The following is a 72,089-nucleotide window of genomic DNA, read 5'->3' as shown; positions in this document are numbered from 1 at the left end:
CTTTTAAAATTTTTTAATTTTTATTTTAAAATTTAATATTTTATTTTTCCCAATTACATGTAAAAACAATTTTTAACCTTCATTTTTTTCAATTTTGAATTCCAAATTCTCTCCCACCCTTCCCCCCCTCCCCCTCCATGGAGAAGGCAAGCAATTTGATAAAGGTTATATATGTGTAGTCATGAAAACATATTTCCATATTAGTCATGTTGTGAAAGAAAATACAGACCAAAAAAAAAAAAACCAAGAAAAATAAAGAAAGTAAAAAAAAAACCAGTATGCTTCGATCTGCATTCAGATTCCATCAGTTCTTTCTCTGGAGATGGATAGCATTTTTTAATCCTAGGTCCTTCAGTGATGCTGACACTCTATTACTATATTGTAGACATATATGGGATTCTTAGATAGGAATGACTTTTGTCTCTTGGTCCTCTAAATCTAAGCCCTTGCAAAGTTCACAAAAGTATTTTTTCTCAAATGTCTTTCATAGGATGACTAGAACATGATGGTCATTTGCATTCCACTCTTCAGGAAAACAGTGAATTCCACAATCTCAGCCTTCAATGTCACCTCTGTGTGGTGTCCTACAAGTCCAGGTAGAATAGCCCCATAAGGAATAAACCATAAAGTCAGGCTCACTACTTTCACGGTCTGGAGTGACCTCATTCCTTCAAAGTCTCCTTCTTCCAATGCTAATTCTGTAGCTCTTATTCTGAACTAGCAAAGCTACCTTCTCATTGTCAATGTATCTAAGCCTGTGTGGGGCCATCTTCCACATAGCTATAACAGAAAGTAGTTCTGCCTTTCTGATTTTCTCCTGATGGCAGTATGCATGTATTGGTCTGGCATGGTCTGCATTCTCTTGTCCTTTTATCTTTCTAAGAAAAATGTTTGTTTGCTTTTTTCCCCATGGATATATCTCTCACTAGATTTTGTTTGTTTCTTTGGCAGATTGTAGGTTTAGTGTGACTCCTTTGCCCAGTTTCCATGATTCATATAAGAGATGTTTTGGTGATAATTGGGGTTGACTTTTTCAAGATAGGCTATCTTTGGGCCGCTTCCCAATTACTTGAATGACCATTTTTTACCCTGAAGGATTATCCTTAGTTTTGCTGGGTAGGTAATTCTAGGTTGCAGTCCTAACTCCTTTGCCCTCCGGAATATCATACTCCATGCCCTCCAGACCGTTAATGTAGAAGCTGCTAAATCTTGTGTTATCCTGATTGTGTTTCCACAGTACTTGAATTGTTTCCTTCTGGCTGCTTACAATATCTTCTCCTTGACCTGGGAACTCTGGAATTTGGCTACAACATTTCTAGGAGTTTTCCTCTGTGGATCTCTTTCAGGAGGTGATCGGTGGATTCTTTCAACTTCTATTTTGCCCTCTGGTTCTAAAATATCAGGGTAGTTTTCCTTGATAATTTCTTGAAATGATGTCTAGGCTCTTTTTTTGATCATGGCTTTCAGATAGTCCAATAATTTTTAAGTTCTCTCTCCTGGATCTATTTTCCAGGTCTGTTGTTTTTCCAATGAAATATTTCACATTCTCTTCTATTTTTTCATTCCTTTGGATTAGTGTTACAGTGCCTTGGTTTCTCAAATTGTCACTAGTTTCCAGTTTCTCCATTCTAATTTTTAAGGAAGTATTTTCTTCAGTAAGCTTTTGGACTTCCTTTTCCATTTGGCCAATTTTGCTTTTTAGGGCATTCTTCTCCTCATTGGCTTTTTGGACCTCTTTTGCCATTTGGGTTAGGCTATTTTTTAAGGTGTTATTTTCTTCAGTATTTTTTTAGGTCTCCTTTAGCATCACTCTCAGTTTTTCCTCTACTTCTCTTACTTGCTTCTCAAAATCCTTTTTGAGCTCTTCCATGGCCTGGGACCAATTAATATTTTTCTTGGAGGCTTGGGATGTAGGAGCTTTGGCTTCATTGTCTTCTTCTGGTTGTATGTTTTGATCTTCTTTGTCATCAAAGTAAGATAATATAGTCTGACTCTTTTTGCGCTGCTTGCGCATGATCTCAGCCAATTACTTGAGTTATAGACTCTTTGTTAAGGTAGGAGTCTGTTTCCAGTGTGGAGAATGTACTGTCCCAAGCTTCAGGGGTTTTGTGCAGCTGTTTTCAGAGATACTTCTAGGGACCTGTAAATTTTCAGTTCTTCCAAGGTGCTATGATCAAGGGCGAGGTGTTTACTCCTTTCCTGGCCTGTGCTCTGGTCTATGAGCACTCTTCTCTTTTCTGTCTTGGAACTGTGAGGAGGGTTTCCTCTCCACAGCCACTACAAGCTCCACCACGCCAGTGCTCTTCCTCGCCCCAGGACCACCACCCAGAACTATGACCCAGATCAAGCATGGGCAAAGCAAGAGAATCCTGCACCAGCAGAGAGATCCCCGCAATCCCCTTCTGATCAACCACTGGATTCCCCCTCAGTCTGTGGGTCAGAAGCTCAGGAAACAGCTGCTGCCCCAAGGAATGGGGCTGGGACCCCACGTTCCTCTCTCACCACTGTAGAAACAGATTTTTCCCACTGACCTTCTAAGTTGTCTTTGGCGTTCATGGGTTGAGAAGTCTGGAAACTGCCACAGCTGTCTGTGATTCAGTCCTCTGAGGCCTGCTCCAGGTTTGCTGCGGCCTGCGTGCCCACAGCAAACTGCATTCCTCATGCCGCCCGGCACAATATACCTTTCTGATCAACCATCCAGGCTGACTTTGGCTGGAAATTTGTTTCACTCTGTCTTCCTGTGGGTTCTGCTGCTTTAGAATTTGTTTAGAGCCATTTTTATAGGTATTTGGAGGGGTTTTGGGGAGAGCTCAAGCAAGTCACTGCTTTTACTCCACCATCTTGGCTCTGTCCCCCCCTTCCCAATTACTTGAAAGCTTTCACATGATTTCCTAATTCATCTGAGGCCAATGGCTGTTTCTTTGCTATAAGTCTTTAGTAATACCCATAAATCAAGCCATCCTTGTAGTTCTTTGTCTACTTGGGCCAATATGGTTATGTTTACTCTCTCATGGGGTACCATTCCTCTTCCTACCAATCTTCAAAGGTGACTGTCCATCTGTGGCAAGGTTTTGGATGACAATTTCCTTTTGCACTACATGGAAACACCATCTCCACCATTAGGTCAGGGCCATAGAACCACACAAATATCCTTGATATGTGATTCTTGGATTTCATTTCCTGAGAGCCTGCAGATATTCAAATGTTAGTCCTCAGCTCATCATGTCCCTCTTAGATGAATGCTAGCCTTGTAGGAGCCCTGTTTCATGCTTAGTGCAGACCTCTACTGTCTTCCCCATGAAGATAGAGGTCCCTTCCAAGACTATCTTTACCTTGAGCCTATTATATCTGTCTGCAACAAGATATCTGATCTCAATCCAACCCAAAGATAAAGCTTTTCTGTGTGACCTAGAGGACTATTTCTGTATGACTCAGGGGAACTAGACTAGTCTGTATACACAGACGAGCTATTTCTTTCTGTCATAGTGAACCTAGCTTTAGCCCTATCTAGAAGTAAGCTGTCCCTTTCTGACACAATGGACCTAGCTCTGACTTTTTTCATTTTCTTTTGACTTCCAAGATTCCCTTCAGCCTCATTGTTGTCAGCTATAAAAGGGAAGTCTATTTTCTCAACTCTACTCTGGGGCCGTTTGGGCATTGTAACTACATATCATTCAGTTTCTTTTTGTTGTCCTTTCTGTTTATATTTTTATCCCTAGTTATGCTTCTTTCTCTCTCCGTGCCTTGCCCTGCCCCAACATACCCCCATGGATTCCAGAGGCATTGTCATAGATACAAAGGAGAACCACAGGGCAGAGAAATTTATTGGGCTCCAATGTGCACAGTCACATGGGAGAGCCCCAGGTTCCTGGTTTCATTGGCCTTAAAAGTAACTTCCATCCAAGCTTTTGGGGGCTGGATAGGTGAAGAGGTAATGAGATAGAGAAAAAGGAAAAGGAAGACTACAAGGTACTTCAACTTCCGTGACTCTTCAGTTAAGCCTGACCGGGAACTTTTGATGGGCTATGTCCCTTGTGACTGAAAGTAGGAGAAAGCCAAGTAGCAAACTGAAATCTCTTTGTGGAACAGACATGGAGGCAGGGAGGTAAGAGTAAGATGGGAGGAACTGATTGGAGCCAACCAGAAAGGCGAGAGTAGATTGAGATAAACTGGCAGTTTCATTTGATGACAGTGAATGAAATCTAGCTTGTGGACTCTTTCTCCTCCATTTCCCCAGATTGCATGACTGAGGGAAGCCCTATTCCCTTTACTTGCCTAATTTCTTTCCTTCCCTTTTCCCTTCTAATAGGAACAGAGAAAGAGTGGGGGTACAAAAGATAGAGATAGCAACCAAGTTATAACACGATAGGAACCTGCTATTTATTATTTTGATGTCTATTTGCATTTGCAGCTAGGTTGTGCAGTACATAGAACACTGGGCATGGAGTTAGGAAAACCTGAGTTCAAATCCAGTCTCAGACAGTAAATTACTAACTGTCTGGTCCTGAGCAAGTCACTTAACCTCTATTTGCCTCAGTTTTGTCATCTGTAAAATAACACCTAACTCCCAGGGTTATTATGAGGATCAAATTAGATAAAACTCCTAGCATAATGCCTGGCACATAGTAAGCACTGTACAAATGTTAACTATTATTATTATAATCATCATCATCATCATCAGTTATTCTATGCTATTTGATACCAACAAATTATACAGTCAATAACACTGTTATTACAATTTGGGAATGTGTGACTGAGGGAAAGGAAAATCAGTCCCTGGGTGACAATGGAGCGTTGATCCAATTTGAGAATTTTGCAGTTGGGGGGGTGGGGTAGGGGGGGTATAATTTCTGAATATATTCCTGAGTATTCCTAATAGCCTGACTTTCAACCCTGAGAGAAAGTTAACAAGGAGATGAGCCCTTTGGGAGGGCATGGATGGATACACTTTTTGGCATCATTTGTAGCCTAGCAACAAATGACATACCCCGTACTTTTCTTCATATTGTCACTACAGGTATTTTTAATACCAGTTTTACAGATAAAATGGTGCTAGACTATGGAAGACCTAGAATACCAGGAAAAATATTATAAATTAAAGAAAGAGTGACCTAGTCCTCTATTTCTCTTTACAATGTATCCTACCAATATTCTGTTTTTCTTCTCCGTGTATCATTTGTTTGCGTGTTTCCTTCCCTCCCAGTCTTCACTGGGATCACTTCCCACCCTCATGCTTAATCATGCTGCCATTCCCTGGTATCTTGTGTCCTCTCTGATAAGAGAGCTGCTCCCTCCCCATAACTTCTTTCTCCAGAACACTGTATTCTCTAATTGATAATTTCCTGAGTGATTTATTTAGTTAATAAAAATACTAAGCTACTTCACTGAATCCATGATCTCATTTGTTTGGGTATTTTTTCCATGGATATAGATTGATACCTATTCATGACTTCACATCTTGTGCAATTCTTATTCACGTTGTTCCAAAAATTGTCCATAGTCCATTGTAAGTCTTCTTCTTTTTTAAAATAAATTTTTATTGATATCTTCTTATGTCACCTCCATTTTCAGTGTATTCCTCTCTCAATCTTCTTCCAGAGAGGTATCACTTATAACAAAGAATTTTTAAAAGAAGGAAAAAATTCATAAAACCAATCAACATATCAAAAAAGTCTGATGTTATATGGAATGTTCATATCCACATCCAGTAAGCAGAACCAAGAAGACAATATACACGAAGACTACAGCAATGTAAACAAAAAAAAAAATCTCACACACAGAAAAATCAGAAGTGAATGCTTTGTGCAAAAATTTTAAAATAAATTTTTATTGATGTCTTCTGTTTTTTACACCATCATAGTTATTCCCAATATCCTTCCTCTTCCCCTCTCTGAGAGCTATCTTATCAAACATAGTACTTTTTAAAGAAGAAAAAAAATGAGTACAACTAATAGATATATTAAAAAGTCCAAAAACATGTGCAATGAGTTAACACCTGTGGACCTCCCTTCTCCATGAAGGGGTAGGTTGGGAGTATCTTCTCATCTCTCTTCATTCAAGCCCCACTTGATCTTTATAATTTTGCTACGTTTACTTTTGATTTTTTGGAATGTGTTTTTTCCCCCATTTACCTTTGTTGAAGTTATTATGGTGTGTATTTTCTTGACTGTGTTTACTTCTCTCTGCGTGAGTTCATGTAGCTCTTCCTTGCTTCTCTATATTCATCACACAATATTCCATTACCTTCATACCAGAATTTATTTAGCCATACCTCAGTTTATGGGCATCTACTTTGTTTCCAGTTCTTAGCTATCACAAAAAATGCTACTATAAATATTTTGGAACAATGGGGACTTTTTTTTCTTATCAATGACTTTCTTGGAGTATAAGCCCAGTAATGATATCTCTGGTTCAAAGGATATGGATATTTTAGTCATAATTCCAAATTGCTTTCCAAAATGGTTGTACTAATTCACCATTCCATCCACAAGGTATTAGTGTGTCTATCATTCTACAACTCCTCCAACATTGATTGTTGCCATTTTTGACAATTTGCGGGATGTGAGGTGAAACTTGAGGCTTGTTTTGATTTGGATTTATCTTATTATTAGTGATTTGGAGGATTATTTCATATGGTTGTGAATACTTTGCAGTTGTTTTGAGAACTGTTTCTTCCTATTCTTTAACTACTTATTTACTGGGGAATGGCTATTAGTGTGTGTGTGTGTGTATACATATATATATATATATATATTTATATATACACACATATATACATATACATACATTTAAATACACATGTATGTCTGTCTGTCTGTATGTATGTATGTATGTATGTATGTATCTTGGATATTAAACCTTTACCAGAGAGATTTGAATCAAAGATTTTTTACCCTTTTGAGTACTTCCCTTATCTTAGATGCACTAATTTTTTTCTGTACAGAAATTTTTCAGTTTCATGTAATCAAAGTTATACTTTATTGGTCTAAGCCAAATAACTGCCAGACTGATTTCCAATTTTCTCATTAGTTTTTTTTAATCAAATAAGGATTTTTTTCCTAGGTAATTTATGTTTTCCTCTTTATCAAACATCAAGTTATTGAGTTCCAGCATTTCTGATTCTCTCGTCTAGTCTGTTCCATTGATCTATATCTCTATTTTTAACCAATACCAGATAATTTTGATGACTGCTGCCTTGTAAAGTAGTGTGAAGTCTGGAAGAGCTATTCCCCCTTCATCACTATTTCATTTCATCATTTCTTTTGATATTCTAGACCCTTGTTTTTCCAAATGAATTTTTATTATCATTTTATCAAGTTCTTTTGAAGTATTGCCTTGGTAATTTGATTGGTATATCATTAAAAGTATAAATTAACTTTGGTAATATTGTCATTTTTATCATATTGGCATGGCCCAGTCATGTGCATTGAATATTGCTCCAGCTATTTAAGTTGTTTTTTTAATTTTTTAAGGATCACTTTGCAATGATATCTATACAAGTATTTTGTGTGCTTTGGTAGGTCTATCCCCAGATATTTTATGTTAGGTCTATCCCCAGATATTTTATGTATCTTGTAGTTATTTGGAATGGGATTTCCCTTTCTATTTTTGCTTCTTTGGTTTTCTTATTATCATCACCAAGAAATGCTGTTGATTTTTGAGGATTTATTTTGCAGCCCAAAACTTTGTTGAAGCTATTGTCTCAATTAGTATCTTTGCTTATTCCCAAGGATTTTCTAAATCATCATATCATCAGCAAATAGTGATAGTTTGAATGTTGCAAAATTACAAAGAACAAACATGGCTTGAAAGAAGAGACATGAGAAAACACTCCCACACCAACCCTTAGCAGAGCTGGGAGATCTATAAATGTTGCAAATTGCAAACATTTTCAGATTTTTAAAATACACTGGTCAGTTATTGCTCATTTTTTTTTCCTCTTTCTTTCTTGTCTTAAAAATACTCTCTGTTATATGGTATGGCTCTCTAGGTGGGGGAGGGGAGGGATTCTGGAGGAAACTGTGGTGATATAAAAGACATAAAAATGTATTTTGAAAAAACTCTAGAAATAATAGGAATCAAATAGACTTTTTCTTAAGATAGTAAATAATAACTGTATAAATCCAAACATTATATATAATGGAGAAAAGTTAGAACCATTTCAAATCAGAGTGGGGTAAAGCGAGGATGCTTATTATCATCACTACTATTTATCATAGGACTAGAAATTCTGGTTATAACAATAAGATAAAAAAAGAAATTGAAGGAATAAGCAAAGACAACAAAGAAACAAAATAATCATTTTTTCCAGATGATATAATGAGTTACTTAGAAAAAAAACCCCAAACAAAAAAAATAAATAAATAAATTCAGCAAAGTTGCAGGATATAAAATAAATCCACATAAATCATGAACATTCCTGAATGTTATCCAAAAAAATCCATCTAGAAGAGCTAAAAAGAGAAATTCCAACCAAAATAATTAGAGAAGTTATAAAATATTTAGGATATCTACCAAAATGAACTCAGGAACTATATGAATTCAACTATAAAATACTCTGCAGAAATAAAGACAGACCTAAATAAAAGAAATAGTAATTTCTCATGGGTAGGTTGAGCCAATATAATAAAAATGACAATACTACCTAAAACAATTTATTTATTGTAAAATATCATACCAATCAAACTACAAACATATTGCTGTATAGAGATAGAAAAAATAATTTTAAAAATGTATCTGAAGGAACAAAAAGATCATGAATCTTAAAGAAATATTAAAAAAAAATAGGAAGGGTGGAGGTGGTGTGTATAAGTACCATATCTCAAACTATACTATAAAGCTGTAATCATTAAAACAATTTGGTATTGGTTAAACAATAGAGAAGTCAGATTAGGTATACAATATACAGAAGAAAACAAACACATAAATACAGAATTCAACAAATGCAAAGACCCCACTGCTTGTATAAGAACTCACTATTTGACAAAAACTTCTGTGAAAACTGGACAGTATTCTGGCAGAAATTAGGTTCAGACCAATACCTCATATTGTATGCCAAGATAAGCTCCAAATGGATACATGACCTAGCTATTAAAGGTCACATCATAAACAAATTAGAGGAGCGAGGAAGAAATTACCTTTCAGATCTAGAGAGAGGGAAAGGGTTTATGACTAAGTATTGCATACAGACGATCACACAAAATAAAATTAATATTACCAGGGATCATGTGATCAATAAGATGGTAGACTAGACATTTTTTTTTAATCCCCATGGCTTCTCAAACCTCTCCAAAGCAGAAATTATGCACCAAAGGCAAAGCAAATTCAACTATCTCCAAGATCTAAGACACCTAAAATCCAAAGGGTTAAAAAAAATTCCCCAAACTCAAGAACTGACACTGACCTTGAGCTCACTCAGCATTGCTCCCCCATATCCCAAATCTGCATCAGCAGAACCAAGGACAGAACACAAGTTTACTCCAAAACCCTTACTTACACCCCTCCTGGCCCACTTCTTTCCAATGCCATAGAGATACTGGCTTTAGGCTGCACAAGTTTGCTCAGGCTTCAATAGCCAGTATGGCCACAGCCCTTCAGGAGCAAAAGCCTGCCAGAGACTGTAACCCAAAAGCACCAGTGTTGCAATTGGCAGTGCCAGAGAAAATAGCCTCTGCTAGTGCCAGGGAAAGCAGGCTCTAAACTTCTGGTACCAGGTCAGAGAACTGAGGAACAGAGGGAGTAGGATAAATTACCAGGACAGGATACCATGTGGGAGAGGAGGGCTGTGAGCACTTCACCAAGCCTGAGGGAAAGAGCATAGATCCCAGCTGGGGCCAGATCTGACCATCCAAAAGTCAGTTGGAACAGAAACGTAGGCTGGTGAACTATGAAGTGCCCAGTGTGGGAAAAGGCTGAGACACTTGAGATCCAGCCTCCAAAGAAACCAGAAAGGAGAGAGTCAGGAAGTGAATAATAAGAAAAATAAGGGAGAAAAACGATGGAAAGTACCAAAGATCCTTGATCACAAACAGATAAATCAATAGGAAAAACTGTAACAACAGAAAGAAATATGGCCTCTAGATCTAGTAAATTAGTTCAGGCATCTATAAATAAATACTGCAAAACAAAGGAAAATGATTCAACCCTTGAGACAGAGGGTCTTGAGGAAAATAAGAAGCAACAACATGCTGTTCCTGAGTTATTTAAAAGAGAAATGAGAATTACGAGAGCAGAATTTATGTCCTGAACAACAAAAATAATAAGCAGAATAGAAAAATTTGAATCCGAAAAGCCAAGCTTCAACCAAATAAACAAAAGAGAGAACAATAGATTGGGCATGCAAAATATGTAAAGGTGAAGGAAAACTTAGAAGAAAAGAAAAAAAAAACCAAAACCAAAAACACCAGAAAATATGCTCAGTATCCTAACAAAACATGATCTCAAAGACAGAATGTATAGAGACAAGCAAAGGATCTTCCAGAAGAACATGACAGAACAAAAAACCTTAACACCACAATGAAGGAAATAATAAAGGAGAACTGCCTAAGAAATTCTGAACATAGAAAATGATATTCCAATTGAAAGAATTCACAGATTTCCTCTAGCAAAAAACCCAAGTCTGCAAACTCTAAGATACACAGTGGTTAAATTTAACAATTCAATTCAGAAACAAGTTTTGTAAGCCATCAGGAGAAAGACCTTCAAATAAAAAGGAACAGACATTTGAATAATACGAGACTATTCCTGCACCCACTAGAAAAAAGGAGGAGAGAATGGAATAATGTATTCCAAAGAGCAATGGAACTCAGGATGCAACCCAGTGTGACCTATTCTGCAAATCTGAGCTTAACCATACAAGACAAAAGATGTACTTTCATTAATAAAGAAGAGTTTGAAACATTTTAGAAAGAAAACCAACACTTGAGGATATTGTTTCTCAAACACCTCAAAAAACAGAAATGTGGAAAGAGGGAATAAATACAGGAGGCAAGGACAGAAAGATGAGTAAGAGACTTTTTTCCTTTTTTTTTTTTTTTAGGCAATTGGGGTTAAGTGACTTGCCCAGGGTCATACAGCTACTAAGTGTCAAGTGTTTGGTCTAAGGCCGGATTTGAACTCAAATCCTCCTGACTTCAGGGCTGGTGCTCTATCCACTGCATCACCTAGCTGCCCCTGAGACTTCTTTCTAAAGGCAGAAAAGGGGCCAGCAAGGTGGTGCAGCAGATAGAGCAGCAGCCTTGGAGTCAGGAGGACCTGAGTTCAAATGTGGCCTCAGACACTTGTCACGTACTAGCTGTGTGACCCTGGGCAAGTCACTTAACCCCATTACCTACCCCCCCCAAAAAAACCAACAAAAACAAAACAAAACAAAACAAACAAACTAGTGCAGCCCTTAGAGTCTGTTCTAAAGGTAAACAAGGAGACAGGGGTGAAGGTGGAAATCTGGTAACAAGTGAAGTGACAGTGTCACACAAGTGATGGTGAAAGGACATGCCTGGGGGACTGGGTGGTTAGAAAAACTACTTGTCCTCAGAGGAGAGGGCTGGAATCCCAGGGAGCTCCTACAGAGTGGAAAACTATGGACACAGAAAAAAGTTCAACAGGAGAAGGCATAGATCAGTGGTGGGGAAGGAGTCTTACCATGGGGTAGTGTCCTCTCTGACACCTGCAATAACTGGCATTATTCTGAGAGTGAGGCACAATGGAAAAAGAGAAAATCCATGGGGTAAGTTCTATAAGGCAGTGGCAGAAAGGATCTAGAGTGGAAAGGCTAGAATGGATACCTTGGAAGCTTTGATTGCAGATAAATATATACAAAATATATCTAAATTAAATATACAGTAATGGGATTTAGGGAGACAGGAACAACTAATGGAACCGGGAAAGATCTTCGCCATATATATATATTTTTTTGATGAGGCAGTCAGGGTTAAGTGACTTGCCCAGGGTCACACTGCTAGGAAATGTCAAGTGTCTGAGGCTGGATTTAAACTCAGGTCCTTCTGACTCCGGGGCCAGTGCTCTCTCCACTGCACCACCTAGCCACCCCGAAAGATCTCTTTAAACTGTTTCTTTTGCTTTCAGAAAACCCTGAAAGACTTACATGAACTGATGCAAAGTGAAGTGAGCAGAACCAGAAGAACATTGTACACAGTAACAGCAACATTGTATGACGATCTACTATGAGTAACTTAGCTATTCTTAGATCCAAGAAAATTCCTAAAGACATATAATGAAAGGTGCTGTCCATCTCCAGAGAAAGAACTGGTGGAGCCTGAATGCAGAATTGAAGACAGTTTTTCTTTACTGTCTTTTTTTTTTACTTTGTCATTCATAAAACTTTATTTTTAAATCTTATTTAATATTTCATTTTTTCCCAATTACACATAAAACAATTTTAACATTCTTTTTTTTCACATTTTGAGTTCCAAATTCTCTCCCTACGCTCCCCACCTCATTGAGAAGGCAAACAATTTGACATAGATTATATGTTTAGTCATGCAAAATACATTTCCATGTAAGTCAATCTGTGAAAGAAAACATAGACACAAAAGACACACACACACACACACACACACACACACAAAGAAAAATAAAGTAAAGAAAAAGTATTTTGATCTGCATTCAGGCTTTAACCAGTTCTTTCTCTGGAGATGGACAGCATAAGTCCTTTCATCACATATCCTATAGAATCGTTTTGGATCATTGTATTGCTGAGATACTTGTCTTTTTTTTTTTTTGTCTGTGTTTTCTTTCATAGCATGACTCATATGGAAATGTGTTTTGCATGACTACACATATATAACCTATGTCAAATTGCTTGCCTTCTTAATTAGGGAGGAGGGGAGGGAAGGGAAAGAATTTGAAACTCAAAATTTGAAAAAAGAATGCTAAAATTGCCTTTACATGTAATTGGAAAAAATGTTAAATTAAAAAAATTCTGTTTCCTTAAAATATCTGTTCAATTGAATAAAAATCAACAAATATTTATGGGGGAGAAGAACATGCTAATGACCTCCAGATAAAGAGGCATATTTATTAACTGTTCCTTTTTCTCTCCTGCTTTTATCTGGTTACATATTTCTTTCCCCTCTTTTTTTCCTCTCAAATAGACTCCCCTTTCCTCTCCTCCCCTTCAGCTATCTGTTCATTCATTTTTTAAATTTCTTTTTTTTTGGAGGGGAGGAATGGGCTTTGCAAAAAGGATTTTTCTCACTCTCCTCATTATTCATCAAATCTTTCTCTTTACTTTAGGCCCTCATTTTCTCTGACCCATGACCCCTATAATTAGCTCTCTTTTCTGCAATCAAAGATTTAAAGATATCTCAAACCAAGCGCAAAGTCAGACAGCCCTAACCTGAGTCAGAGAGCCAGAAGAATAGACTTAGGACTCTGAATTTTCTTTTAGCCAAATGGGGAAAAGCACTTGGCTTTTAAAAAAAATCTTTGAGGAAACAACAAAAAATTAAATGAAAGTCGTTCAAGGTAGACAAGATCAATGAAGGTATACAAAGTGGAGTCACTGAGGCTAAACAGCTGTGTGGGGTTTCTTGGAATTTTTTTTTTTTTTTTTTGGCAATTGGGGTTAAGTGACTTGCCCAGGGTGACACAGCTAGTAAGGGTCAAGTGTTTGGTCTGAGGCGGTTTTGAACTCAGTCCCACCTGACTTCAGGGCCAGTGCTCTATCCACTGCGCCACCTAGCTGCCCCTTCTTGGAATATTCTGAGAAAAGATTCCATATTAACTGATTATTGATTATAGCAAGTCAAGCATGTGCTTTCCATTGTTGTGTTCTGGGGTAGCAATGTTTCTCCAAGGAAAAGTACCTTCATTCATAGTTCTCCCAGATAGTAATATCTAGCCCATCCATAGCCCTTTGCAGTAATGTCAAGCTCTCTAGAAGTACAACAAAATAATATGGAACTAGAATCCTGATTCCATACTTGGAACTTCCACCTACTGGTTCAGGTTTGGCCCTTTGGGACCAACCAGAACAAGTTATCCATTGCTTATTCATGTAGCTCCCCCCCTCCACCAAATACTTGAAGATAACTATCACACTCCGTAAATCTTGCCTTCTCCAGGTTAAATATTCCTGTTTCCTTCAACCAATCCACATATGGCATGAACTTGAGGTCCCTCATTATCCAAATTGCCCTCCTCTGGAACCCTCCACTTTATCAATCTTCCCAAAAATGTGAAAGGACAATGAGTAATAATGGTGGCTCCTACTGGGGTCTACAATGCTAAGAGGAGAGAAAAATTTGCTGGGGACAGCAGAGTGATGACCACCACCAAGATATTAAATAATGCTTGAATCCAAGAACTATGAAAACACAGGAGCGAGTGTGTGGCACACTCTTTTGGGAGCGATTTAAAAGCAGTGACAGCAGCTGTTACTACCAAAGGCTCCAACCCTTCAGGTTCTGGAGCCATGAAGCTCAATGGAGTTTGCTTCCCAAACTACTTGGAGAATAGAAGTGGTTATGAATGTGTGAGATTTCTCTACTATTCATTTCAATCCCAGTGAAATGCTTTAATGATTCAGTGCTGCCTTTTGCCAGTGTCCTATTGGTTTAGTGGGCAACTAAATATCTAGACCTGAGTGATTTCTGTGGCTCTCTGACAAGTCCTCTCTCCAGCAGTAATCCCTCCTCCAAAAATGAGCCTAAGTCTTGCACCTGACCTTAGGGCTCCTTTGTTTCCCCTACTGCCTTCTCCACCTGCTCCACCAGACTTCATCAAGGCCATGAAGGTCAATGTCAGCCCCAGCAGGCCCAGGCATTCCCTATCACAGACACCTATGGACATACTAGTAGATGTTCCAGGGACTGGTAACCATTTCAAGCTTGGACAAATGGACAGATAGCTGCCCCGTAAGTAGATGGATAGACAGACTGGTAAATGTACCAGGGATGGAGAGACACAAAATTAATTGTCCCAAGGAAGGACAAATACAGGCTGCTATTTGTCCCAGACATAGAAGGCTAATTGTTTCAATGATCAAGTGTCTAGACTAACTCATGTCAGGAAGAGTTGTGTAGCCTAGAGAAAGAGAGTGCCTAATGCAGAGGACTCAGTATGGTATAGGGGAAAGACTTGGGTTCAAAATTTGCTTCTGCTCCTTAATGCCTGTGCGAACTTAAGTGATAACAGTAACCCCTGCTTCTATAACTATAATAGTAATTTTTTCTATAGAACTATAAAAAGTTTACAAAGAGCTTTCCCCACAATAATCCCATGAAGTATGTAGTATAGGTATTATTATTTCCTTGCAGATTAGGAACCTAAGGTTCTGAGACCGACTTGTCCAGGGTCAGGTGTTCCAACTCAATGCTATATCGCCTCTCTGGTCTCACAGATAGCTTTCCTATCTATAAATATAAGAGAATTTTAATGGCTCAGTGGTCTCCAAAACATGGGTGTGTATCACAAGATGATCAATTGGGGGATGGGAAGAAAATATTAAAAACTATTTCTATTTTTAGCTAAGAAATAAGAAACTAGTTTTTACTAATATGTTATAGATTAGTCGTGATGGTCTTACTCAGTCCATGTCAGTTCCACACGTGGTATGAGAGGTATGCTGAAAAGAGTTGGAGTTCCAGAACAGGGGAAGGTTGAGTGCAGCATTCATTTGTTCATTCCCTTTCAGTGTACTGCATATATATGTATATATTATAGTTTATATTTGACCAGTTTATTAAGTGGGTGTGTTAACAGATCACACGATATAGTTTTGACTAAATGAACCTTCACCAGACAAGTGTAGTTTCCTAAGAAACTGCAGATTGAAGATAATAATACCACAAATAAAAGTGAATAAGGGCAGGGCTGACCCTTTTAGTATAAATTCTCTACCTGCCATGATGATTTAATCAGATTTAACATCCCAAATAAAAATTATCAAGATTATTTGAAAAATGGATTTACATCTACTATCATTAACAATGAACTATTGGCCTATCATACCTTGAGATATTAGCTAATAATATAAAGCCATCATAATTAGCAAGATGTTTTAAAACTAAGCTTTTGTGGCTAACAATAATGTAAGCATGTTACCTAAAAAACTCTCTTGTCTGCACATTAAAAGCCTAGATGAATTTTATAAGCTGTTTCAGAATCTTTATAAGAATTTGTGAGTTTCGAGCTCCTTTGTTAAAAATATAAAAATGCAATACCTTCTTCTGGCCAGTTTGAAAGAACAAGTGATGGATGTGGGGAAGATGGGGATTTACTAACCAAGTTTAACCAAAAACCTTATCACTGGACTGGACTGAAAAACAAGTATCCGTGATTTAGTAGGCATAGCCAGCAATGCACTTCTTCCATTTGGATCTATGCATGTCTGTACTTTTTCCCCCCCAAATATGACAGCTATTAAAACCAAGAATCAAAATAGGTCGAACTTAGAACTGGATCTTTAAATGACTGTCATAGTGGTAAAACCAAGATTTTAAAAAATGATAAAGTATATTTTTCTAGTGCTGTCTTTTAAAATATTAGTATCTGGAGAGAGTAAAGGTTTTTTATATTAATAATTTTAAAACATTTTATCTCATTTGGTTTATATTTTTGTGTACATCTTATACAAATATTAGCACAGTAGTACATATGTATCATTTATAAGTAAACATACATTTATTAGTAGTGGATGGTCAAAAATGTTTTACTGATAGAGGTGTGTCGTTAAAAAAGCTGGAATACCACTGGACTAGATGATCTCTCTGGTTCCTTCCAACTTTATATAAATCATTTGAGTTAGACAGCCTCAGGCCATAGGTGCAATTAACTTGAGTACTTGCTTTGGTTCAAGAAGTGAAATGGGAGGAAACATAAACTCTCCATAAGATTTCCAGTGAGTTAGTGGAACAAGGAAAAAGATGTGGTTTGACTGTCCAAGCAAAAGATAATTCTGCTTCCAAGGGTAGGGTAATTTGGGTTCTACAAAAAAGCACCTGTGGGTCAGGCTCACGGGCTACCTGTATCTCCCATTTTACACTTGCTGGGACCAGATTTCATTAACTCTCCTTGTTCCCTACCCTTCAGACCTCCTACAAGGTAGGGGTAGGGGTAAGAGTGCTTGACTTAAGAGACAGAAAACCTAAGGGACTGAGCCTTGGCTGTGTCACTTAATAAGTTACATGACCTTGAGCAACTTGCCCTATTCTGGGCTTTAACTTTTTTTTTTTCTATAAAATAAAGCTAGTGATACTGGCACTATCTGCCTCACAGGGTTGGGAGGAAAATGCTTGTTAGTCCACTAGGAAGTACGCTTTTATCATTAGGTGGACCAAGTGACCCAGAGGAATAGTAACAGTGAAAAAAGTGACACACCACTCCTAGCTTAACCCTCGGCACACCTAGGTCTTTAGCATTCCTACCCCAACGGCCTGTGATCTGTTTTTTGCACGGGGTATACTGGGAAGCCCCAAATAAGCAAACAACCTGAGTTAAAACATCCTCTCAGGTTACAACCACCACAGTATCCAAGGCTAGGGATGTCAAACTCAGCTAGAAACTAAGGCCGCTACACTACATGACAATCCCTGTGGGCCACAGGGTGACTTAGTTTGAAAATGTAATATTATGTTTTATTATACCTTGCTGAATATTTCCCAATTACATTTCCGTATTTGGTTTGAGCTGCACTTGGGAGTGGTGTGGACCATACGGAGCATCTGTTTTGACATCTTTGTTCTAAGACCAATGGGGTCTCAGGCCACCCCCCTCCCCCACCCCAGAACTGTGCAGGCTGGGAACGCCCAAGAGAGCAAGAAGGGACAAAGAGAGGAATCTGGGATAGCTGTTCAGGCACTAATTACCACATGCCCCACCCTAGGTCTCTCAGGGCCCAAGCTAAGTTCCCCTTGGTGGGCACAGGAGGATTTGGGAGCTGCTGCTGCTATCTTGTGCTTTTTGGGGCTCAGAGTTCCCAGAGTAAACTGTTGATGAGAGATGTCCGCTCTTACCCTGATGTAGCTCAGAACCATAATCCACAGTTTCTGGGGAGCTGCCAATAACACAAACCCCACCAGGAATGACAGCCGCATATTTACAATGAACAAAAATGTTTTATTGGAACATATACACACAGGGAAGAAAAGAGGTATCTGCATCATCAAATATGGAATGTTTAAGAAATAGGTAAAATAAATAAAGACTCCAAGGTTTGTGAGCTCCAGTGGCCCCTCCCCTATACTCCCTGGGGCTCCTTCCCAACCCAGAGCAGCTAATACTCTGGAATACAAAGAGTCGCAACAGTGCTCTCTGCAAACAGGTATGCGTTCATCAAATGGTTTATTCCCCACTTTCATCACTTATTTCTGTAATAATATCTATTAAGCTTTGAAGTCCAAAAATGTAGCCTGTGTCCTGGCCTTCATGCACGATGCTGTCCTCTCCATAGTGCCTGCAGGTAGTATGGGCAAAGTCTATCATGCGGATATCCACTGTGCTGACAGCTGGTTTGTAGGCATAGGCTCCTGCCGATTCATCTGATGATTCCTCAGACAGATCCTCCAGGTCCTCGGGGTCAGAGTCCACAGCCACCTCTGGCAGCTCCTTGCCATCATAGATGATAAGCAGTGAGCTGGAGTAGAATCGGTAGGACTCTTGGGTTTCTAACACTGATTTCAGCTCCGTCAGTTTCTTTATGATAGGCTCAAAGAGTTCTCGGCGTAGGTACCTGCCATTATGAAAAAACTGGTAGAGGGCTTCCTTGAACCCCTGGACAGAGAGCTTTCTCCCGTGGTACTTGTTCATGAACATGAGCTGGCCACTCCCTGTCTGGTAGACCTGCAAAGGAGAAAAAATGTCAAGCCCCCCCAGATTAAAGAAAGGTCGTATGCAAGGGAGGGCAGGTTGTCCTGAGACACATCACTCCTCCCTGAATTTAGAACCTTAATTACTTAAAGGCTTTTTCTGCCCTTGGCCTTTTCCATTGGAAGAGATCTGAGCCAAAACTTAAATTGGAGCAGTAGATTTGCACAAAGACCTGCAGGGCTTGTTCCACAAACTGGCCAGATGACCAAATAATCACTCCTCTCAGAGGCAGGCAGCAAGGAGGCAGTGGGAATGGTGAAAGTGGATCTATCTATATGTGATCCAAAGGAGAGACTACACAAAGGCAAAGGACTTACTGCGACTTGTTCTTTAAGAATGAAACCTCTTCTTTTTCTTGGGGGTGCTACCATCAAAGACAATGCAGTTCCACATATGGACAATACAATATAACAAACATTAAATACCTGCTTTGTGCAGGGCATTTTGTTCGGTACCAAAGGAAATGTGATGTTTACATAAGATACTGAGTCCTTTCCTCACAGAGCTTACAGTTTACCAAGGGGATGACACTAACAAAGATAATAATAATAAACATTACATAAGAAATACATTAGAGACATTTAAAGTTCTATGTTGAGTCCTGAGGAAGAAGTCATTACTAACTAAGGGGAATCAGGAAAAACTTCTTGGAGGTAACATGTAAATGGGAAGGGAAGAAATACAATACTAGAAGAAGGAAGGGGTGGCAGCTAGGTGGCGCAGTGGATAGAGTACCGGCCATGAAGTCAGGGGGACCTGAGTTCAAATTTGGCCTCAGACCAAACACTTGACACGTACTAGCTGTGTGTCCCTGGGCAAGTCACTTAACCCCAACTGCCTTAAAAAAAGAAAAGAAAAGAAATGAGAAGGGAGGGAAAATATTCCAGGCACAAGAACAATATGAACAAGAGGCAGGGAGGCAGTAGAAAAGTTAAGGACAAGACTAGGGACAGACTGGAACTCAGAATATGTAGATTGTAGGAATATTAGGTAAGGCTGCAAACCTAAGGTAATTTCAGACTGTGGAAAGCCTTAAATACTAAGCACAGAAGTCGATCTCAGCTTAGGAAACATGTAATCTTCTAACTCTCAATCTGAATAAACCAGCTATTTCTAGCCCCTTAGCTGCCCTCAATCAAGGATCCCTCTCTGGCCACATCCTTCACAGGGTCAAGTTGGCTAAGTGAGCACCATACCTACTTAACACAGGGAATGAGCAGAACCAGGGACAGACTTCAACACTACCAACAGGGAATCAGACACATCAGTAAGAGTATCTCCCACTCCTGACACCCTCACAGCTTTCTCTCCCTCTTACAATCTTCCTGTCATTTGTCACAGTTACATATCCATGCCTTATCTCTATTTCGTCCTTCCTACCATGAATTCCATCAGAACAAAGGCTATATTTTATTTATCTGAACCCCCTGAAGTACTGAGCTCAGGAGCCTGCACAGGTACTCCATTATTGATAAGGAATGAAACAGCATGGAACAGTAGAAAGGCTACTGGTTATGGAGACAAGATCTGGGTTTGAATCCTGTTTATGACATTTGACTGTGAGCAAGTCTCAGTTTTTATCACCTATAAAATGATGATCATAACAATTTCACTTTCTTCCCAACGCTCTTGTGAAGAAGTGCTTTGTAAGCTCTCATAAACGTCAGAAATAATTCATAAGTGCTTAACAGGAGAGAAAAGGAGCATGGGAGGAAATACTAATCTCTCCCAAGCAATGTCCAGCCACCACAGAATGTGGCAGCCTAAGGGCAAAGCCATGGTCTTTATGAGCCAACATGGTACACAGATCTGCAGACAGAAAATCTTGGTTTGAATCCTGGCTCTTTCTACCACTTACTACCTATATAACCTTGGGCAAATTATACTTCATCTCTCTGAGGCTCAGAGGGCTGTCATCTGAAACACGAGATGGCAGAAATAAATGGTCACTCAAATAGTTTCCAGATCTAAAATCTTATGAGCCTGTGTACCCTGGGCTATCACAGGACCTATTAACCTATCATATTTGGGATGCCCTCCCTCTGCTGTACCTTCTATTAATTCAAATGCTGCCTCCTCCAGGAGAGCTCACCCCTTTGGCCTCATGCAACATTATGTTCTTCTTCAATGAACCTATCACCTATTAACGTAGTTTAGTCATATGTTTTATTCTCCTACTAGATTGTGAGCTAGTCTCTCTTGGCAGGAATTATATCATCTCTAAACTTTCTATTTCTAACGGAATCCAACACAGGTTTCTCCACACATGAGAAGCTAGCTTAATACACGACTGCTTAATGAATGAGCACTGCAGCTCCACTTCTTCTTTATAGAGACTATCTCTCTGTTATGTACATTGAAATCATGAATGATTCTGCTAACTCCACTCCAGGTACACCCCCCCTTTTACTGATAACTTCTTTTTTGTCTCTGGCCAAGGCAGGAAGAACTCAAATAGGAAAATCACTCTTTGGCAGACAAAAGGTACTGACTAATGGGGAGGGGGAGGAGAAGAGGACAGCTGCTCAATTCTTCAGAGCTGGTCCTTCTTGGTCCCTATTAAGAGGCCACTTTTCAGCACTGGCCTCACATCAGCTTACTTGTCATCAGTGTGCAAATAGCTGAAGGGGCTCTGCACCTAGAGAAATTAGCTATGGGGACACAAAAAATAGGAAGCATGCAAACTCACATAGGCCTCTTTTCTCAGTGTGGTTGAAAGAGCCCTAAACTTGAAGTCAGAACACATTAGACTACAAATCCTAAGTCTGGCATTCCCTAGTTATGTGACACTGGCAAATTATATTGTCTCTCTGAATCCCAGTTTGTTGATCTGTAAAATGGGAATATAACACCTGTACTACCTATACCTCTAAGGCATTATAGAAATGGAAATTAGTTATTGTTAGTATTATTGCAGGCAATGAAATGTCATAATATAGCTTAGTCTTTGCTGACCTCTTCCAAAGCTCAAACCTAATCACCTCATTGGTAGAAGATGCTAGGAGAGGAACAAAAAGCCAGGGGGAGTACTGTCCAAGGTAGTGGCCATCAGCTCATAGGATTTAAGATGGGGCTTTAAGAGATTACTATAGTCTAACCTCTGCATTTTATAGATGGGAAACCAAGAGCCAGAAAAGTAGAATGATTTGCCCAAAGTCCCAGGAACCACACAGCAGAGCTGGGATTCAAATCTAAGCTGACATCAAATGCAGTGCTATTTATCATCCTGATGTCTCTCTGCCTTTCCTTGGAGGCAAAGATTCTCATCAGAGTATCAGGAAGCTCACCTGCATTCCACATACACGGACCCCAATAACTGCAGACGTGCTCTGCTGGCATTTACGGATCTGGTTAGCTTTCTTCTCCTCTGATGCATCATCTCCGTGTTGCCGGGTTCCCATCTTCAGGTCCAGGACACAGGGTACTTGGTAGCGAGAGGTTAAATTTTCCAGTAAGATAAATTCTGGATAGTTAAGGGAAAATCTCAAGAAATAAACACTTAGAATAGCAAGGTACTCCAAAACTGCTTGTTGACTAATTCTGAAATGAACATTAGACCCCAGAAAGTTCCCAGGGTTCTAGGAACTAAACACAATTCTATAAAATGAAAGAACAGCAATAGCAGGTCTCATGCCCTATGCTGACCTGCTGTTGTAACAGGCAACTTCTCAACGGAGCTAGCATTTCTGATAGCTTGTGTAGCTGGGCAGTTAGGTCCCTATATATCTACCAAACTTGGCCCAGAAAGAGCATATTCAGCATTATTTCACCAACTCTGTGACAGACAGAAACATTTCACAGTTATCATATGTTTACCGTATAACAACATGTATTTGTGTATATAACCCTATGTGTCATTTGTAATCCTATGTTAAACTGTAAGTTCCATCAATTCAATTCATGTTCAAGGCAATTTGATAAATTCTAGGGATAGAAAACAGTCACTGGCCTCAAAAGAGATTACATTTTTCCTCAACACCTAGAAAAGTGTTTTCTACATAGTAAGGCATTTAAAGACACACAGTTAGTACGGTGTAGAAGACAGAGCACCAGTCTTGGAGTCAGGAAGACCTAGGCTCAAGCACTTACTCTGACATACATTATCTATGTGACACTGGACTAGTCACTTAACTGCTCAGGTGATTAGAAATTTCTAATGATCTAATTTGCAGAGTTGTTGCCAATGGGCATTGTTAGATGGAAATTCCTTGCTGGGAGTTCTCTATGCCAATATGTCAGATTTGGTAAAAATAATATGAGAAAAAATTTAATTAAACCAGCATTTGCTAAACATTTGCTATGTGCAAAGTACTGGGGAGACAGTCCCTAGTCTCAAGAAAATACTGTATCTTACTGGCACAATGGACCACATACATAGGTAAGTGAATACAAAATACAAATCAATTTTCTTCCAGAGACAGCACCAACAAATGGGGGGAAGGTGATGCACTCCCCTGCACGCACAATAGCAAGAAGTCCAATTTGGTTAAAACAAAGAATACACGAGGGCAAGTACGATGAAATAAATCTAGAAAGATGGGCTGGAGGCAGACTGTCAAGAACTTTAAATGACAGAGGGGTTTGTATTTTACCCTAAAGGCAACAGGGAGCCACTGAAGTTTTAGCATTATGAATGAATAATTCAGATCCAAAATGGAAGAAATCTCAAAAGGACAACAGATCTAGTTTTCTGCCTTCAGGTAGTTAGGACACTACAATTCACTTAACTCACTTTACAGGTAAGGTTATTGAGGTACAAACAAAATGTCCAATGGAGAGAACAGGGAATTATTGCTGTGAATGAGGCAACATATTCATAGCAGAAATGAAAAGAAATATGATTCACTTTATGGGCATTCAGACTAAGATATAACCTTGCTTCAGATCAAAGGCTTGTATCATTAACTTCTTTTCCTAAAAAAATACAATGCCCTAAATAAGAAAGCTTATTGACCCAGAATACCAGGTAGATAAATAGTCTGGTCTGCTGAGAGTGAAAAGAGAGTCCAAAATCCAGTTATGAAGCTTTCAACATTAATAGGTCTGGATTCAAAAGATCAGGGCTTGAATCCTGGTTCTGCTACTAGTCTCTGTATGACCCTGGGCAAGTCACTTCCTCTCTGTGGGCCTCATTTCCCTTATATTTAAAATAAGGAGCATGGGAGGCAGCCTGGTATAGTGCAGAAATGTCAAACATGCAGCTGGCAGGCCTGTATGTGGCCCACAACATTCCCAAGTGAGGTCTGAAGCAGATTAAAACATAATTGGGAAATAGTTAAAATTTTAAAAAAAAATACAGTATAGCAGATAATGTTAATATGTTGTTTTCTTAGTCAACACACACCCACAAGGATCCTGATGTATGGTTTGGTGGTCCCACTTTCTATTTGAGTTTTGATACCACTGGTGTTGTGGATAGACTCCCACACTGAGAGTCAGGAATAACAGGTCTGACACTTCCAAGCTACATAATCATCAGCAAGCCACCTAATCCCCTTCATTTTGTGAAATGGGAACAATATCTGGAGTGCATGCCTCACAGAGCTGTTGTAAGGCTTGGAAGAGATAATGGACATACAGAATGCTAAAAACAAACAAACAAAAAACCAACAACATAACAAACAAAACCATGTAATGCTGTACAAGGTCAGGGTTTTTGTGTGTGTGTCCTTTTGTGTGTTGTGGACCCTTGAAGGCAGTCTGGGGAAGTCTGTGGACCCATTCTTAGAGTAATGTACAAAGGAAGGATCACAAAGTAGGATTACAAAGGAAACCAATGTTGAAATACAATTATCAAAATATTAAAAAAAAAAAAGATCACAAACCCCAGGTTACGGATCTCTATACTACAAAAATATTTCCAGTATTTTTTTTTTATGATGGTAAAGAATTAGAATCTAAGGGGGTTCCCATCAAATGGGAAATGGATGAACAAGTTATGGTAAATAAAAATAACAGAATACTATTGTGCTCTAAGAAATGATAAAGGGGATGGTATCAAAGAAACCTGGGAAGACTTATATGAACAGAAGTGAAGTAAAGTGACCAGAACCAGGTAAAAAATATATACTATAGCAATTTGTTTGTAAAAATAAACAACTCTGAAAGACTTAGCAAATCTGATCAACACAACGGCCAACCATAATTCTAGGGACTCATGATGAAGCATGATGTTATCCTACCTCTCCAGATAGAAAGATAATGGACTCAGAATAAAGACTAAAGCATATTTTTTTTGACATGGTCACTGTCAAATTTTTTGGGGGGGGGGGTGACGATGACAGCGAGGCAACTGGGGTTAAATGACTTGCCTAGAGTCACATAGCTAGTAAGTGTCAGGTATCTGGTCCGAGATCAGATTTGAACTCAGGTCCTCCTGACTTCAGGGCGGGTGCTCTGTCCACTGCACCACCTAGCTGCCCCAATGTCAGAATTTGTTTTGCTGAACTATACATATTGGTAATGGGTTTTGTTTTTCTTGCTTTCTCAATGAGTGAGGAAGAGGGAGATGAGAAAGACAGAGTTAGAAACTGAAAATAAAATAGAATTTTAAAAAAAGAATCCCTGTAACTAGATAATCTCTAGATGACCTTCATCTCGAAATCCTATAATATATCTGTATGTTTCTGATCTCACAGGAGGACAACAGTAAAATAATACAACAAATGTCAAGCACTCTGCAAACCTTAAATCATTACACAAATACAACCTATTATTGTTATTGTTATTATGGATTCCTACCTACAGTCACTAGTCTTTTCCTTAAAAACTCTGGAAATAGTAGGGTTTTTTCTTGTTTGTTTTTTTGGTGATGGTGGTTTTAAAAATAACCAATTTTTATGTAAATACAGTGGCTGAAAGCCTGAATTCAAACCAACCAATGCTCCTCCATTAGCATGTGACAAGTTATCATTACTAGGGTAAAAAACCTAACATTGGACAACTGAAGTCTCATGTTCACATCTGAGCCATTCCAGGATCCCCAGGACTGACCCCCTTTTGAACAACGCCTGAATAGAACACCTACAGCTTTGCTATCTCTGGCAAAGGATACTGTGCTGGTTCCGATGTTTGGCATTTTCTTTCATGCGCTGTAGCTGCTGCTGATGACATTTCATACTCCAAGGGTTATGGTGTTTCATCTGTGAGCTCACATTCCCCTTTTTCTCTAAACTGTAGTATAAGACTTCTGAGCTTTTTAACCACTCAAATTCTTCTTCTAACTTATGACTAGAAAATAGACAATTCAAGCATTAAGGCATTTCACTAAAGACAAAATGTCCAATTAGAACAAAGATACATCACACTGTTTTTAAGGCAAAGAAATGAGAGGAAAGGAATGGCTTCTGTTCTTGGTATGTACAGTCAGGTACTAGCTAATCACCTCTGGGTTTGGAGCCAGAGGATCCGAATTCAAATACCAGCTGTATGTGGTCTTTCTCTCTCTGGACCTCATCTGTAAAGTGAGAGGGTTGGGCTACATGTGTACGTCCCTTCCTCCCGAGGACATCAGTAGAGGTTATAAACTTAGGAGAACACCTGGCTCATTGAGTCCTTACTGACTTCACAGGATGAGCCCACTTAAGCACTGACCCCAACAGGAGCCCCCAAGTCCCTTGAAGCCTTGGCTCTGCTGCTGCTTAACAGCTAGGTGACCTTGGAAACCATTTAACTTCTCCGGGCCTCAATTTTCTCATCTATAAAATGAGAGAATGGGACGAGATCAAAGGTTCTAATTTTTTTGTGCGTCAAGGACCCCCTCTGGCAGTCAGTCTGGTGAAGCCTATGAATCCCTATTTTTTAAAATGCATAAAATACCTAGGATTACAAAGGAAACCAATTATATGGAAATAAAAATGTAATTTTTTTCCCTTTCAAGTTTATGGACCTCCTAAAATCTATCCATGGAGTTCAGATTAAGGATACCCGGCCTAGATGATCATTGAGGTATTTTCATTTTTAAATTGATCATCTAAGTATTCTTGCTGTCCACATTTCACAATAATTTTGCCAGCAGACAATTAATTTTATCATGTTTTATTGCCCAGCAAATCCATTATGAAAATTCCCTATGAATTAAATTTCCTACATTAAATGTTTTCCAATAAGGAAGAACATTTATCATAGGGTACCCAAGAAGAATTGTTCCCGTGGCACTGCTCCAAATGATGGTGTTCTGGGGAAAAGAGATTAAAGTAGAACGAGAATTTCAAGGTGACTCATGTTACATTATTATAGATAGCCACATTCCTTCTACAACTGGTATCTACCAAAATACTGTTCTGCTAAAAATATGATTCTAAGTTTCAATCACTTGCTGATAAACAGCAGTGACATAGTTTGGCCTTCTAAGTAAGAATGTCCTCCTTCATGACAGAGAACTTCAGAAACTAAACCAGATTCCTTAAGTATTCCACTTCGTAACCTGTGAGTGATAGTGAAATATAAAACTCAAAAAAATCAACTTCAATCTGCAGGTTTAATGGCTGGATTCAGGGTACTTTTTATACCAACCTTTTGATTTTTTCCTCTTTTCTGTGCTGTCGGACCCACTCCTTGGTGATCTTCTCCGTTTCTAGTAAATGAGTCTTTTTGTTAGCCCACCTTAAGAGCTTATTTTTGGGTTCGCAGTCTGAATTATCTATACTGTCTAAATTACCATGGTCCCCTTTTAATGGATATGCTATTAAACATAAGTTTCCATCTTCATCCTCTTCAAAGCTTACTGATACAACACCTATAGGGAGGAGGAGGAGGAGAAGAAAATAATTTAACATAATAGGAAAAAAACACACTTTATACAACATGAGTTTAACATTTTGGGTTTTTTTTCTTACCCTGTTCCTTAGTTTCTATGTTGCCAGAGGCCCAAAACTCATCTGCCAACCTAACAAATATCAAAACATCTTGACAAAATGACACCTCACAGAGAAGACAATTTATCATGGACCAAACATTGGATCAGTCTTTTCTTGCTGATGTACTGAACAATATAGGACCAAATAATTACAGGAGACGTTTTTACATTATTGAAAATGTTTATTAATTTAAAGAAGAAAAAAGTGACTGGTCTAACCCTTGGCAAGATGTAAAAACATTTTTTATTATTTTATTTATACCCTGTTATGGAAAAAATAAGTATCCTGTTGAGAAACATCAAAAGCTTTAAGTTTTGCATTACAGCAAAGCCCAAAGCATCGACCAGGACACAGATTTGACTGAGGGTTATAGAGTTTTGGAGAGAAGCAAAGACTTACAAGAGCAAAACAAACGGGTGGGTGATTGGAAACAAATTACACAGTACAACAGATCCTCCTCTGCAAAGGCTGCCCTGAGCATCTTTGGGCACCCTATGCCTACGGCGAACCGGACAAGCCTTCTTGTCCAGCAATGACTGATTTTATTGAGGTTGAAGTCCCATGAAATAAAGAACAAAATGCAACACACAGCAAATTGTACTGGGATACACAGAAACATGGTGAAAGCATTTTTTTCTCCTCTGAGTCTCTAGAGCACTGCAAGGGGAAGGGGTTATAAGTCTCTGAACAAAGTGCTGACAAGGCTGCCCCCAGTGCCCGATGAGAAAGTTTCAGCAGTTACCGAAGAGTGAGCGTCGTTACAACTGGCTGAATGCTTTTTCTCACAGTCCTCTCTCTTTGCCCCCCATCAATGACTCAATCTGCTCAGTCCTTGCCGTGTGCTCTCTCAATTGGCCGGAGGGGAAAGAGTTCTCAGGGATTGACTTCTGAGGTGGGCAGGCGACTCAGGGACCTGGGTTAGGGATTAGCTGGGGTAGGGAGTTCAGAATCCTGGCCTGACAGTCTTGCTGCCACATAAGAAAGAACTACAGAGGGAAAGGTCTGGGCAGGGAAGAGCCAGGTAACATAGGCCTTTGGCTTTGTCCTGGAAAAAAACAACACAAAAGGAAGGACCAAGTGAAGTCCCCTAATCCTTCCCCTTCACTGAAAAAGAACCATCATTTACACATTGTAGTAATAGATGTCTAGTACATTTTTGCTTTTAAGAGCAACATTTTCAACATCTCCAGAAGACTGAGGTGTTCAACTGTCTTTCATACACATGAGAAATTTTGATAGTTTTAGCATACACCTCCTGCATTTACAAATGATGCTTCCTAAAAGCTCACACAATACTGGCGACTATTAAAGTCTCCAAAGTAACGCTTTATAAAAATGAAGAAACAACTCAGTGTGTTTGATTCAATGGAGTGCCTCTAGATAGCAGCTTCTGGAATATTGGGGAACTGCAGCAGGCTGCAGCTATCTAGCTCCCACCTTACAGAATGGGAATTTCCATTTCCACAGTCCTCTGACTCAGCCTTAGCCCAATTTCTATTGATCCTTGCCTACCTTAGCTTTCTCAAATTTGAGTCTCAAGGGCAAATACAGGCTGCTAATATTTAAGAAAAAATTTTACTTTCAAAATCTTCCCTGTTATTCCCAACAATGTAATAAAGTATTTAAGAAACAGTTAAAAAGAATCCCAGAATATAAAACAGAAGCTCAGCTTCTAACAATACCAGTCAGAAAACAAGTCAACCCTCCCCCCAACCCTCACAACAAAACAATTAAGCAATCTTACCCAATACTTGGAAAGGGGAGTAGGGAGAGGGAAAGTAGAAAGAACAAACTCTGAGAGTCAAATAAAAGCAATCTAGGACTGGGAACATTTCCCAGCAAATACTTACCTGGCCCCGCCTAAGGAAGATATGACTACCCAACAGAACTGCTCAGCTCTAATGCTGTTAGCAAGCCATGTCCACCCTTGCATCACCACAGCCCGGCTCTAGCAACAGCAAAATATGGGAAGAGAAATCCTCTAAAACCTCCTCCAGTTGAGGAGGCTTTAAGGAGGATAAGACAACAGCAGAATGAAGCACAAAGTGGAAAGTCAACACCTTTCATGAGCTGGATGCTTACCTTTATACTGGGGAGTAAATTTACGCATTTCTGTCGGGAGGGTTTCATAGAACTGGTGTTCCCTCTGGATGAGGGGCTTACAGATGGTTGATTCATTAAACCGGAGGACACAGGAGTGACCTCCCACCTGGTGACCAAAAGGTTCCAGCAGAACTCCCTTGGCGTAGTGCTCCACTTCCATAGCTCCGAATGCCGGGCTCATCCTTGTAGCACATTAGACAGAACAATGCGGCAGTGTGAAGAAAGGCAGCTCAAAAGCAGACGGATCCCAATTCTGTGCCTCCAAAGCTACTGATTGCAGTCGAGAAGTTCTGTTAGAAACAAACACAAGAAAATCCAGCGCTATGAGTAAATCACAGGGTAAGAATCCTAAGCAAAGTTCAAGCCAGGGGAGAAGTCGGCTCCACCCTTCTCTCTGGGAAGCAGAAACTGAAATGGTTCTTGGAGTCTCCAGCAGGAAGACAAACAAGAATGAGCTCATGCAAGAGAAGACAAACAATGCCAAAGGCTCCTCCCACCAGAGAAGCAGCCAACTGGATGCTAGGGAGCTAGCTCTGCTGCAGCTAGCTGCTGGGCTGGCTGTACCACCTCAGAGGCAGAAGAGAGAACAAGACAAGGTCTAGGAGAAATAACAGAGCAAAACATAACCTGCTACTCCCAGTTTATTTTGGCTACCACATCTCCTGGGAGCCTCACCCTTCCCTGACCTCTGAGCAACATTTCAAGAGCCACCCCACACTCCTTCGGGGTCCCAATGGATTATCATCTTGATCCACATACAGCTTGTACTTTTATGCCAAAATCACACATACACAACCTGAAAGATTTAATAAAATCATAAGATTTAAAGCTGGAAAGGACCTTGGAGAGACCAAATCTACAGCTGAGCAAGAGTTCATTGAAGCTCAACCTTCCACTTCATAGATGGAAACTGAAGCCCAGGACAGTAACTTGGCCAAGGTTGCACAAACTAGTAAGTAACAGAGCCAGGAATCTGTTTCAGGTTTTCTAACTCCAAATCTAATATTCCAAGAGAAAAACAAAGAGTGGCAATGAATAAAATATCTTTAACCCAAGTCAAAAGAAATAACTGTTACAATTTTGTACCATTATTTTTCAGTGCATGTGGTTTTGGGAGTATTTACTATATTGATACTAAAAAGCAATAAAGTATATATCTTATGTTGTACTCTTCTTCATTAAATTTTTTGAGGTACTAATCTGGTTTTTCCAACTAAAATCTAAACTCTGAGAGGGCAGAGTCTCATCCTTTTGGACACATAATAAACACACTACAAATATTTGTTGGCTGATTATCAAAGTATTTTCATAGAGGAAAAGAACCTGAAATTTTAACACTACAGTAATTTACATAGGTAAACAAAATAACTGGGAGCCAATTTGGAGAAAAAGATTAGAATTTAGAATCCATCTACCGTTAATGGTCAAAGCTATTTTCCCCCCATTTTTCTCCATCAAAGTCAAATTATAAATTTAAAAATTAAATTCTGCTTAAATCCATACCATCATCTAAAGAGAGGAATGAAGAAATGAAGGTGCTAATATCTCCTAATTTTCAATGATTACTGGTTTAAAAGCCATTTCAACACAAGAAAACTTGTACCTATAACCAATGCACAGGCCAAGGCCACTTAAGATATAATAAAGCTGTTTAACAGTTCGCAATTTACTAAAACTCCAAAAGCGTGTGGGAGAGAATAAAGGTCATTCTAAACTCCTATCCCAAAAGTCCAAAAGGTGCCACAACACTGTATAGCCCCCTCCATCTTTTCCCTGAGTGTGTTACTTTGGCTGTCTACAAAAGCCCTGGCTACAGAGGACCTAAAACAAAATGAAATAGCTTTACTGGTGATGAAACTCAATCATTTTAATCATTAACTTCTGTATTTAAAAAAAAAAATTTGGACCCTGTTCTATCTGAAATAAGGTTACCTGCAAAATAAGGTGCTTGATTTAAAAAGACAGACAAAGTGTTCCAGGTCACTGGACTATTTTTAATCAGTCTATCCTGATGGACAAAAGCTTTAGCACAGCAGTAAAACCTGACAGGGTATGGTGCAGGAAGAGCGCTGATCTGCAACAATGGTAAGCGCACTATAAATGAGCACAGAACACTTTGTTCCTGAGAATGGTAAGCTGTTTACTGTTTAATACAGATCTGATCCAATTTCACTCCCATACCTGCTTACGTGCCTGTATAACTCTCTTCTGAATACTTTAAGACACCTTCATTTTTGGATAAGCCTGAAGAAGTGTCCTACCTTCTAGGCAAGACAGCTTTTCTGCAGAGATATGATTTAACTATCCTCGGCTGTTAGAAGAGCCACACACCATTCTTTGCATTTTTATAGCCCTAAGGGTGAATCCATCTGATTGTTCCCATTATGTAAGTAAAGATAAGGGAGAACAAGAAGGATATGAACACCTCCCCAGAGGAAAGATAATCTCTCTCTTTCAAGGTACAGATATACCTATTGGCTGTTCTACCTGGAAAATATGAGAGGTGGTCATGGTGTGGAAAGAACAATGAACTGGAACTCTGGAGACTAGGTTTTAGGCCCAGCTCTGCTACTGACTTGCAATGAGACCCGTTTCTTCATTTATTAAATGAAGGAAGACTGGAATAAATAACAAATAAGGGTTTTCATAACTCTAAAACTGACATAACCTACACCAATCTAAATCCACTGAGCCTAACAAATGAAAGGTTTTCAACATGTGATTTCTCTTTTATATTTAAAAGATGCTTTTTCTTCAAAGGGCTCAAGACCTAGTAGACCTTAATTAAAACCTGTTTCATATTCTTCCCTTATTGATTCACCAGTCTCTGTACCTTCTACTCCCAGCTGACAAAAGAACATAAAGGGGCAGCTTGATGGTACAGTGGACAAAGCACCAGCCCTGGATTGACGACCTTAGTTCAAATCCAGCCTCAGACACTTGACACTTATGAGCTGTGTGACCCGGGCAAGTCACTTCACCCCACTGCCTCCAAAAAAAAAAAAAAAAAAAAAAAAAAAAGGCAAAATAACATAAATCTGGAAACTGCCCCAAAATGCCAGTCATCTGAATTTCTCTTTATCTCAAACTACTAGGTGGGCTCTGGGTGCTATCATTTTAGAGCCTCTGGGGCATCAGACTGTGGTCACTATGTTGTGCTTTCAAGGGAAGGGTTTGGAAACACAGGGCAAGCACTGAATTCCCTTTTCCACGAGATACATATTTTAAAGTATTTTAGAAGTTATGTCACAGTTACTCAAAATATTCAACTGATTCAGACATGAAGAGATTGAGTCACTATGAAGAAGTTTGCAGCACTAGTATGTCAACAATATGCCAAACTCTCCAGAAGATGGCAGTACAACTCATTTTGCATTCCAACACGGGATGTTCTGCCAGTTCCATTCTCTGGTTTATCTAGATATGGTTACATGGATCTACTGTAAAGACTTCTCCATGGAAAGCTCTGGTTTGCAGCTTGCCTGCTAGTTCTCAAAGTATTAGTCAGGAATCATTTTGATGATGACCTATGGTCATCACCAAAACTTGCAATGGGAGTTCCATTTCATGAATCAAGTTTTATAACACTTAAAATAACTGGCTTTCCATCAGAGAGATACTCATAAATATCCAAATCCAAAACCCAGCTCCATTTCTAACTATATCACACTGGGATAAACCTTCCTTATCTCCAAGACTCATTTTTCTGATCTATAAAATGAAAGGATTGTGTCATGTCCAAAGCTTCTAGCAGTGAACTGATACTTTCAAATGCCCTAAAAAAATCCTTAAGCAGTTATTTCACTAGCTATAAAATTGTTTCTGACCTACAGAAATAAGCTTACCTCCCCAACTTCTTCCACCTAGGCTCACCACTTCCCCCTCCCCAAATGTGAGGCAATAAACCTTTGCATCTAAACTAAAGAGTATTCATGTTTGAGGCAGCCAGGTAATACGGTGGAGAGAGCTCAATTTCGAGTCAAGAAGATCTGATTTTAAATCCTGCCTTAGATACTTACTAGCTGTGTGGCCCTCCCATCCCTATTCCTCATCTGTAAAATAAGGATAACAAAATTACCTTCACTGAGTTGTTGTGAGAATCAAATAATTAACATAAAATACTTTGCAAACCTTAAAGCAGTACATATATAAATGCTAGCTAGCTATTAATAATTTATACCTAGTGGAATAAATGTTCCCCACTGTTAGCGATGGTGGTCTGCCAAAAGAAGCTATACGCTCACTTGTCAGCAATGTTTAAGAAGGGACTCCTATTGAGGGAGGGGAACTCCTTGGGAACTTCTGAAGTCTCTCTCCATTTCTAAGATTTGGTGATGACTCTGCCCCAGTAGAGGATCTTTGGTCACACACAAACTCTTCCTCATATCCCCAATGTACTCATTAGCCACTGTGCATGACTTGGCAGCTGGCTCAGCTCCACGTACAACACCCAGAAGTCTGTGGGGCATTTGTTACCGATGTAACAGGCCACTGGAGTGAACTGAGTCTAAAGTTATAGGGAAAAATATGTCCAACTCTGCTTAGAGTCAAGTCTGATAACAGAAGGAAGGAAAGAAATAAGCATTTATTAAGTGCCTACCATGTGCCACTCTGATAACTGCTTTAAAAATATTATCTCATTTGATCCTCACAACCACCTCAAAAGATAAGTACTATTATTACCCCCATCTGAGAGTTGAAACTAGGGGCAGCTAGGTGGCACAGTGGATAGAGCACTGGCCCTAGAGTCAGAAGGACCTGAGTTCAAATGTGGCCTCAGATACATACTAGCTGTGTGACCCTGGGCAAGTCACTTAATTGCCTCAAAAGGAGAGAGAGAGAGAGAGAATTGAAATTGAAGTAGACAAAGAGGTTAAGTGACTTGTCCAGCATCGCACTACTAGTATCTGGCTGAATTTGAACTCAAGTCCTCCTGACTCCAAGGGCAATACTCTATCCAATGCCCACCTAGCTGCCTTTCAATCAAAAGAGGTTGAAAGGTAGTAATTGCTAGGTTATTTAACCTATTTTCTTCTAACCTCCAGAAAATTCAAATAGCCAATACTAAAGGAGAGCTAAAGTACCCATATATATTTATTACTACAGCATATCCTACCCAGAAAGAATAAATACAAGTGGAAAGAAATGTAACAGGTGATCTCTTGGGATTACGTTTTAGAATTTTTAGGCTCCGGGGGAAGGAATGAGGAGTGATATTGAGCATGCATCTAAATTCAAATATGCTGTCCTCCATCCTTCAAAATTTTGATGAATGATCTCTCTCCACAGGCATTCCAAAGTACTGGACAAATTATTTCTTACCTGCTGACGAATTTCTCTGATATCATTCCCAATAATTGGCTTCATTTTGTTATGTTTGCTAGTTAACAAAGGTTAAGCTGACCTTTGTGCTTCAAGAGCATTGACTGGTTTTAGAATAAGGCATCTAAAGGGAAATCAGGAAAGCAAGCATCTTAGAATATCTTAGAAGCTGTATTTTCCAAAGTTGCTTTCACTACAGCACTCCACTAAGGAGTCACTACCCTACCAACATACTCTTTTGGTTCTTTGCCAGTTTAATTCTGGTTAGGCAAGAGAGAGCTGTGTTTTATGAAAAAATTTAAGCTGGATAAAATCAGTCAGATCTCAATTTCCTTCACTTAGGAGAAATAATCTTTATTCTGAATAAACAAAACAGTGATTATTTAAAAACCTAAACTTCAACAAACACCTTCGTCTTAGATGGGAATGTCCATGGTTAGCCATGATGTAAAAAACTATTTTTCTTCAACTATAAATTTAGATCACTTATAGCCAAAGGGGCATGGGCACTTTTGTGGATTTGTCAGTTGTATATTTCTTTAATTTCACACCATTATTAATTTAGTTCGCTGTTGCAAAAGTCTCTTTCTTAACATCAATATTTGGTCAGTGATGCTATATGTCTGCAAATCATGAATACCGCAATCTTAGAAGAACTACAATCTCAGATGACCTAAAATGTAACAAGAAGACAAATAGTGGGCATAAAAACAAGCTGCAGAATGTTACTAAAGGTGACTCATATAAAAGTGTCTGTCCTCCCCACCCTAACGCCCAAAAAATCTTTTATTCAAGGCCACATGTAAGTGGAAAAAGAGGTGAGCCAATCATGAAACAAGAGTAAGGGATAACTGACTGACAGGCCTTAGTGTTACACTGGTATTCATAAAATATTAAATGAATCACAAGGTCATTAAAGAATTGGGCACATCATTTATGAAAGAACAAGATCAAGACTCACATGAGATGAGAAGACATGGAGGGATTGACATCCTTATCTACAGAAAAAGCATCCACAGTGATAAGATCACAGATCCATCAAAATATGGAAAAATAAGAAGACTTATGAGAAAAACCTTCCTAATTTATAGATGAAGTATTGAAATACAGCAACAAAGCCCACAAAACAACATCACTGGCTCCCAATAAAATCACAGAGAACAGGTCAATGGAAAGTCAATTCTTGTACTTCTGATGGTCTCTAGACTTGTCTCCTACAAGGTTCTTCATGCAGCTTCACTCCACCCAGCGAAGAGATATTCCTTCTTCCAAACCTACACTTCTACCACAATGTTCTTCCTCATATAGATGCTAAGATTACTCCTCAATGTTCCAGGGATGACACAAAGGACTGATTGCCTTTACAACTTTGCTTCCTTAGTTTCCTATGCCTGGACTTCCCTTCTCTGCCTAATTTCTATCCATTTTTTGGGGGGGGGGCCCCAGGCAATGGGGTTAAGTGACTTGCCCAAGGTCACACAGCTAGTAAGTGTTAAGTATCTGAGGCTGGATTTGAACTCAGGTCCTCCTAACTCCAGGGCTGGTGCTCTACCCACTGCGCCACCTAGTTGCCCCCTATCCATTTTTTAAGGTCTAGCTCAAATGCCACCTTCTTCACAAAACGTTCCTCTGCACATGCTCATATACATACGTGTGTGTTTATTAAATTTTTAATGGTAATATAATTTATTGATGCTGTATATATTTTTATATACAGCAGTCTCTTTATATATTGCAGTCTCTCCCATTAGAATGTAAGCATACTGTGAGTAGGGATCATTCATTTTTTGTACCTGTATCCCTAGTGTCTGGCATAGAGCCTAACACATGGCATGTGCTAAATAAACACTTGGTGATTAACTAATTGATGCTATGTATAAGATTCTTAGACAATTCAATAACATGTTTAATGGTTATCTGATTATTAACATCAAGCAAATCATAAAACAGGAAAATGTATGCTCAACAAATGTGTTTGCCACTGTCAAGGAAGATATGTCTATCACAGAACCCAAATAGAAAAGAGATTCCTTAAAGGTGGTGAGGACTTTCATTCTTTTGATTGAGTTTTTTTTCAATTAACCAAAATCCATTCATCTTCTCTTCCTCCTACCCCATCCCAGCTTGTAAAAAACCCCTTGTCACAAGCAAAACAAATTTGTACCTTGGCCACATCAAAAAAAATATGTCTTAACACATAACTCTAAGTTCATCACTTATCTGTCAGAAGGAGAATAGTATGTTTCATCATAAATTCTCTGGAATCTGTCTGGAGTCTGCCACTGCACTGATCAGAGTTCTTAAGTCTTCTAAAGTTGTTTGTTTTTAACAGTATTATTATAGTATAAATTACTCTCCTGGTTCTGTTCACTTCACTTTACATTGGTTCATGAAGTCTTTCCAGGTTTTTCTGAAACCATCCCCTTCATCATTTCTTACAGCACAATCATATTCCACCACATTCATATACCATAACTTGTTCAGCCATTCCTCAATTTATGGGTATCCATTCAGTTTCCAGTTCTTTGATGCCACAAAATGAACAGCCATAGATATTTTTCTACATATGGTCTCTTTTGCTCTTTCTTTGATCTCTTTGTATAAAGACTTTAAATGAACCTCTTTGTGAATGACATTGTACTGACTGCATCAAACCCTACAACACTGAGGAGTTTCCTAAATGAAATTTACAATCACTTAAAAAAATTCAGTCTAACAATCCACAAAGAAAAGTCATGTGGATGAAAGATGCTTATAGTTCTGCTTAAGATATTCAGCAAGCTCATTTAGCAGCACAATCGATACACATATCTTGGAAAGACACTGACAATGGACAATGCTGAATTCAGAACTGGAGAAAAGGGAGAGAGAATAAGCTGGATTATACTTGGGAAATTATGTACTTTCCTGCAGCCCCAAGCTTCTCCCTGATATAAAAATACATCTTTTTAACACAAATACTCTTCTGGTAATGATATATGGTTACAAAAAAACAGAATGCCAAAATCTCCAAAGAATCAAAATTATGGGTCACCAATAATTTGGGGCCAATGGAGAAACTCATGGCAGACACAAATGGATGCAGTATTATTACCAATAACAGAGTGCTGGAAAGTGGTAGCATAAAAGATATCATCAAAGAAGTATATGACCAGAAAAGGAATTGGCCAGTAAGATAAGGGACAGCCTTCATACTACCCTAGCAAGCAAGCTCTAAAAGTGGGGGGGGGGAGATATTAGGGGGAAGATGTAAAACTTCCAGCACATATATGGACCCCCAAGGAAAGATTTCTGGAAGGACATGGACAAAAATGAGAAGGTATGTACAGGCTGCTACTGGCATCCTTGGAGAGGGTACCCACATCAGTGATATCACAGATCCACTGAAGTACTAAAAGACTCGAATGAATGATTTTCAAGTTAATTCAAACTTCAAAGGACTGTACTGACTTACTGAAACTAGGGTGGGCAATAACATATAGTGGAAGGCAACGACTGACCCTCTGTGTCATGAAGGCCTAATCCAGTCTCAACTATGCCATTTACTTTAACCTCTCCAGGACTTAGTTTTTTCATCTGTAAAATGAAGGGGTTGTATTAGGTATTATCTAAGTTCTCTACCAGCTAACATTCTAGGTCTAAGAAAAGAATAAGGTTTTCTTCATTTTACATTTTTATTCAGTATAAACTCTATAACTTGCAGCAGCATTTCCCTCTCAGTGGTTCTTTTTATAAATCAATACAATGCATCCTTATCCCTCAATAACAAATAACAGGTAGATGTTGCCTTTTCTCCAAACATTCAAGAATAAACTGTAAGCTTTTATTAGGCCAGTTAAATTTAACCAATAGAAAATATTATGGAGTCTCTTAATGTGTTATATATTGTCCTCTGGCAGACATTATATGATCATAAAATGTATTCTTTAGAGAATGTCACTTAATTTGGAAGTTACTTTTCAATCTGCCTCTCCTTAATATGAGACATTTAAGGAACCTAGGAAAGTTGGTGAATGAATTCACCTAAAGAATGGTGAATCAGGGGATAATTCCCCAAAATAAATCTTAAAAAATTATTAAATATAATTTAAATAGTTAGAAACATGGGTAAAACAAAAAAGACAACAGTTTGATGGATATCTACAATTAAACTAAGGCAGCCCTTTAAAGCTCTTCACAGTGGCTTATGACTATGTCTCAGTAAGAGCAGCCCAGACAGTAATTCAATACTACCTTCAAAGGCTATAGGTTAAACACTCTGGTGGATCATTTACTTACCTTTACACATGGTAAAATATTTAAGAGTTAGTCACCAAATATGAGTCTCCCCAAAATGGCCCAATGCAAACCCACCCTAACTACTGGGGAAAAAAACATTCAAATCTCAGGATATTAATTTGACAAACATTTTCTAAGTATCTACTATGTGCAAAGCACGGTATTAGGTGCTAGGGATACAAAGATGGAAACATTACACAATCTGTTCTTGAGAAGCTTATAATTTACTATGGGAATACAGCAAGTAAATAAATGAGTACATGAAGTAGAATAGAATGGGAGATCTAGATAAAATGCCCTAGGAAAAGCTGAGGAGAAAGTGGGGAGATAAGGCAAGGTTTCATGGAAAAGGTGACACTTGAGCTGCATCTTTAAGAAAAGAAGAATTTCAACCTATAGAACAACCTGTAGAATTTTAACAACAGCTAGCATTTTTATAGTGTCTACTTATATGCCAGGCACTGTGCTAAGTGCTTCACATTTAATCCTCACAACTCTGGGAGGTAAGTGCTATTGTTATGTCCTCATTTTATAATTGAGAAAACTGAGGCAAATAGAGGTTAAGTGACTTGTCCAAGGTCATGTAGGATATGTCAAAGGCTACATTGAAACTCAGGTCTTCTTGACTCTAAGCCCAGTGCTCCATCCACTTAAACTAACTGCTTCTAGGAAGCTGAGCATTCCAGCTGTGGAATGCCTCTATGAATGCAAGGAGACCAAAGACTGAAAGGAATAAATCCTAGAACAATGAATGTAGAGTGTGTTAAGGGGAATGTGAAATTAAGTATGAGAAGATAAGGTGGAGCCAGATTGTGAAAAGACTAAAATGCTAAGCTGAGGAGTTTGTACTTTATCCTAGGGGCAATAAGGAACCCACTGAAGGAAGGTTCCTGAGTGGGAGAGTGACACGGTCAAACATGTACGTTAGGGAGATTACTTAGGTAGCTATCCAATGGACTGATAGGAGACAAGAGAATGGAAAGAGGGAGACCAGTAAGGAAGCTACTAGAGTAGTCACGGCAAGAAGTTTTTAAAGGCTTTAACTAGCGTATTATTAATGAGACTGAACACTGGAGGATGTTAACAGATACTGTAGAAGTAGCATTAATAGGACTTGACGAGTGATTAGATGTGAAGGGGTTAGGGAGACTAAAGAGTTAAGGATGTTTGTATTTCAAGTATGAGTGATTTTGGTAAATAATAGTGCCAACAATGGAAAGGGGATGCTGAAAGAAGCCTGGGAAGACATTAGCAGAACCAGGAAAACAATTTACACAATGACGATAAAAATGTAAAGGAAAACAACTGCACAAGACTTCAGATCTCTGTTCAGTGCACCAAACAATGATTCACAAGTCTAATGATGAAACATGCTCTTACCTATTAGCACAAAGGTGATAAACTGCAGCTGCAGAATGAGACGTGCATTTTGGGGTAAAGTCGATGTGTTAACTTGCTTAGCTGAGTTACAAGGAGGGAGGGGAGATAAAATGGTCAACAGTGATAGAGATGCAAAAAAAAGTGTCAATGAAACATTTAAAAATACACAGGAGAGCATAAGGAAGTTCAAAAGAGAACAAAGATAATAAAAAGGGTAGTTTTGTTACTACCAAGTTAAACTTAATATGCATTTAAAACCCCAAACAGTATATAAGAAATTATGTCATATACCATTTTCTTTTCTGTTTTCTGTGTATCAAATGTTTGTGGTAAAGTATACTGATCTAATAAGAAAAAAATTCTTCCAGAAAAAGGATGCTGGGAGGTGGGCATGTTTGGAAAAAGGAGATGATGAATTCAGTTTTTTTACATATCTAGAAATGGGTTCCTGAGATACTGACAAGATACAAAAATTATAGTTAGCCACTAGTAGAGACTAACTGCAATGAAGTCCCAATTGACATCCTTCTAAATGAAGATTGGTAGTTTCCCTCAATCCCATCCCTGTTTTTATCTCACTAAAATTGCTCTGTTACAACAAGTAGCTGGAGAAAGAAGACTGGACCTCAGGAAGCACAATCAGGGTAGGGGTAAAAAAAATCTCACACACACACACACACACACAGAGAGGAATTCTCTGCATAGAAATTATAAATGAAAAGTCACGGAAGTAAATGGGATCATTTAAGTAAAGAATAAAAAAAGGCTGAAAACAGTTTTGGAAGATACATTTGGCAATCAGGGAGAAGGATGAAACAGTAAAGGAGACAAAGAAGTGTTCTCCATAGGATAAATTATTACTATTACTAAAATCACTGGTCTTGACCTGTATGTACCACGTTCTCTCTCTCCTGACACTATCTTTATACAAACCAGTATTCATCCCACACTTCTCATACTTCATGTTAATGGCTCACTGACCTTTGAGAAAAGGTCTATTAACCCTATTATGTGAGTCAATATTTAAACACATTAATATTTAATTCATTGGCAGTATTAACATGATCTTTTAAAAAGGTGAAAATTAATGCTAATTTAGTTCTGTATCTAACTGGCCTAATCTTTAAAAAGAGACCCAAAATATGCATGTAAGCTTGAGCCAATCTCTAGTTTCCCTCTGATCCATCTCCATGCTGACATAATTTGACTTAATTGAACACAGGAAATGTTCATGCTAATAGCACCAATTGTTTGTACTTAGGAGGAAAAAAAAAATGAGACAGCATGGAATAGAAATAAAACTGTAATATCTAATATTTTTAAACTTTTAAAATACTGCAAAAAAATTAATGCTTCCCACACATCAGGAAAGATTCTGTTTTGACTGGCTCCATGGTTTTAATTCCTCAGAAGCTAAAGACAGACACATTACACACACACAAACAAATAAGAGTTATAAGTCCAATTGTACTTTCCCTAAAATCTCAGCAGGGATCAAATCCAAAAAAAAAAAACAAAAACAAAAAACAAATCCAAAATATTTACTGAGTACTTACTGTTATGTTATCATGGGAAGACAATATGGCACAGTAAAAATAGGACTAAACAAGAAATTTGGGTTTGAATCCCATCTCTACCATCTTCTCTGTGTGACCTTCACACAGGGAGTACAAATGACTTTCCCTCTCTGAGCTTCAGTGTCATCTCTGCCCAGTCTGCTTCAAAGGGCTATCGTGAGGATCAAATGAGATAATGGCTATGAATGTACTTAAAAGCACAGTCTCATCATAAAGTACTGTGAAATGCAAGGCTCTGTGCAAGGATTAACCATGTAGTAAGGAAATCATCTAGTAGTCACTTTACATTTTTGCCAGATAATCTGAGTAACCACAAACCATATGCTACCATAAAAAATAAGACCTTGAACTTGTTTTCAAATATATTACTGCAATTAAATTCATATTTTACATTCTTTAAAACATAATCATAACCCGCATTCATTTCTCCTGTGTATCAACTGACTGTGGAATGCAGAGTCACTGGTTTGGGTCCTGGCTCTTACTATTTCTATGAGCAAGTTCCTTTCACAATCTGGGTCTAAGTGTAAAATGAGTGACTTGGGCTTAATGTCTCTAATGTCTCCAAGATCCATTCCACTTCTAGATGCTACAAGCTGAACAAAACCTAGAGCTGCTATGGAGAAATTCCATCTTGAACACATTAGACAGGAACAATATGAAGCTCTTAAAATGAGAATGAGTTTACTAAATGCCAGTGAGAAGAGTTAAAGAGTTCAAAGGCAAATGCTATGTATCTAAGTACAGAGGCGTCACATTAAGAATCTCTGTGTGTGTGTGTGTGTGTGTGTGTGTGTGTGTGTGTGTGAGAGTGAGATGGGGGGGGAGACAGAGAACGAGAACTACTTCAAGGGAGCAAAGCTATCATTTAGACAAGGACAAACATAGCCTTACAAAGTCTCACAAGTAGAAAAGAGGAGACACAAATCAGCCCTCTGGAAAAGCAGATATCTCCTTTGTTTTTTTGGAATGATCCTGTCATTTCAAATCTAAAAAGAGATGCTGTCAGAGGAGCTAGGTGCCCTCCTAAGGTCCCTTTGAAAATGATGAAAACTTGGCTACTGGAAGCACAAAGTGACTCAAATCAATCTGCCCAAAACAAATGCAGCTACAACAAGCAAGTTTAATAAGATAAAAGCAAGGGTGGGAGAGAAGACAACTCCTAATCTTTATTTAGGAGGCCATCAAAATGGGGCCTCAATGCACCTAATTTCTGCTAATGGCTAACTATAATTTTTTTATGTTGTCACCATCCCAGGAAAAGATTACAATTTACTAGAGCTTTTAGCATTAAGCTACAAAATCAATAAGCTCAGCTAAAAAGAGTTTGCTTTTTCTAGTACACAATGAATTCCTTGAGGCTAGGGAAAAAACCTCTCCCCAAATCATATTCATTATGATTTTTCATTCTGATAAGACCAAAAACAAGCAACTTTTGAAAATCAACCCTGAGACCAGCAAACACAGTAAATATAAATACTGCACAACTTTAAATGGTCTTTAAGAGTCTTTCAGCTATACAATTCAGCCTATAATTCTAAATCTATAGAAAGAAAAAAACCACTACTGAAAAAATACCCAATGAAATGCCTAAGTGTTTTTCTCCTTAGTTCTGCTTATTTCTGTTTCTGAACCAGGTACTACAACTATGCTACTATCCTCAAGTTCTAAAACATAAGAAAAAGCTAAGTAAATATTGAGAATGTTAACATCAAAATGAGTTCGTTACACAAAATCTGACTAAAATGCGTGGAATGAGTGAGCATTATGCTATGGTCATCTGAATAATTCTATTCACCAGGTAAGCACTGAAGTTGGCTCCTTTAAAGAATGAGAGGAAGAAATCGCTCAGCAGTCAGACAAAACAGAAGGCTTATAACACAGTATCAAAAATTCTACTTAAAAGACACACACCAGTCATAGCAGAAAAAAGTACTTAGAGCCAGAAGGCATCAAGGGTCAAGTCGAAGGTCCAATATCTGCTAGATGTAAGATTTTCATGCTTCTGATATACATGGAATTATTATTATGGGAAGGCAATGAGCAAGAAAAACTCCAACATATTTCAAAAAGATTAGCCATGGAAACATTAGTTATTTACTCCCATCGATTAATAACAGTTCATTCCCATTTTAACAAAGGGGAAGGAAGAGAATCTCCCCCAAACTAATATCAGGAACTGGGATCACCCTTCTACACACACACACACACACACACACACACCCCACCCATGTTGAAGGAGTCCCTTGTCTCAAGTGAAGAATAACAGTATGAAATGGTATTTTATACTCTTAAGTCCTGTACAAACTGTTCTGTAAAAGAAATAAAGGGCTCTCTGTTGATTCTCCTCATTCTAGCCACAACAGTACCAAACGCCAACCAATCTTTTAGCTTTCCTCAGCTCAAACTCTCTAGAGGAGAGGATCATAAAGTGCCTCCAAATACTTAGTTACTTCATTTTCCCATTCTTCCTCAGCATCTTCATCTTTATACACCAATAAGAATCTAAATGGTTTCTAGCCTGGTGCTCTTTAAACCTGATGACGGTAGCCAGGGTCCTCTCTGTTGGAGATACTGTCTATCACTGAGGTATCTAAGTGCTAGAAAACTGGTATGAGTACCATGCTGTCTTCTCTATCCCACTATTACTAGGCCTGACTAGCCTGACAAGTCATGACAAGTCTGTCTGGGCCTCAGTTTTCTCTCATCTGTATAATGGGAACAGGAGTAAATCTTATTAACAATAACAACAGCAATAGGTTATTCCTTCTCAAGGCTCCAGGCTGGTGATAAACTGCATGATACATTAAGTTATTAGCAGAGAAATAAACATGGAGTAGAGGACAAAGTTGGTTTCTCTCTACTTAGCAATTCAAGATCTATAGCTGACCCATGCCAACCTTCTCCACCTAGCTCCAGGTTCCAATAATAGGCAGGAGTTAATGATGTACCTATTCTGCTCCTACACAGAATTGGGGGTGGGGTGAGAGGGGGAGAGGTGGAGAAGCGGAAAAGAAAAACTATTTTAAGAGAAAGACTATGTTTCTTTTCCTGTACATTACCCACCTCAGATGGCTGGGAACGGGGAAGAAGTTTCAGAACACATTCCAACCTGTTTCATGGTTGGTAAGTCCTAATAACTGCACTGAAGCCCAATTAGAAAGGCAAGAATCCTGCTTTAAGCATCATAAATATGTGTCCTCTGTCTTTATTTTCAGCTCTATGGATTGTAATACTGTAACAACTGCACATGAAATCCAAGAGAAAGAATAAACAAAACTAAAAAAATGCCAGAATGTGATCCAAATTATTCAAACGCTTTAACCTTGTTAAGGACTTTGCTACTTCAAGTCAGCAAAGTAAGAATGCTGTATTTAAAAACAGGCTTCTCAAACTAATAAGTGATATTCACATTAGCTTTCAACAGTTTACTTGATCCAGAGTCTCTAAATTGTAGTAAGAAAAAAATGTTTGCAAGAAGTGACCTCTTTCCATACCACTGGGCTCAAAAGCATCATGGGGAGACACCAATTCTCAGTGTTTACCTGCTAATCAATGACACTGTATGAAGTATTTAGATGTGTGACCAAGTGAAAAAAAAAAACCCACCAGATTTAGAGTCAGAAAACTTGGGTTCAAATCCCAATTTCATAACTTGCAACCTGTGTGACTTTAGCCAATTCATTTATTTTCTCCAGGATTCAGTTTCCTCATTCTTAAAATATGGGATAATCTCTAAAATCTTTTCCAGTTCAAAATCCCATGACCCAAAGTGTTCTGTTGTTTCAAGATGTTCTCTCATCACAGCTACTTTGTAACTTGCTATTCTCTTCAAAGGCAAATACCTAGCTTCTGCTCCACTCCCACCCAGCCACCCAAGCATTCAGCCTGTCCAGGGTAGAAAAGTGAGACCCAATGTTATCCTGACTCATTGCCCAATCCCCTTCTCAAAATTACTTTGGTATGCCATCTAGAAAAGTACTAAATAAACAAAATTTTGTGCTTACAGAAGTATAAAACAACAAAATGAGGAAATCCAATTCTTTGTCAAAGTATAAACACTATGAATTTATACTGATAGCCTATGTGAAAAACAAAAAGCATGAATCTAGTATTTACTCTACACTCTGTCCAGCACTATGACAACAAGAAGATTTTTGCAACATGGCTAGAGAGACAAGACAGACAAAAAACAGCTAGACACACAGAATCAAGTATAACAACGTGCTTTTTAAGTATGCAACTACTATGAACTGTTAGGCACTATAAAGACAAGACAAAATGAGGAACAGCCTGTGCCCTCAAGGGGTTTGCTTACACTCTTCTAAAGACTATGTGGTGCAGACTAAGTGCTAAAAACATTGAATGTATTCTGCTTTATATCCCTTTATAGCACCTATTAATAGTACTGGGTACATGGTACGTGTTCAGTAAACACCTACCTATTGATATTTAAAAATCTTACTTGTTTTACAGCACAAGAATAAAACAAAATATATAATAAATGGAAGAACCACAAATTTAAAAATACTTTACGTGTCAAGGGAACAAAAAAGACAATTCAGTCTAGTGGAAAGAATACACATTATAGAGTCAGAAGACTTATGTTCAAATCCCAGATGTGCTACTTATTATAGCTAGTTAACCTTGGGCAAGTTGCAACTCTCATGGTCTCAGTTACCTTATCTATAAAATCAGGTTGCCAGGCTAAATAATCCATAATCCATTCCTTATAGAAGAATGGTCCTTGAGGGAACTGTGAAGTGAGGACAGGGAGATGGGTGGAGATAGGTGACACAATGGATAGAGGCTGGGTCCTGAGTCAGGAAGACTTGAGTTCAAATATGGCCACAGACATTCACTAGCTGTGACTCTGGTCAAGTCACTTAACCTGTTTGCCTTAGTTTCCTCATCTATGAAATGGTGATAATAATAGCACCCACCTCCCAGGGTTGTTGTGAAGACCAAATGAGATAACAAATATAAAGCACTTAGCCCAGTGCCTGGTACATGTAAATATGAATTTATTAGTTCTTATTATTATTCTCATAAAGTTCTCTTCCAGTTTCATTTTCATGAATCTTTTGATTTCTTGCTTAAGTAAGGTAGTAATAATTCACACTTACAATACTTTAATCTCTGCAGAGCCCTTCTCTCACAATTCTGTGATGTTAGCATTATTCTCCCCAGGGCTCTCTTGATTACAAACTGAAGGGCTCTTTTTCACACTGGCTCCTTCACACTTGCTCCTCTCAAAATAAAAGTTCAGCTCTGAGGAAACTAAGCCCAACCCCAGCCACAATAACAAGGTACGGCTTCACACAAACAAGTCTCCCTGGTTATGCAGTTTATTATTCTCTCTGGGAGCAAGTCCTAACATTTTAAGGTTAGAAGCACAGACTTGCAGCAAATTCAAATGACCAGAATGTTAATTACCAAAGTGGGTGGGCAAGGCTAGAGGGCAGGGGAGAAGGTGAGAGCTGCCCCTACTCTTAGTCCTCTATATAGTTTACCATTCCACCCACAGCTTCTAACCTTCATCAGACCGACTGACACCGACACAGACACACACACACACAACACACACACACACAGTACGAGAGTAAGAGCGCCAACTTTATCACTATATAATCTATTACATACATTCAAACTAGTTTCTAGATTTTACAGGACCACATGAGACAATTCCTGTCCTCCTTTTCCTGGTCTTCCTCCCCAGACTGCCTGCCCACCCACTCCACTTTACATTCACTAAAGTTTCAGCTTTAGTTATTATATTTAACGCACATGCTTGAAATTTCAGTCTTCAGCTTACTTTTGCTAATGGACATTGATGAAAAGCCTCAAAGGATATCTTTGAATACATCTTCTCACTTTACAAATGCTTTGCCAATTAATGTGGCAGTTAACATTTATAGCTCCAATAGTTTGTCTTTGTTCATTGGGGAAAATAGTGAAATTAAGACCAGTACCTTACTAATCATATTATAAATGAACTTATTCTACACTGCATTAATATTGCTAATGTACAAATATGATCAAGTTATACATACACTTGCTCAAAAAACCTTTCATGGTTTTCTGCTATCTACTGAAAAAATTACAAATTCCTTAACCTGGCATTCAAGGCCTTCTATAATAAAATCCCAAATTATTCGTCATTTCCCCAAACGTGCCCCATGCTTACATGATTCCATTTATTTGTTCACATAATACTCCCTCAACTTAGAAAGACATGGGAAGGTCTTACCTAATTTTGTCTGACTTTATCCTTTGATCCTTCAAAGGATCAGCTCAAAATGCTACTGTTACAATATTATCTCTGTCTTACATTCCCATGACACTTCATTTCTGTTTTTCTAATGGCACACATACTACCTTATGTATGTACCTAACTCATGTACTTTACTAGAATGTAAATTATTTGAAGGCAGGCACCTTAATGTTATTCATCATCTGAGTATTTTCCATAATGTTCTGCACAGAGTAAATGTTTATTAAATTAATTTCACCAAACCGGACTTTTCTATAAAAGCCAAAATAGCCAAATGGACTTCCTGACATGAAGTATATTATTAAGAGCTATAATATTCTCTAGTCACAAAGTATAGCAGGAGTCAGGTTAAGTTTAGCCTATAGAGTAGATTTTGTGCCCCTTGGGACTACATCAGCTGTCTCCTTGACAGCTGGCTAGGCAGCTATGAAGAAGCAATTTGAGTGCCTCTTCCATTAAGATGAAATATTATTGCACAGAGAAGTTTAATCGATGTTTATGAAACGAAGGAAAGGAAAATGACAAGAGGCCAATAACATGCCAAAAGCCTTTTGGAAGGAAGAGGAAAGAAACAGTTTTACAAGTGATCTGGAAGCATCATGCAAATCAGCTGAAGGAACTAGGGTTGAGTGGCCTGCACATGATAGCTCTCTCCAAATATTTTAAGTGCTATCATATGGAAGAGAGAACTGATTTGTTTGTTTAGTCTCAGGGACAGAAATGGAAGCAAGAGATGGAAGTGAAAAGGAGGCCAATTTCAGTTTAATGTAAGGAAACACTTTGCACAATGAGAGCTACCCAAAGGAGAGTGGGTTATTATAGGGGATGATGCAAGGGAATTCTATTTTGATTCTCTTAAATGAGCTGAACTGGTTCAGTGGAGGCTGAGGCTCTGGCTCCCTTGAGTACAAAGCACTTCACAGGTACTAACAACCTCCACCAGCTAGATCAAAAGTAAAAAAAAGGTGGAGCCAACCAAAACCGATCTCATCTCTCAAATGGAAGGAAGCTCAAAGTGTGTGTTTCCCTGTTCTGGCAAATGACAGGTAAATAAGGATAGTTTCAACCAGTCCCAGCAAAAACTCTCTCCTCTGAATCATCTTGGGAGAGAAACTAATGCTAAACATATTGCCAAGGCAATGCTGAAACCTTCACATACATTTTTAATGTGCATAATGAATTATTTATCACCTATGCTAAGTCACTTTCTTCCCCCAAGACTACTTCAAGTCAATTCCATATCAAGCCACCTCTTACCAGGAGACAATCCTGGTTTTCTATACAAGTTCAACTTCCACAAGACGGCAGGATAGGATCAAGAATTTAGAGCTAAAGTGACCTTAGAGATCATTAATTCCAATCCTTTCATTTTACAAATGAGAAACTGAGGCCCAGAGATGTTTGAATTGTTCAAGATCACACAGGTAGTAAGTAGTAAAATCTTAAATAGCTATAGAAATGTGAGTTATTATTATTATTTCTTAGAGTCATAGAAATCTGAGAATATTTATGCTAGAAAAGACCTTACTGATCTTTTAACCCAATCCCTCACTATACAGATGAGAATACTGAGGCCTAGAGAATACTTTTGCACAGGGTCACATAGTTAAGTGTAGTCAGGACTGGAATTCCGGCCTTCTGATGCCAAGTCCTGTGCTGTACCATAGAACAGTAATTAAAAGCACAATTTTTATAATTTAACAACACTGGGCAGAAAAATTAATATAAATAAAACAAAGCACCTCCAAAGGAAGGTAAAACAGTATTAGTGGCTGGCATTTATAACTGCTAGGATTGTCTCACGACTCAACCGCATTTAAATAAATGAATTTTAGAGTTGGGAGACAGTACAAAATTTGGAAGGGTCCATTAAGATCTAATCCAACTCTTTCCCCAATTATATCTCTCACATACAAATGGTCAAGGGTGTGCCCCAAATGAACCCTGAGAAGGGAAGGGCCTTGTCTGACGTCTTTAGTTAATTCTCAGTTTTAAAGCCATTAGGTCAATTTTAACTTTTTGTTGTTGTTCAGACCAGATTTCATCTCAACAACTGATCTGTAACTTATCAGTTAAGTTATTTTGCCCCTGATTACACCTCTCATACCTCTACTTGTGTCAAAACCAGAATCTCAACTAGGTCTTTCTGATTCAAAAGTCAGCTCTCTACCCACAATGCCAAAGTGCCTTTTGCAACTGTAACTTAATCAAAACTAACTGAAGGGATTCCTAAAAATGGAACTTTAAATTAAAGGGACATTTCAGCATTATGCTAACCATAGTTATCAATTATGAAAAAAAATTTATTCTTTTTAGAAGGTAAATTACAAAAATAACCCATCACATTTACGAAGCACTTTCAAGTTTACCAAGTAAATAAAATCCTTATGCACCCATATGGACAAGCATTTCTAGAAAGTGCATAAAGCTGGCTCACCCCCTGGATAACCCTGGTATATCTCATTCGTGAGAAGGTTAGCATTTGCCATTGCCAATGTGTCACTGATAATGCCCATCACAACCAATTCAGGAGCAGGAAATTCACCTGTTGGCTGTATATAGCAGGAGAGGAGGCAGATGCCAAAGCCACTGTGATGAGACTGAAGTCATAATGCTGGCCCTGGAGTCTATACGAATAGGTTAGCTGCCAACCAGTGACACTGGGGCTTCTGAAGACCTGGTGCTAATCTCATCCTATGGAGAATCATTTGTCCATTGCCAGTTCAACAGTATGGAAGAAAATGCATTTTTTGTCCATTATAATTTCTAACTATATAAAAGTGTTTTAGGAAGGTTGTTCCTGGCAGTTACATACAGGATGAATGGGGGAGAGAGAGAGAGATCTAACTCATGGAAACCAATTAAGATCATAAGGATTCAGGGCTAGAGAGACCTTAGAGGTCATCTATTCATAGGAGTCCTGTATTAGTCTTACGAGTTCAAGTTCTGGGGTTCAACTTCTGGCTCAGTCATATTCCAAGGTAGATGACCCTGGGTAAGTAATTCCAGCACCTATCTGGGCTCCAGTCTTTTCTTCTGTAAAATGAAGGGATTGGTCTAGATAATCAATCAACAAGCATTTATCAAGTACCAACTATGGGCCAGACAATGCACTAGTCAGGTACAAATCAAGAGGAAGCTGGTCCCTGCACTCAAAAAATTTAATTCTATTTATCTCCAAGGTCCCTCCTACCTCTAAAATTCTGTAATTTGCCCAAGATAACAGAGTTAGTTAGTGGTAGAACCAGGACTCAAACCTAGGTCTTTTCAGATTATGACCAATGCTGTTTTCACTGCACTATACCAGGAAAAGCTAGGTGGTATAGCAGATGGAGTACTGGGCCTGGAATCTGGAAGACCTAAGTTCAAATGTCACCTCGCACACTTACTAATCATGTGACCCTGGGCAAGACTCTTAACCTCTTTTTGCCTTCTACATAGCACCTACCTCCCAGGGTTTTTGTGAGGATCAAATGAGATAATAATTGTAAAGCATTTAACGAAGTGCCTGGCACATAGTTAGGTGCTATATAAATGTTAGTTACTATTATTACACCATGATGCCTCCCTTAACAGAACCAGGGCATGTATGGTGTACTAAATATGTACTCCAAATATATCTAAAACTTCCCACTGTTAAAAGGTAATTTTCCAACAAAAAGAATAAGGCTCAAGAAGTCAGTCACACAGGAAGCTAGGCACCAGGCCTAGCTACAAGATCACAAAACTGCCTAATAGTACATGGGCATAGAAAAATAACAGGCCTCATCCTTGAACAAAACAACACTTTGATAACCCAAGCAGAAGAAAAAACAATGGCTTACCTATGTGGCTATTTGTGCAGCCATCTCTATACTACAAAGATTTCACTTCAGAGTGGAGACCAAAATTAGCTTTCCAACTTTCTCAGTCTTCAAAGGGAACAAAGAGCTGGATGAATAAACTATCTCCGCCTAAAAAACTTTTGGGGTAGGTTCTAAGCTACAGCTCTCTTAAAAACAAACAAACAAAAAAAAAAACCCACCTCTGTCAGTTCCAAAGGACTCACGAAAATGCTATCCACATCCAGACAAAGAAGTAATGGGAGTCTGAATGCAGTTCGAAGCATACTATTTTTACTTTTTTTTTTCCTTTTGGTCTGCTTCTTCTTTTGCAACATGACTAATATGGAAACATGTTTCACATGATTGTATATATATAACCTATATCGAATTGCTTACATCTTAGGGGAGGGAGGGGGAAAGGGAGAGAGAAAATTCAGAATTAAAATTTTTTTTAAATGAATGTTAAAAATTGTCTTTATATGTAATTAGGAATTGTACTGCTAAATTTAGGACACTTTTTTCTTCTCTCATTTAAATATTTAAGATTATATTCTAACTGAACAATGAAGGGAATATTTCGAGAAATTTTTTGGAATAGAAGATAAAAAAACTTTCTAAATGTAATATCCTCACTTTCTGCCTACTGAATTCCCTGGCTTCCTTCAAGTCTCAGTTAAAATTCCAGCTTCTACAGGAAGCCTTTCTTTATTTCTCTTAATTCTAGTACCTTCCCTCTATAGATTATTTCAAATTTATTCTGTTTATTAGAGGTATCAAACATTTGGCCCTTGGAGCACGCAGCCAGCAACACTCCCAAGTGCATGTAATTTGGAAATACTCAATAAAATAAAATTATAATAAATATAATGTTAATTTGTGATTTTCTAAATCAGTATGTGGCCCAAAGGGATCCTTATGTGCTGTTTAGTGGTCCTGGTTCTATCTGAGTTTGACATCATTGCTGTACAAAATTTGTTTGTACACAATTGTTTGCACATGGTCTCCCCATTAGACAGTGAGCTCCTTGAGAGCCAAATTGTCTTTTGCCTTTCTTTGTGTCCCTAGTGCTTAGTTACAGTGCCTGGCACATAGTAGGCACCTAATAAATTCTTACTGACTGACAGGTAATGTTCGGACTACCCAAATATATCACTGTACATTTTATTAATATCTGAAAGGCTCACTAAAATTTGTTTCTAAACTATATTAACCTTTATTGGACAGTGACAGAAAAATCTTGGTTCAAAGGAAAAATCCTCTCCTTGCATTCTCAATGAACTGCACAATGGAAAATTTTCAGTTCTGTAAGCAAGGAGCAGAGATGCTTAGCTAAACCTGTGTTGCCTAGATACCAATGACATCCTATTGCTAATATGAAGATTTCAGCATCAGCACAGGACTATACTGACAAATAGCTGAAGTAAGCTAGTGGGTGGTGGTTTCCAGTTCTATTCCACTGTTATTCTAGTCCAGACAGGTACCAATTTGTCACGTGCAAAGATTCAGAAGAACAAAATAATCCCATCCCATTTGTAAGTCTGATTTCAATTAAACCAATTTAAAATATATGCTAGTTATTAATTTTAAATGTAATATGTTTTAGACCTTGATGCAATCAGCATAATAATCCACAAATAAGAGTATCTAGAGGACTTCACCATCTTTAACAGGGGTTAACCTTTCTGTGTCCTGGACCCTTTTAGAAGTCTGGTGAAGGTTATGGATCCCTTTTCAGAATAATGTTTGTCGCTAATATTCATATAACTGAAGGAGAAGTTAAATTTCTGTTAGAGTTAAATGAAAATAATGATGTAATTTTTTCTCATTCAAGTTCCTGGAACTCCAGTTAAGAACTCTGTAGGGCATCTCCTCTGACAGTAATAAAACAGGCTAGCATGTACCTACCTGTTTTATCCCTTGCCTGATGTTAAGGATCAGAGTCATCACGTAACATTCCGTTGTTTTTTTTATCAAGATTCTCATGTAATTTTCACATGTGCATGGGAAATGCCTTGCTGGAGAACCTTGAAGGCAGCAATTTGCTCTACTGCAGCAGTTCTCAAAGTCTTATTAATTTTATTTTTAATTTTTATTTTCAGTTCCAAATTCTCCCTCCTCCATTCCCTCCCCAACCCACTAAGAAGGCAAGAAATATGATACATGTTACACATGTGTTCTCAAAACTTTTTAGTCTCATGATTCCTTTACACTCTTAAAAGGATTTTTTTTAAAGGATCTTCCAAAGAGCTTTTGTTATGTTCATTGCATCTAATGATATTTACCATATCAGAGATTAAAATGGCTTAGTATTATTATGAAAATAGCCTGAGAGGGCCATGGAGACCCTCAGGAGTTGCCAGACCACATTCTGAAAACCACACTTCTACTGAATCAAATGTCTCTCTAGTTAACAAACAATACACAATAGAGACTTGTACAATTCTCTACTTTTAGTCAATTGCATGATAATAAAGATATGGTCTACTACAGAATATTATTTGTGAAAGTTTTCCAACTCTCTTCTGATGTGCATACAGATTAATTTTATTTAAAAATGTTTATAAAGCACATGGGTCAGTAGTTGTCATTCTATTGTCCCTTTCGTGGTAATAAGGTTTAAGATTGTTTCCACATCTTTCATAATTTCTTCTCCATCTTCACATACTTTGAGAATCAATCCCTCAATGTCTTCAGAATTATGTCACCTCCAGCACACACTTTCTCTGTTTAAATTTGGTCTGATCTAACTGCTTTTCCCATCTTTGTTTCCTTCAGTGCCATTTCTGCATCCTCTAGAACTACCTTGGAACTCTGATATTTAAAGTCAAAATGCAGTGGACCTCCATTGTCCTCTCTGGTGAAAAAGCCTTGACATTCCTCCTCTTGGAAGAGAAGCAGGGGCCCGAGGGCAGAATGTTGCATATATTGTCAGATGTTGTCACTGTATTGGTTATTTTCGTTCAACTGTTTTTTCTTTTTTAAAAGGAAGGGTTTAATTCTAGGAGGGAAGATGGGAGTATACGGAGAAATAACTGTGATGTATAACTAGAATGAGTAGAGAGCTAGACATAATGTCAAGAAGATATAGGTTCAAATCCTACGTTTGACACTTACTAGATGTGACCTTGGGCAAGTAATTTGACCTCTGAGCCTATTTCCTCATCTGTAAAATGGAGATAACTGCCTTTTAAGTACCTACCACAAAGAATTATTGTGAGGTTTCAAATGAGACAATATATGTAAAGTGTTTTGCAGACTTTAGAACACTATATAAATGGCCAGGTATGATTATAATTATAAAAACTTTTGCTCTTTTTCAATTGTTTATCTGTTATCTTCCTTCAGGTTTCATCCTTAAATAACCTTAGAATTACTTTCCTTTCCTTAGCTGGGTCTTTTGACAAACTTTCTTTGAACCTGTTTTTCCCTGCACTGCTTTCTCAATGTTACTTGAAAAAACACTGTTCAGAATCTTTTGCCATCCTTCCCTACAGTATTTTACAAATGGGTTTATATTCTAAACTAATGTTACCCTTGCCACTGCAGAGCACTCACACATTACAAAGAATTATCAGTAAACTGTGTGAAGGATGCCATCAGAGAAATGGGCAGGGAAAAGAGGACAACCAGGTTGTGTTGTGACAGAGGGCCAAAGGGCTGTCCATATGCTTGATTGGTGTACTCTGAAATTCATGAGAAAGCAAAGATCCTTAGCATGTTAGACTAGGATAGGTAGGCATAGATGGTTTGCAGTTTGCATCACCAAAGAGAATACTTATATCAATGAGTTTACAGCACAATCTGAATAAATCTAACATCCAAATCATATTTCTGGTAACATGCTATACAAAATTCACATGCTACTATATACATGCAGTACATATGCACACATAGATATACACACATGCAACAAACAGCAACAAAACTTTATAATTACACAGAAGGAAAAGTAATCTGAAAGAAGCAAAGAAAATTATCCAGCATTTTGTTAAACTTTATTATAGGTTTTTCCAATCTCAAAGTAAACTGTTCTAATTTTGTTTTTTGTCTATTTTGCATTTTAATTTTGGTTTTTGTCTATTTTTGTATGTATTGTATTTTTGAGTGTTACAAGTTTATAATTAAAAATTAGACTTCAACACTTCATTAAAGTCATAGCTCTAACAATGCCAGCACTCCCTTCAATTGCAAAGATTGCAATCTAATCCCACCTTTCCAACCTCTTTGATTCTGGTTTGCATTTTCTATAAAAAAATCTACCCAATACACCAGAAGTTTTATGTAGGTCTTCTGTACAATTTGTGCATCACTCAGACTGTTCCTCTATTATCCACTGCTTTAATTTTATACATTTCCATTTCCTAAATTACATGTTTTGTAATATTTTTTGTATGCAGCCAATCACTGGTAATATACAGTAGCCCTCTACCTACCATATGTCCTTCCACTGACCTTTGGGTCATTTGAAATTCTGATGCTTCATAGATTTTAGTGTGTTCTATGATTCACAGTAACAGACCATGAAGAATAAAAAATGGGGTTTGTATCAAGGAGTGCTTCTCTAAGACTATACCAGTGGGTATATTGGCAGGTACTTTAAGTTTTGAATATTATCTCAGTGACAGACTACGTCTGCTGTCTAAGGACCAGCCTATTTTAGTAATGGAGAATCCAATCTACTGGGTGATGAGTTGTATGGTCATGACCCGTAATATTATGGTCCATAATTTAAAAAAAAAATTCTGCTTATAATCTGTGAATTCTGTATCAGTCAGAACAACAGTTAATCCAGTTAGAATGACAGTTAACAGTCTTAAAACACCTCTAACAGTCTAAGAAAACCAGAGGAAGCCTACTTATAGTTTCATATTTTGCTGAATTTCCAATACCAAAATGGACTTCACTATCAAAACAAAATCTAACTGCTGGTCAAGATTAAGGTTTAAAGGCCAAAGTTGTCTAAAAGTCTAACAGTTGACTCTGTCCTATGAGTCAAGTTACAGACACTTGACTTTATTTTAATTAACAATTTACAGGACTATTATTAGGCTGCAAGCTCCTTGAGAGAAGGAAGGAATCTTTTACATCCTGAAATCCCCTTCAGAGTCTGGCACACTATGTTGAACATAATAGGCACTTAGCTGAAATGAATGGGAGATACACATTGTTAAAATATTACAAGCCAAAATGGTCCTGATAAGGTCTTTATGTTAAATAAATTTTAATAAGTCTTCAAAACTTCCCAGACAGGAAGGAATTTGGAAGATTTTACTATTTTCCATAAATTTTGGTAGCTTGTTTTCTACAGAACCTAGCTGATTTTACATTCATTTCTCTCCACTGGCTCTACATTACGCTATTAAAAAACATGCATGTTATATAAGCAACTAATTTATTTAATTTGCAATTCTGGATGCTAAATGTCATCAGTTTCCTTGACTCTATCTTGCTTATCAAGGTGAATACCATTTTGTTGTTAAAGCATTCAAAAGAGCATAAGGATGCAGGGGAAAGAAAATATTAATTAAATGTTACATTAAATTAAATTTCCACCAAAACTATGCCTTTGGTGAAAGTAACTACAATTGAAGCAGGTTTACTACTGCTACTAGTTCCTTTATCCTCTAACAAAATCTTCATATACCTACCCATTTAAAATCCTCTTCTGATGCCTGACTGTGACATGAAGTTGATGATGGGCTTGGCTTCTCTTGAAATTGATGCCTGTAAAGTTTGAGTTCTGACAGATCTTACGAACCTGGAAACACTTACATGGGTCCAGAAATTGGACGAATCATGTGTTTTGGTAGAACCAGCCCATTTAAAAGTGGAGAGGCAAATGGAACCAGACAAACTGATCCCCAGGAAATGAACTGTTCTGACCACCACAACTTACGAAAACTGTTTACAAAAACACTCATCTCCAAAGTGAGGTGCATGTAACCCAAGGGGTATGACAGGAAAATATTAGAATTTCTATTCGTACTTACTTTTATCTTAAAAAATAAAGCTTTATTAGAATCAAAAATATCTGAAATTAACAATCTGAAATATACATCATAACTGATATTTTAAAACTAAGCTGTTACCAAAAAACAATGCGTTCCCTATAAAGACTCTCATATCTGCACCCTTAAAAAAATTAGAAACAAAATTTTCTAATCTGTTTAAAATCTTTCAAATTAAGAGTTTCAGTGGGTTTTGTGACCATTGTTAAAAATGTAAAAATGCTACACCTTTCAAATCATTTGCAAAAATTGGTTGCTATCAGATGAAAATTTACTTGAAGAAATGTACCTTTAGATAATTGGTAGAACTAAAAATTGAGTTTCATGATTTAGAAAGTGAAACCAGTGACACTTTTTCCATTTGGATCGATCCATTACCGTCTGCGAGGCATTTGTTTTTCAACAACAGCCGCCAATAGCCAGGAATCACACTATACATTTATTAAGTATCTATTATGTACAAACTAGGCACTAGGGATACAAGACAAGAGTAAAACAGTCTCTGCCTTCGAGTAACTTACATTCTAATAGAGACAAGTACAGGAAAAAAACTGAACTCAGAATCACATCTTCCAACAGCTGAATCACAAAGTTTTAAGCCAAGATTTTTAAAAATAAGTATAGTCATATGGCTCTCATGAAAATATTATAATTTTTCATGAGAACAAAATGAGTTTTGTACTATTAATGAATAAAACAACTTTTTAAGTTTGTCATCTTTATCTCATCCTTTTAAATATAACTAATATATTATTTTAATAGCATACATGCATAATTTTAAAATAGATAAATATGTTTATATAGGAGATGCATGATCACAATATTTTTACTGATAAGGACTCATAACCAAAAAAGTTTTGAGACTGGGGCAGCTAAGTGGTGCAGTGGATAAAACAGCACCAGCCCTGAAGTCAGGAGGACCTGAGTTCAAATCTGGCCTCAGACCAAACACTTGATACTTACTAGCTGTGTGACCCTGGGCAAGTCACTTAACCCCAATTGCCTCAAAAAGAGAAAAAAAAAGTTTTGAGACCACTATATACTAAGGTATGCAAGGGATGCCAATGGAGGGACCATCTATATCTATGAAATGATGAATGCTTTTAAGTACAGCAGAATACAAAACCCTAACATTTTGTATTCTTACTCATATCATGTATGTGTAACTACATTCTATTATAGCTAGCCCTTCCACATTGAGGGGATTAGGGGCATAGTGCTCCGCTATCTGGAAAATCCTCGTAAAACATTTGGGCCATCTATTTGTACCAGAGAAGAAGTCTGAATTTTTCTTTTTTATTTCTTTGGGAGGGGGAGGGTGTTTTAATAGTACCTTACTGTAAAATTTGGGTTGATACTATACAATACTATACATATATTTTACGCATTTCTGAGCTTCTAGACTTTTTCTGTGTCATCTGCTGGCCTTCGAGTGTAGTCTGTATACACAAAACTCCCAAAAAATTCCCATTTAATTTCTTATACTGGCCCTGGATATATCAAAACCTAGAGAGGTAAAGTCTCGATGTGGAAGGGATAACCATATAAGAAATTTGACAGAAATAGACACCACCGCTACCATTACTGTTTTAGTAAGTGCTTTAGAACGAAGGTTTTCCATACATTTATCAGGGAGTGAACTACTGTAAAGCCTGTTACCTACTACCTTTTTGTGACCGTGGCATGTTACTTACAACCTCTGGACCTCAATGATCACCAAGACCCCATCTAGTTTTAAATATTATAATCTCATCTTGTACATTGTGCATATCTGCAAAACATTTCCTCTCATTTTTGTAGCTATTTAAGATTTACAAAATCCTGTCCCAGGACAACCCCCAGAGTAGGATGTATAAGTTTTATTTTATCATTTTACAAATGAAAAATTGAGGCTCAAGTTTTAAGCCACATGGTCAAAGAATCAGATTTGAACTTGGGCCTCCTGACTCCTAAATCCAAATCATTTTGCAGAGGCACTGTCATGTCTCTTTGATATATTTCATTGAGAAGTTCTATTAACACCATAAAAAGAACACAAATAAAAACATTTTCATAATTAGGTCCTTAAGAAAATCTTCCGTTATCTTTAAAGCAAGAGTCAATCAATTTGGTTTTTTAAAATATTTTGATAACTATTTCAATAGAACAAATTCCTTTGTAATTCTATGTGTTATTTTATACATTTAAAAATATTACTCTGAGAAGGGGTCCATGGATTCATCAGACTGCCAAAGGGATCCATGATACAAATGTAAATTACATTAGTGGGTCTCAATATTTCCACCTTCCAGTTTTCAAATGTAACCTGCAAACTTTTCGAGTGCTTATAGCTAGACAGGACAAGGGAGGATCTTTTTTATTGAACTGCCCTCTGGCACTGACTAGGTGACATCACAAAACTGCCCCATAGAAAGGCTACCAAAAGCCCCCCAAAACATTCATGAATAAAAATTTGCATTCACCTCAGATAAAAAAACTTCCAAGTTTAAATTTGCCACAGCCCCTAAGTTTCACCAGCAGTAATAACCTTCACAAAATTGATGAAGCTATAAAAACTGTTCAAAGATTGCATGGTGAAAAACGACAGGCTATGGGATTTTAGAGGAGTTCACAGACATTACCCTATTGGCCTTAGTTTCCTCCTCTGTCAAAAGGGGCTGGGCCACCTAAGAAAGTCTCTAAGGTACTTTCCATCTTTAATGAAGGAGACAAGCAAATACAGAATAAAACAAAAATGAACTCAAAAATGTGCTATATCACAAAGTATGAAGTCATGGATTTTAAAAAATAAGGAAGAATGCTCATATCGATGCTCACATTTTGAAAACAAAATGGGGTTTGCATCATTAATGAATAAAATAATTATTTTTAAATAGCTCATCTTTACTTCATCCGTTTTAATCTAGATTTTACAATATAATTTATTGGTACAATATGAACATATAGTTTTAAAATAAATAAATATGCATAACATGGGGGATGTATGTCAAAATTTTTTTACTGATAAGGATGTAGTATCTGGCACATAACAGGCACTTAATAAATGCATAAAATACATAGGTACTTTTCCGTTTTCACAGTCAGCATATTTTTGAGCAAGAACAACAAGCAAGAAGAGGCCTCTCTCTCCACTCTACTTTCCAGAGCATAATATCTCATACTTATGGCATTTATCACATCACTGACATATTGTCTGTTACAGCTGAAAGAAATCTTAAGAGATAATTTTGTCTAACTTCATTATTTTATAGATAAGGAAACTAAGGTCATCCTGCCCTAAATTATAGTTAGTATCATAAATGTCTTATTCTCCCACAAAAAGCACTTCGAGGAGAGGGTGTGGGCCTTATTTATCTGTTTTATCTGACCAACCACAGCACCTTAAACTATGTAGGGGCTTACCAAATGTACTGAATGAAAGGAGGGGGGACCTGTGAACTTCGAAAATTTGTACACAATGAACAGTTTATGAAGCTGTTATCAAGTACAAAAAAATACAAATAGCCATGACATTTTTATTGAGGCTTTAAATGTTAAATTGAAGCTTTGTTCTAGAGATTAGGAAACTGATCCTTAGGATCCTGAAATTCCATTAACTCCATCTGCTGCCCTTAAGGCCCTAGAGGAGCAGGCCCCAAGGAGTTCAGAAAGCCCCAGGTTCTAAGTGTAAAACATTGCTAAATATGGCACCTTCCCATTCCTAAAATATGCCATTAATTCATTAAATTAAAAAATGTATTAAGGTTTGCTGTGCAGAGGGCACTGTGCACAGCAGTAAGGAAGACAAGAAAGTATGGATATGATTCCTGCCCTCAAGGAGCTTCCAACCAGCAGAGGAATAAAATACAAGCACAAATAACTATCATACACCATAGTAAATGGTAGTTGTATTAGAGAGGTACAAAGTACTACATGAAGTAACAGAGGCATTGAAAAACTTTTAGCAGAGTATTATGATCAGTTCCATGCTGATGGATCATCAGCCTCGCAGTGTATAGATGAATGAGTGCTGCAGGAAGAGAGTAATAACAGAAGGCCTATTAAGAAGCAACTCAAACTGTCCAGATGGTAAATTGTGGCAGTTAAGAACAGAAAAGTGAAGTCAGATACAGGATTTCAAAAGTCTACTGAACAGGACTTGGTCCTGAGTGAATACATATAATAGGATATGACACCTAAAAGACAAGTAAGGTCAAAATTTTATTTGAAGCTTTCACACATGGGAGACAAAAAGTGCTATCTTATGGATAAGCTGGGACAAGAGAAGTTGCAGAGCCTCCTTTACCTAGTTATGTTTGCTGTCATGTTACAGAGAACCTTTCTGGCAGTCTGGTGAAACCTATGGACCCCCTCATGAAATAAAAGATATTATTTGTAAAGCGTTTACACAGTGCCTAGCACATAGTAGGCGCCTAACGAATACTTGTAGCCCCACCCATATTGTTGCCTATATTCAAAATTGAAGGGCACGTTGAAGATCACTTTGAGATAAGTCAAAATAAAGACATAATTTTTCCTCCATCCAAGTTCATGGATCCCCTGATGTCTAGCCACAAACCTGCCTTGGTTAAGAGCCCTGCCGTAAGCTGACTTCTGTTTTCATCCCAATATGGGGATGTAGACGAAATAATCGCCATGGTAACAAGGTTCAGGGTCCAGTACAGTTACTAAAGCCAGTCTACTCCCATCATAAAAGAGGAGAATGAGGCCCAGGGAGAAGAAAAGACTCAGGGCTCAAGCCCCGAGGCCAGCGCTCCTCCCACTTCACCCCGTTAGATGTGGGAGGAATGGGCGTAGAGTGAGAGGCACCGAGGTGAAGCCCTGGGAGGATCGGGACCAGCCGGCCGGCCGGCCAGCTCAGGACTCCCCTGCCCCAGCCCGCTATTCCCGGACCGCCCGGTCGGGGGTGGCGTGGGAGGGGGCGGGGCAAAGCGGAGGGAGGCGAAGGAGGGGACAGAGCGAGCGGGCCCCGGGAGCAGCCGGCTCGGGAGGGGGGGAGGGAGCGCGGGGCCAAGCCCAGCCGTGCCGGCCCGGGGCGGGGCCGATAGGGCCAGGCCGGGGGCGGCTTCCGGGGGGCGGTGAGGGGCGCTGGGTGCCCTCGAAGGCGCTGCTGGGACTCAGGGCCGGGGCCGAGACGGGGGTCGGATGCGGGGGAGGGCTGTCAGCCGCCCCAGCGGGAAGAGTGAGGAGGCGGCGAAGGACATTACGTTACCTGCGGCTTAGGCCCGTGCGGTCCCCGGTGGCGGCTCCGGCTCTATTGTTTCTCCGGAGCCAAGATGGCGGCCACCGCCGCCGCGGGCTCCCCCCGCCGGGTACCCTCGCTCTCAGCGAAGGGCCTCATTGGCTCTGGGCGGGAGAGACGCTCTCTGATTGGATAGCCCAAAATACGCTGTTGCTAAGGGGCCTGGTGACCAGGCTGGGAGGCTTCGAGGCTCCCCTTCGAGGGGAAGGGAAACTCAAGTGGAGGGGGGAGGGGGAGACCGAGGCTGTGCCTGGGGGCTACTTAGGGGTCTTGGGGCCCGCAAGTCGTGTGACATCATCTTGTTCCCCTGCTGAATAAAACGTATTCCATTCCCACTCAAGTTCCTCCAGCACTCCCCATCCGACCTCATCCACACACCCCACCCCTTACATTGTCTCACCAGATCCCTACTGAACACCGAGGACCCCTTCCCCCAATAGATCCCCCCCTTCTTCGGTGGAACACCACACACTTCAATGTCCCCCATCCCCCAGTTAATATCAGACTTCCCATCCTCCATAGTCCCCCTTCTCTGCCACTGAATGACACACTCCCATCTCCCACAATGTCCTGCATCCCTGAGTGAGCTCCACACAAGTCATCCCCAGATTGTCTCCCCATCCTGTATCCCCACTGATCCACCCACTACCATCACTCATAGCATCCTCCATCTCCCCATCCCCCTTCCCTCCCACTGAGCACCACAAATTCCTGTCCTTCCACAATTTGACCTGTCCTAGTTACGGTGTTCTTCTCTCATTAAACATTACATTCTGGAATACCGAGCCTCAGAGACCAATCACTGTCACTCATCCATACTGATTTGTGCAGTCCTAACCTGGAGGAAGCAGGCAGGGACAGAGAAGACAGCTGGCCTGGAAGCCAGGAGCCCTGAGTCCTAGTTCTAATTATCTGGGTAAGTGGGCTACTTGACCTTGAACACTGACCAGACCCAAAGAGGGGTATCAATTAATGAGAGCAAGAGCCTTTGGTCACCTGTCGTTATCTGTATTTATTATGTAAATAAAGGCATGGATGATTTCCTTATCATATTTACTTATACAAAACTAGGAGAAACAGCCAGCACATTCGGTGACAGTCAAGATTCAAAAAGATTTTACCAGAATAGAACAAGGGACCAGATCAAATAAGGTCAATTTAATAGGAAATCCTCTTGCCTTAGCCCACTTCTGCAGACCAGAAGAAAAATAGAAATTAAAACAGAAAATGAATTTTTTTAAAGGGGACTAGGAGGGAGATGAAGTGCTGAAAAGAGAGGAGAGTGTGGTCTATCAATTCTGTTTAATTGGCTGGAGTTGGAAAGTGTCAAAGTAAAAGAAACCTTTCTAAACAATTAGAGCTGTTCCAAAGTAGAATGAGTTGTTAGATAAAGTAATCCATTTTCCTGTCACTCGAAGTACTTGGTCAATAAACATTTATTAAGCACCTACCATTACTGTGCCTGGCACTTAGACAAGAATTTACAAGTCAATCAAATCATCTTGAGGGCAGCCCAGTCATTATAAACTAAATGGGGTTTGGTTTTTGTCCTTCTGACAAAATAGTGGATAGCCAACAGTAATCAGTCAGGAAAACATGGTTCCAAGTCCCTCTTCTAAAACATACTGGAGAATTCTAGTTGTATGACCCTGGGAAAGTCATTTACCTCTCAGTTCTCTGGGTAATTCTCTCCAAGACCATAAATTAGAGAACAGTCACCCATCTGCATTGCTAGAAGGGGTTTCCACACCAGGAGCAATGAAACCACACATCTGCTCCCCTCCACACCAAAAAAAATACCAATGACTATATTCATATTTTATTAGAGCTGGAGCAAAGTGTTTAGCAATTGTTTTAAAACAAAAGCTTTTACCACCTAGAAAATTCATCAAATTGAATCCCTCAAGTGAACTCTCTTGATCAACTCTTCTTGCAACAGTTTGATGCAAATATTGTATTCCTCCTTTAGATTATAAACTCCTTCAAGGTAGAATCTGTGCTATTTTCTCCAGTTTTCCATTTTCCCTAACAATGAGCTCAGGACCTTGCATACATAGTAGGCACTTAATATTTGTGGAACAAACACTATGAAATGGCAGCCACAGTGTCCACAAAAAAGGACATAATAACAGCACAATTCCCTTCTCAGCTCTGACCATATATGGAGTATTCTGTTCAGTATAAAGCTTCACATTTTAGGAGGGATGTGACCGGTTATAGGACATCCAGGGCAGCCAGGATGGTGAGAGCTGGACACTGTACTTTCAATGATATTTTGAAGGATTAGGGATGTTTAGGCCAGAAAGAAAAGACTTAGGAGTACACAATTTGTTTTCAGATATTTGAAGATTTCTCAAGGGGAGGAAGGATTAAATTTGTCTTCTTGGCCTCAAAGCAGAACTAGAAAGAATGGAAGAAGGTAGCCTAGAGGCAGATTTTGGCTCAAGGTAGAGAGCTGTCCCAAAGTAAAATGGGTTGTTAGATAAATAATCAGTTTCCTGTCATTGGAGGTACTCAGTCAACAAACATTTTTTTTTTTTTTTATGAGGCAATTGGGGTTAAGTGACTTGCCCAGAGTCACATAGCTAGTGAGTGTTATGTGTCTCAGGTCAGATTTGAACTCAGGTCCTCCTGACTCCAGGGCTGGTGCTCTCTCCACTGTGCCACCTTGCTGCCCCTCAACAAACATTCATTAAGCACTTACTATGTTGCCAAGTATTGTGCTAAGGGACACAAAAAGAGACAGAAGACAGTCCCTGCCCTCAAGCAGCCTAAAATACAATAGAAGAAACAATAAGTTGTACAAACAGGTTACACACACACATATACATATGTGTGTGTGTGTATATATATCTCTTATCTATCTATCTATCTATATATGTATATATCTATCTATATATATATGTATATCTATCTATATATGTATATCTATCTATCTATCTATATCTATATCTATATCTATATATATATAGTAATTAAGAGTGGAGGTACTAGAATTAAGAGTACCTAGGAAAGCCTTCACTCAATCAGTAAACATTTCTTAAGCACCTACTGAGGAGGGTTTCATTCAGTTTCCCCTTTTAGCCAAAAGGAATTTGGCTGCTTTGTTTACAGACCCCAGAAGACCCTTAAAACTTTTAGATTCCTTGTAGACTCACTTTATCTCTCTTTGAAAGCCTTAGCCTTACCTTTTAATCTTATTCAAATGTACCTTTGCCCCTAGCCCTAAAAAGAAGTTTGTCTACCAGTCCCAGAAAACCCTTAAAACTTTTAGGTTCCTTATCGACTCTCTTTATCTCCCTTTGAAAATAAACTTCTACCTTTCAGTTCCCTTCATTATCTATTCTCATTGTTTATTCAAATCTCTCAGACCTTCCAAATGGAATTGTCACCTAAACCCTTCTCCCAACCAACCTCCCCTTCCTCAGGCCACCCAAAGTTACTTTAGTGTATTTGAGATCCACCTTAGCCCCCATTTAGACACTGAGAATCTCATGCCCAAAAGGCTAAGACTGTCTCATGCCCGCTCTTCCTTATGGGTGTTACTGATGTTTGGGTTCCTTGGGATTCTGGCCTATATGCTTTATCTTTAATAAACTTTTTCTCTGGCTGGAAAAAGATTTGGATTGAATTCATTCAGGCAGACTCCATGCTGTGATCTTGGGGTGCCTCTGCGCATCTAGGAGCACCCCAAGACCTCTACACCTCTTCACCTACTGAGTGTGAAGCACTATACTAAGTGCTAGGGATACAAAAAGGCAAAAGACAGTCCCTGCCCTCAAGGAGTTTACAATCTAACGTGGGAGACAAAATGCAAATGAACATATACAAACAAGATATTTATATGGGATAAATAGGAAATAATTAAGGGATTAAGAATTAAGAGAAGGTATGAAAGTTTTCCTGTAATAAGTGAGATTTTGATTGGGACTCAAAGGAAGCCAGGGAAGCCAAGAGGTAGGGATGAGGAAGGAGAACATTTCAAACATAGGGGACAGCCAGAGAAAATACCCAAAGCTCAGAAATGGAGTGTCTTGTTCTTGGAACAGGAGGAAGGCCAATGTTATAATGTTCTCTGGCTGGGAGTAAGGTGTAAGAAAACTGGAAATGTAGGACAGGGCTACATTATGAAGGGCTTTGAAGGTCAAACAGAAGATTCTGTATTTGATCTTGCAGGCAATAGGGAACCACTGTAGTTTATTGAGTAGGGGGGAGATACGGTTGGACCTGAACTGTAGGAAAATTATTTTGGTAGCTGGAAGTTGGATTGGAGTGGGAAAAACTTGTAGCAGTTAGACCCACCAGCAGGCTATTGAAATGGTCCAGGTGTGAGTGAGGAGGGCCTGCACCAGAGTGGTGGCAGTGTCAGAGGATAGAAGGGGAAGAAATAAAATTCAAGAGATTTTACAAAAGTGATCAGAGATGTTGCCAATGTGCTTTACGCCTTGGCAACAAATTGGATATGGGAGCTAAGAGACAGTGAAAAGTCCAGGATGATACCTAGGCTGGGAGCCTGAGGGATTGATAGAATAATGTTCTCCTCTAAATGGGAAAGGTAGGAAGGAGAAGAGTTTAGGAGGAAAAACAATGAGCTTGGTTTTAGACATATTGGGCTTAAAAAGTCTAGTTCAAGATGTCTGAGAGGCAGTTGGAAATATGAGATTAGAGGTTAGCAGATAGGTTTAGGGCAATGTAGGTAGATTGCAGAATCTTCAGCATAGAGATGGTAATTAAATCCATGGGAGTTGATGAGATCACCAAATGAAGTAGTATAAAGGGAGAAGAGAAGAAGGCCTAGGCCAGAACACTGTAGAACACCTACAGTTAGGGGGCATCATCTGGATGAAGATCCAGCAAAAGGGACTACGGGGTGATCAGAGAAGCAAGGAGGAGAAGCAAGAAAGAGTAGTGTCCTGAAAACCCAGAGAGAAGAAGAAGGTGATCCATACTGTCAATAACTTCAGAAAAGTCAAGTAGAATGAAGGTCAAGAAAAGGCCACTGGATTTGGCAATCATGAGATCATTAGTAGTTTCGGAGAGAGCAGTCTTAAGGTAAACTGATGAGGTTAGAAGCTGGATCATATGGAATAAAGAGAGTGAGAGGAGAGAAAGTGGAGGTAGCTACAGAAGGCCTTTTAAAGGAGGTTAGCAGGGGCAGAGCCAAGATGACAGAGGGAAAGCAGTGACTTGCTTGAGCTCTCTCCCCAAACCCCTCCAAATACCTATAAAAAATGGCTCTAAACAAATTCTAAAGCAGCAGAACCCACAAAAAGACAGAGTGAAACAAATTTCCAGCCCAAGATAACCTGGAAGGTTGATTGTAAAGGTATATTGTGCCGGATGGAGAGAGGAGCGCAGTGCAGTGTGGGTGGGCAGGCAGCAGCAAACCTGGAGCAGGCCTCAGAGGACTGAATCGAGGGAAGCTGTGGCGGTTTCTAGACTTCTCAGCCCATGAACGCCAAAGACAACTTGGAAGGTCAGTGGGAAAAGTCTGGGACTGTGGTGAGAGAGGAGCTAGGTCTCAGCCACAAGTCTCCAGCGTGGCTTCTGGGGCAGCGACTGTTTCCTGAGCTTCCAGCCCACAGACTGAGGGGGAATCTAGTGGCTCTTCAGAGGGGGATTGCAGGGATCTCTTTGCCAGTGCTGAGGCAGGAATCTCTTGCTTTACGGGTGCTTGGATCTGGGTCATAGTTCTGAGGGGTGATCCTGGGACTAGGAGGAGCACTGGCGTGGTGGAGCTTGTTTTGGCGGTGGAGAGGAAACACCTCGCCCCTTATCACACCACCTTGGAAGAACTGAAAATTTTCAGGTCCCTAGAAGTATCTCTGAAAACAGCTATACAAACCCCTGAAGCTTGGGACAGTATATTCTCCACACTGGAAGCAGACTCTTACCTTAACAAAGAGTTTAAAACTCAAGTAATTGGCCAGGATCATGAGTAAGCAGCGCAAAAAGAGTCAGACTGTATTATCTTACTTTGGTGACAAAGAAGATCAAAACATACAACCAGAAGAAGACAACAAAGTCAAAGCTCCTACATCCAAAGCCTCCAAGAAAAATATGAATCAGTCCCAGGCCTTGGAAGAGCTCAAAAGGGATTTTGAGAAGCAAGTAAGAGAAGTAGAAGAAAAACTGAGAGTGATGCAAGAAAATCATGAAAAACAAGTCAACAGCTTGCTAAAGGAGACCCTAAAAAATACTGAAGAAAATAACACCTTAAAAAATAGCCTAACCCAAATGGCAAAAGAGGTCCAAAAAGCCAATGAGGAGAAGAATGCCCTAAAAAGCAAAATTGGCCAAATGGAAAAGGAAGTCCAAAAGATTACTGAAGAAAATACTTCCTTAAAAATTAGAATAGAGCAATTGGAAGCTAGTGACTTTATGAGAAATCAAGACACTGTAAAACAAATCCAAAAGAATGAATAATTAGAAAACAATGTGAAATATCTCATTGGAAAAACAACTGACCTGGAAAATAGATCCAGGAGAGAGAATGTAAAAATTATTGGACTATCTGAAAGCCTTGATCAAAAAAAGAGCTTAGACATCATCTTTCAAGAAATTAGCAAGGAAAACTGCCCTGATATTTTAGAACCAGAGGGCAAAATAGAAATTGAAAGAATCACCGATCTCCTCCTGAAAGAGATTCCCAAAGGAAAACTCCTAGGAATATTGTAGCCAAATTCCAGAGTTCCCTGGTCAAGGAGAAAATATTACAAGCAGCCAGAAAGAAACAATTCAAGTATTGTGGAAACACAATCAGGATAACACAAGATTTAGCAGCTTCTACATTAAGGGACTGCAGGGAATGGAATATAATATTCCAGAGGGCAAAGGAGATAGGATTGCAACCAAGAATCACCTACCCAGCAAAACTGAGTATAATCCTACAGGAGAAAAAAATGGTTATTCAGTGAAATAAAGGACTTTCAAGCATTCTTGATGCAAAGACCAGAGCTGAATAGAAAATTTGATTTTCAAATACAAGATTCAAGTGGAACATGAAGAGATAAACAGGAAAGAGAAAATCATAAGAGACTTATTAAGGTTGAACTGTTTACATTCCTGCATAGAAAGATGATATTTGTAACTCATGAGACCTTTGTCAGTATTAGGGTAGTTGGAGGGAAAAAATTATATGTATGTAGATATAGATATAGATAGATAGATAGAGGGCATAGGGTGAGTTGAAGATGAAGGGATATCTGGAGAATAAAATTAAGGGGTGAGAGAGGATTATACTAGGAGAAGGAGAAAGGGAGAGGTAGAACAAAATAAATTATCTCACAAAAAAAACAGAAAAGAAAAAGTTCTTACAGTGGATGGGAAACGGAGAAGGTGAGAGGGAATGAATGAATCTCATTCTCATAGGATTTGACTTAAGGAGAGAAAACATACACACTCAATTAGGTATGGAAATCTGTCTTACCCTACAGGAAAATAGGGGGGAAGGGGACAAGAGGGTAGGGAGATGATAGAGAGGAGGGCAGGTTGGGAAAGGGGGTAATCAAAAGCAAATACTTCTGAGGAGGGACAGGGTCAAAAGAAAGAATAGAATTAATTGGGGGGGCAGGATAGGATTAAAGGAAATAGAGTTAGTTTTTCACAGGATGTCTACTATGGAAGTGTTTTGCATAACTGCACATATATAACCTACATTTAGTTGCTTGCCTTATCAGTGAGGGTGGGTGGGGAGGGAGGAAGGGAGAAAATTTGGAACCCAAAGTTTTAAAAACACATGTTTAAAAAAAAAGAAATTTTGGGGTTTTCCCTTTGGTGTTGGTTAGAATTTTTACCCTTTGCTCTCTATTTATTATAGAATATATATTTGCTCTTCACATTATCTTAAAAAAAATAAAGGAGGTTAGCTACAAAGGGCAGAAAAGATATAGGACAGTAGTTAGCAGAGATGGAAGGATCAAGTGACTGCTTTTTTAAGATGGGGAAAACATAAGCATGTTTGTAGGCAGTAGGGAAGGAACCAGCCAATAGGGAGAGATTAAAAATAAATTATATAGTGGGGATGACAGAGGGAGCAATCTGTTGGAGGAGATGAGATAGAACGGGATCACTTGAGTAGTTAGAGGGCTTAACCTTGGTAAGGCTACCGAGATGGGGATGAAAGAGAGTGGCAGAAGGCATCTCTGTGACATGAGATGATGAAGAGGGGAGAAGAGGCGGTTCACCTCAATTGTAAGCAAGAGGTTAAAAAAAAATACTTGTTAGGAACGTTGTAGAGGGGATTTAATTCAGCAACTGTTGTATGTGAGGTACAGTACTTAGATACTGAGAATACAAAATAATCCCTGCCATCGAGAAATTTCTTATTGAGATGTAACCCCAAGCCTCAAAGTCATCTTGTAAGAAACCCTCCTCTTTGGTGGAGACTGATTAT

At 38.7% G+C, this 72,089-nt stretch overlaps 1 protein-coding gene across 1 annotated transcript; it reads right to left on the bottom strand.

Moving 5' to 3' along the window:
• Positions 1-18,286: 18,286 nt before the first annotated feature.
• On the bottom strand, positions 18,287-63,753 carry IP6K2 (inositol hexakisphosphate kinase 2). Its single transcript, XM_027837030.1, has 6 exons — positions 63,665-63,753; positions 29,769-30,079; positions 27,343-27,565; positions 25,883-26,058; positions 22,116-22,291; positions 18,287-18,801 (listed from the first exon to the last, which is right to left on the bottom strand). The coding sequence occupies exons 2-6, from the start codon at positions 29,968-29,970 to the stop codon at positions 18,304-18,306; spliced, it is 1,275 nt and encodes a 424-aa protein (XP_027692831.1). The 5' UTR covers positions 29,971-30,079; positions 63,665-63,753; the 3' UTR covers positions 18,287-18,303.
• Positions 63,754-72,089: the final 8,336 nt, after the last annotated feature.

Source organism: Vombatus ursinus, unplaced genomic scaffold (genome assembly GCF_900497805.2).
Source record: "Vombatus ursinus unplaced genomic scaffold, bare-nosed wombat genome assembly UNPS02014820.1, whole genome shotgun sequence".
Lineage (NCBI taxonomy): Eukaryota > Metazoa > Chordata > Mammalia > Diprotodontia > Vombatidae > Vombatus > Vombatus ursinus.
This window is presented reverse-complemented; position numbering and strand designations above follow the sequence as displayed.

Excerpts from the sequence above, each read along its gene's own strand:
- IP6K2 (XM_027837030.1), bottom strand. The coding sequence starts at position 29,970 with ATGAGCCCGGCATTCGGAGCTATGGAAGTGGAGCACTACGCCAAGGGA. Across the intron at positions 26,059-27,342 it reads AAAGAGGAAAAAATCAAAAG|TCATAAGTTAGAAGAAGAAT; the intron begins GTTGGTATAAAA and ends TCTATTTTCTAG. Across the intron at positions 18,802-22,115 it reads TCCGTGTATGTGGAATGCAG|GTCTACCAGACAGGGAGTGG; the intron begins GTGAGCTTCCTG and ends TCTCCTTTGCAG.